Source organism: Nelumbo lutea, chromosome 3 (genome assembly GCF_056320005.1).
Source record: "Nelumbo lutea isolate HS-2025 chromosome 3, American lotus-T2T, whole genome shotgun sequence".
Classification (NCBI taxonomy): Eukaryota; Viridiplantae; Streptophyta; class Magnoliopsida; order Proteales; family Nelumbonaceae; genus Nelumbo; species Nelumbo lutea.
Window position 1 is genome coordinate 100881498 of NC_142686.1, and position 60948 is coordinate 100942445.

Below are 60948 nucleotides of genomic sequence, written 5' to 3' on the forward strand. Positions count from 1 at the left end.
CTTCTAGGCACCAAAGCCAAACAAGTCGTACCATGCCTGGCACCAGGGAATTCTGTGCCCGAGGGCGCCACGCCTGACTGACTTGGGATCTGACGTTTTGGCAGCAGCACTCTAAACGGCCACCTGCCACCGCCACTGACGCCGCCCTCTCCAGTTAGACGGTTAGGTAGTGACGGTTCTGTCTCAGCAGAAGGGACGACAGCCGAGTTGACAAGCGCAAGAGTAATCATACCCGATCTGACAAGGGCCTCGGGACGAGTACGCGAAGCGACTATAAGAGCCCCCTGCCCCCCGACAACGGAGGTATGCAAAAACTTTGCGCTATCTGGTATTACCTTGCTTTTGAAAGATTCTAACTTGAGCTTCGGAGCCTCTACACCGGGTTCCCCCCGGAGCTTTCCCATCTCTCCCGTTTTAGGATCCCTGCTACCTCGTTCGAAAGCAAGACAGCGGACAGCTAAGACCGGCCGGATCGCGCTCCATCAATTGCAATTATCAAATTTTAGGGAAGGTTTCAACAATGATAAAAAACTTCAGGGGAGGATTCAACAATTTGGTATTTGGTGATATACTCGAACTCCCCATAGGGATCCATTTGAGTGTTGCAGCACCATACTTGTAAATAAGATTCAAAGTATTGATTCACCCCAATATGGCGCAAAGGGTGTATAAGTGCTTTGAACCATGCACCTATATAATTTTTTTATGATTTTTTTTTCAAAATTAGGCTAGGAGATATGTTTTAAGCCTGTCTACCCCTTGAAATAGGCCAAACCCCCAAAGCTCCATTATTTACTGTATCAGTGGCCCACTGGTCCATTGATATGGTACGTATAAGCTGATACATAATGAAATTTTCAACCTTGTAACCCCTCTCCAAATTTGGTGGTAGTGGGATTTGAGCCCCCATCTCTGATGGAGCAAACAGGCTAACATACCAATTGAACCACCTCTTATTTGGCTTCTCTTCACAAAATTGGCCCTCACACTCACCTTACAACACCTGTATTTGTGCATTAGGAACATGCCAATGCTTGTATGTTTTAATTCATGGGAAGATGTTCTCAAGTGTTGTGCAAGAACCAAATTTGTGAGGAAGAAATCTGGATTTTATCTTTTATTTTTTGGACTTTACAAATATTTAGGATCCATTTGGTTTGTGGGAACAGGGCTTAGAATTGAGAAATTGGATTTGGTCCTCACAAAATTGTGCCCATACTGTTTTCACACCCTTTTTCAGTGTGCATTGAGAACACCTCCCCATAAATAAAAAGATACAAGTATGGAGATGTTCCCAATGCATGACTGAAAAGGGTTGTGAGAACTGTGTGAGCACAATTTTGTGAGGACTGAATCCACCCTCTAGAATTGAAATAAGATCCCAACCATTTTGGTTGGGTAGAATTGAAATTAGATTCTCATTCGAGTTCGGCTTCGATTAGTGCAATGACCGTTCGAACAACTTTTACAGCCTTGCATCGGTAATATCTCCGTACATATGTTCTTTAATTCTTGTGGATATTCTCAAGGTTGCAAAGAGGCTGTTCGAACGGTGTGAGCATGGACTTGCACTAACTAAAGCTAGTTTTTTCTCATTCTTGTTAAAATGGCATTTCCCCATTTGATGAAATGTCCATTCCCTCCCTCTCTCTTGAGAATAAAAAATTGATTAAGAATGATTATGTTTCCAATTCTGATTTTCATATGAATCAAACAAGTAGAGAGAATAGACCATTCCGATTCAAATTCTAATTATGAACCAAACGAATCCTTAGGTGGCATTTGGTAACGTGTTCATCTCGTAGATGGACCATTTTGGCCCACGCTATGGGATGAACTCCCCGTTTGGTTGGTTGTGGACGGGACCATTCCACACTATATCGTGGACCAACCCTGTCCAAACCCCAAATTATCGTCAATAGCATTTTCTCATGGATGGGGTTGGTCCATGGTTCATTTTTTATACCCTGCTTCACAGCATCCTCCAAACCTTATACATCATTTTACCATTAAAGGTCTCCATCACCAAATATCTTTGCCACCATACTTCGTTGAAGCTCTCCTCCGTCGGTATGTCATTAGATTTGTTAGAAACAGATTTGTTAGTTTGTATAAATAGTTTGGTGCTATGCTTATCTTGCAATAATTTGTTATTTCATTTATTTAAATATTATTTTTATCAATAAAATACTAAAATTTTATTTTTTAAATTATTTTATTGTCATTTTTGTTGAAATTAATATTTTTTAGTTAATATTCAATTGTCAAAGCCTTTTTTCAATTTATTTATTATATAAATTATACAAATTAGGCATTTATGATTGACTGTTTAGATTGGTTCATAAACTGTATATGAAATATGTGAAATCAGAAAGTGTGGTGTAGACCAATCCATACCACACCTAAAGAAAATCATTATAGGTGTAGACTAGGGCGGTGTTCGGCACCGCATATATCTCATGCTCGTCCATGGGATTTGGTCCCATTTAGATGGGTGTGGACGGGACCGGTCCACGCCACACCTCAATATATCATTAACGGGAAAAACTCATTAATACGTCCCATCCACGGATATTTTTTATCCCATGCTTCAAGGAGCATGGGTTAGAGGTTGTGTGATCTAAGATAGAGTGCATATACACAGAGATACACCTTCAATTTTATCTTTGAAATTCTTGCAGCTGCATTTTAGCTGTATGATCTAAGACAGACAGACTGCAGGTACATAGAGATACACCTTCAGTTTTATCTCTAAAATTCCTGCAGTTGCATTTCGATTGTATGATTTAAAATATTAATTATTTTACTTAATTTTTTAATGTTTTTATCAATAAAATAACATTTTTAAATATTTAAAATATATTTTTTTAAAATTTTAACTAATTTACTATTGTTTTATAAAAAAATTAATATTTATTGCAAGGTTTTTAAAACCAACCCAGAGAGCAAATAGGTTAGGTGTCTGGTTCTTGGGTCGAACGGTCTGACTGTTCGAACTAAACGATTGGCCCATTTTGACAAAAAATAAAAAATGATCAAAATCGTTGAACGGTTCAACTACCCAGGTCAACAGTTTGCTAACCAAATCAATGTTTTTTTTTTTTGCAAATTTCCGGTTTTGGAGAAAAACGGAACCGATGACCAGTTTCTAGTTTTTTGGGTCCGATCATCCAATCCGATCTAATTTTGAAAACTATGATTTATTGGTTAACATTAATTCATTGATGCATTTTTTAAAAATATTTATCATATAAAATATAAAAATTGAATATTTATAATTAACTATATATATTATTCGTAAAATGTATATAAGATACATGGAATCAAAAAATGTGGTGTAAACTTGATCCACACCATGCTACAGAACCCACTATAGGTGTGGATTGATCCTGTCCACACAGTTTGTCTACAATTCAAAACAATACAAAATACCCCTTATGAGATACTGTTTGTTTTGTCCATAATACAGAATACCCACTATGAGATATAATTTATCTTATCCACAATACAAAATACCCATTATGAGATACAGTTTGTCTTGTCCACAATACAAAATACCCATACATTGGTTCATACAATCTATCCACAATTTAGAATGGGAAGAAAAGAACAGTTTGGATTTCTTGTATATGATGGAGATTCTTTAATAGCGTAGACGATGGTGTCAGCGTCCTGCGGCTTCGTGGGTTGGCAACCGTAACGTAGACAGCTGTCATGTGACAGGGAGCCGTTGCTCAGTCCAACGGTTATAATTTCCAACGGTCTACTACCATTTCTCTCTTCGCCCTTGGTCATCTCACCAATTCCCCATCTCCTCCCAACACAACACGTTACAAGTTTCAACGCCCTTCGAATGTGATCTGACACCACATATTTCATATATGGGTCCCAATTTTGATTGCGGGTCTCAATTTTACGGTGAGATGCGCGGTGTCAGATCGTATTGGAAAGGTGTTTTGTTGGGAGGAGATCCCAACATCTCACAATCTCGCCAGTCTGCCGGTGAAGAAAGCGGTGGTAGAGAGCAGAGCACCAATCCATGTGTCATGTTACAGAAGGAAGCAAAAGCAAAAATGAGGAACGAAAGCTGGATCCAGAAGGGTTTCAGACTGTACAGAGTCCGGTCGTGCTTTGCACATCACAACTTTTTATGAAAATTGATCTTGTTTCAAAAGGCCATGTACATGCTGAGTATAAACTATAAAAACTACTAAGAGAAAAAGCTAATGACTTCTTTATTATATAGTTCTCTCCGTTGGAGATGAAGCTCTTCCCAAATTTTAAGCTTGGAATTCAAGCAGTGAAGTTAAAAAAACCAGGTCACCTGATGAAACCCAGTTGAGATGGTTGAATTTATATAAAAATAATAGTTTTACTTTTTGGAACAGAATACAGTAATAGAGGGGAGATGATGACAGAGACACACAGATACAGAGGGAGATACGCTGCAGAGCAGAGCTCTGGAGCTGTGAAGAAATTAAGCACAGTTGTTTCTTGCTTGCTGCAGGTGCACAGGGCAAAAGAGGAGAGAATATTTGGGGCAGCAGCAAATGTTGCATACGACGTACTGGTTACTTGGACTTTGCGTGAGTGAATGGATGGGACTCCACATGAGGCTGACACTCGGGCACGCACATCGAAGCTATTGTCCATCGACAAACAAGGTGAAGAAAAGAACTAGCTAGGAAGCTTTCTACTTTATGGGCTTTGTGGACTGATGCCCCACGCTCGCAGAGGTCACCTTCAGGTAATACTAATACAAGTGAAAAACCCAGGATTATTTTTAACTTAAAAAAGTACAATTTCTTATCATTAGATGTCAAAGCTCGCCCACCCAGATTAATGGCGAAGGTATATACAAATTACAAGCTCTCTGTGAACTGTTTTTCTTTACTCTACAGGTGTTGTACAGATGTTTGATGATAAATTTCTACAGTTTAACTTTAGAGCGTGGTAATTGATGCTGATATTGTGATTTTAGGGCTGAAATTATCAATTGTTGGGTTTAAGAAACCCAGAAGAAAAAAAAAGAAGAAAAAAACCATTTCCCCAGTTATCTATATAGTTAGTTCACAAACATCTTTTCGAAATTGCTTTTCAGATGGTGTTGTCCTAACAAAATAGGTCAGATCCGACTATATTACGTGGGTCCGTATTTGATTTTGGCCCTCATTCCGGTCAAGTTGGATGGGGATGGGTAGACTCCGTACTAACTCAATTATTTGTCTCAAAAATAGAACACGGAACCGACCCATTTGATTGGGTTTGCTGGGTCAACCTGGTCCATTTGAGATGCTTACTTACAAATAAAATTAGTAGCTCCACCGATCGGATTAATCCCACTCCTACTGTTCAAACCAATCAGGGAACCGGTGGTCTGGACAACTAAGTATATGTTTGGCATCGATGTCAAACAGAGGCTAATTGGGTCCCGGGTTTTTTTTTTTAAATCAAATTTCACTGAACCAAGTAACCAACCACAAAACCCGCCACTCCAGTACTCCACCCAGACCAAAAATAGTGGGTAATGAATGATTATTGGGGTGACTCTCTTTAGGATCCCCTGTAGAACTTATTTCCACTTTACAATAGCCAAAGAACGTGATGATTTGGCAAATTTTGATCCAATTATTCTACTTGATGACAGTGTGGCTGATGGGTCTCAATGACTTGACATCTGCTGTGACCCGCAATGACAAATGGACATGACACCTCTACTTTAATACCAGGTGATGGTTTTTCCTTTTATTTGTTCATTTGATTGCTGACGTATTCGTATTCTGTAACCTGTGGTGAGTCTCGGCAGATGCAACTTCAGTGGTCTCTCCATATCTTGAGAAGATGGGATGGATATTCACAGCCAATCAACTCGTCCAGGTCCGGGGGGGATTCCTAATCCTAACCCTTTTGGTATCCTCCTCACACCACAGTTACTTGCATATTCCCTTTTCCATTCCATCTCTATTTCCCCTACAGCAGCCAGAATCTGCTTTTTAGGTTGGCAACAGAGAATGAGAGAGAATGCATTAGAACCTACCTGGGTACCTATTCACCCAACTCCAGCTCTTATAAACAATAAAAAAGGGCCTGGCATTCTATTGTTTGCTTTTTGAGTGGTGGGTGGATCACCAAGTGAAGTGTTCAAATAATCCTTCATTCTCTACCTTGTACCAACTTGTTATTTCTCAAGCATTCATTGGGTCCATGGATTTGAGGGCCATCAATGCTTTCTAAATTCTTCCGCAAAATTTCCCTTCTTTTCATCTTACCCCAAGGCTGTGTTTGGTTTAAAAAGAAAAGGTAGGGACGTAGGGTAGGGAAATGTGCATAAGAATGAAGGGCTTTTTATATGTTTCCATACTTTTTTCCTGCCCTTTTTTTTTTTTCAAACTAACCAAACACATACACAACCATGGTTGGTCCCCATTACCAGTTTTACAACTTGTAAACCATGTGGGTATTTGGGACTGGTGTTGTGTGCCACATAGACCATTCGTGTGTGGGGGTGTTTGTGTTTCTATTTCGTTGGTATCCCATAGTCCCATATGCCCATATATGGCCTTAAACCATAAGGTTAATTTATATCTATACTATTTTTTATTCTCCTTGTCTAAACATACAATAAGCATAAAAAAAGTATATATATCCTTTACTCTCATTTTAGAAACTGTCCACTTATAACTGTTAAGAAACTATCCATAAATTATAATAATTTTATCTTAGAGATACTACAACGTGAAAATGCACGTACATATTTACTAATGGATCTAAAAGTCTCAAACCAAATCCAACATATGATCTAATTATTTTAAACTTGGATGTTAAAATTTTAATCATGGTTTCAAAAAGCCGGATCAGAAACAAACCATTTTACCATTGATTCCCAGGTCAAATGCTTTGACCGTTATATTATATATAATTTCATAATATTTATGATTAATATATTTTATATTTTATATTTGTATAAACTTACTATTTATATATAGGGCGGAGCGAAGGAGGCCAAGAGCTAATAAACATGGATTAGAGGGATAAAATATAAGTGGGAATTGAATGGAGATTATGGAAATTTTTAAAGCAGGGGGGATGGGTATGGCTCCCCGCTCCCCTCCGCCACCAATTTTTTAATTTTCTTTAAAAGTAAATCAGATTCAAGTCTAATATTCAAATGTGGCTGGATCAGATCCAAATCTGACCCGATTTCAGTTCTAATGGTGACCTTGCATTTGCAACATACTAAAGTTTTCTGCACTATTGTGTTTTATGCCAAAACGTACTTACACCATCAATTATTAATGTAATTTAGGTTGTGTTTGATTGCAGTGTAATTTTATTTATATTAATATAAATATGAATAAAAATACAAAATTTGGTTTAATTTTGTTTTTGATTTTACTCTCTTCTATTTTGTGTCTTATTTTACTTTATCTTTATTGAAACCAAACAAAGTAAGGTAAAACTTGAAACAAAAATAAATCAAAACTTATACCCAAATAATTTGTACTACCATAATTTTGAATCAGTGTAAATGAATTTGCACTATAATTAAACACAGCCTTAGGCTCAGTTTGGGAAGAATGCAAATACAAATGTATTCAACCAATGTTTTAAAAACCGATCCAAAATCAGAACCACTTTGGCCACTGGTTTCTGGGTCGGTGGTTCAGCTATCTGGTTTGAATGGATAGCCCATTTTAATTAAAAAATAAAAAAAATATTAAAAAATATTAAAATAAAAAGACCATAAATTGTTGTTTGGGCTGAACAGATCGATTGCCCGGGTTAGCGGGTTGCTGACCAAGTCAACGGTTTTTTGCCAATATATGGGTTAAGGCTGAAGTGGAATTGGTTGCCTACTGCCTAGACAGTTCGAAAACCATGGCTCAAACCTTGTGAACAGTATTTTTTAATCTTGTACTTGCATTGTATATATTTGTATTTGCACCCTTCCTAGTTTCAGTTTGGGAAGAGTGTATTTGCACTGGACATACTTGCATTTGCACTCTTCCTGGGCTCAATTTGAGAAGAGTGCAAATACAACGTGTACAAATACCATATATAAAGACCAATTGGTGGTAGCTCAATTGGTGGGATCTCTAACTCGTTGGAGTGGAGACCTGGGATCAAATCCCACTCCCACTAGGGTTGGGGCCGTAGGGGACCCTGTGAATAATTATTAACTATTTATGTGAATAATTAAAAAATACCATAAAATATTACTATTCTTAGTAATTAATATTAATATTAGTAATTATAAATTAAAATTAGTGATATTAATTACTAGGGGGGACTTTGTGATGCATGAGTTTTGTTAAAAGAATTCGAGGAAAAAGGAGCTAGGGTGTACATTGGGTTAGCTTTTGCACAAGTTGGGTTTGAGTTTTTGAACTTCAAGCTGGGTTTAGGCCGAAAAACTTAAGGCTAACCTAAACTCAATTTAGGTTTGGTTTGAGGCCTCAGGTAGTTTAAACTCGACCTAACCCAATTTTATCAATATGTTCTACCTAGAAATTGGGCTATAAAGCTCAATATGCCCAAGCCCAAGTCCAACCCAAGATTTTAGGTTAAGCTCGGGTTGGGCCTAAGTTGGTAAACTCGGGCATGTGTTAATAAATATTAGTAATTATTGAAAATTACTAGTAATTTCTCTTACCAACCTAGGCCCAACTTGAGTTTTAACCCAACATTGTGAATTGGGCTTGGGATTGGATGTGTTGAGCTTTGTAGCCCAATTTCTAGGTAGAATATATTGATAATATGTAGATATGTATATATCGCAAAATGTTGGGCAGACTAGGCTTGAGTTTTTTTGGCCTAAGCCCAGCTTGAAGTTGAAAATTCAAACCCAACGTATACAAAATCCTTGGTTGAGTTGGATTGAGCTTGGATTAGGCCTATTCAAGTTCTTTTAACAAAGCTCGTGCATCACACAGGTCCCCACTAGTATTGTATAATTAGAGAATTACCATAAACTGTCATGTACTAAGGTTGCATTTGGCATTCTTTATTTTAAGGACCTATCTTCTTTTTTTTTTTTTTTTGCAGTTAAATACATATTGTTCATAGGGGCATTTTAACAATAAAAAGGAGACAAGTCCTTAAAATAAGGAATGCCAAATGTAGCCTAATTATGGTGCCTGTATTTTGATAAATTCTTTTTGACATCCATTATTTATGTTGTAAGTTTAATTTTTTTTTGATATTTTTGTCATATAGGTTTTGTTATTTAATTTAAAAGATTAGAATATGTTTTATTTTTAAACAAATGGATCTTCCACCATGTGAATGATTTTTTTTTCCATTTCAGCGGGGTTAACTACTACCAACATTTTTTTGATATAGGAGTTAACTACTATTTAAAGGTCATATTCTAGGTTCAAAGTATTGATATGATACACCTTGAATTGGAGTCCGGATCTGCTCCTAATAGAGCGCTCCTAATACTGACCCCACAACATGTTTCAGTCATACATTAGGAACATTTCTCCTATTTGTATATTATTATTCATGAGAGATGTTCCCAGCACATGATGGGATTTGAATGTGAGGTTGATGTGAGGAGCGTTTTATGAGGAGCAGATCCCAATTCATTGTAGGGGAGTATTGTATCATACTAGTAAGGTACTGATACAACTTCTTTTAAGGTTAATCCCCAAATCTTTTGTTTTATATGTTAATCCTTGTTCAAACCTATTCCTTAGCCTTATTTTTAAAATGAAATAGAAAATAGGAAGCACGTGGTACAAAGTATCCATACATTCCTGAGGATGTATTGATACCTTGAACCTTGGTCATACTTTTTTTTTGAAATGTATAAACACGCTTAAGAAAAAAATGATTCTATTTGAGAGTGAAAGTAGCCTCCCTTTTCATGCTCTTAATTAAAAGAATTGATGCCAGTTATCTAAAAGAGAAGGCTTGAGTTTGTGATTTGCCAAAATATTGATATTACCAAACACCTTGTAATTGACTTTAAGCTCCCATGCTCCTCATTCTTAGTCCTATGTTATAAAATTAGGGGTGAGCAAGAAAACCGAAAATTCCAGTTAATCGAACCAATCGATTTGATATTTTGGTTAATTAATATAAAAAATCAGCGGTAAATTGAACTGATTGATATACATATATTTATGTATATTATATATATATATTATATTAATTATATATTATAAATAAATATATATGTATTATAAATTATAAATATGTATTTCTAATATAATATTTTATATTTATTATATATAATATTATAAAAATTGGAATGAAAAACCGATAAACCAAACTAGCTGTTAACTGAACTGATTGATTTCGATTTAGTTTTAATTACCGATTTTCCAAAAACTGATACCACCAGTTCGATTTAAAAAAAAAAAAAAACCCACAATCGAACGGCGGCACCCCTAATATAAACGACATAGAAAATTAGAAAATGGAACCAGTTTTTTCTTTTGGGTCATGGATCCGTAGTTCAACCACCTTGTTAAATAAATCGATCCAAAAGCATTATATTAATATGATAAAAATACTTAAAAATACCATCAATTTATTAAATATGTTTTTTATGATTAGACCACAATCCATTGTCTGGTCAGAATTATTTAACAGTTCCAACAGCTGGGGCGATGGTTTACTGAGCAATTCAGTGGTATTGGACTATTGGTTTACAATCACTAAATAAAAGAAATCGGATCTATGACCGGGTTTTGGCTGGAACGATTTGGCCACCCGGATCAACGACAGTATTAAAGCATTGCATTGTTCGATCATTTACAAATTACAACCTATTGATCTGCGGGAATACTGTTCCCAATTTACCGACTTGGGTAAAATCATATAGGGGCGGTAATAACGGGTTACTTCTGGATTCCGGTCTGTGTGGTGTGTACAGTGTACGAGAATAAAACCCTAAACCGTACAGTCCTCTCTCTCTTTCTCTGATCCACGGATCCAGGCTGGTTTTTGGGCTTCTAACCAGCCGAATTGAATTAGGGCTAGCCAAGTCAAGTCGATTTTCCGAAAGAGGTGGGATAACCCGGTCTGACTTCGAACGACTGGACCGGTCGGTTGGGTCTTTAAATGCCATTTTTTATGTTTCATGTTTGGATTCTACATTCTTTGACGATTGGATTCTACATATTGATGTAGTTGTTCTCACCCTTATTCCCCCATAATCCTCTCCTTTTATGGTAGAGAGAGGAGAAGCAGCCTAGGCAAGTGAAATAATTTTAAGACCCGTTTGGGAGTATAAAACTTTAATTATTATTATTATTCATCAAGTTACATAAGGAGGGGTAGCCCATCCCCAAATCAGCTTCCGTTTGGCAAGTCCGTGTCTACACCATTCCAATTGCCTTTTTTGCATCCTGGGAATATCTCTCCATAAATAAAATACATAAGAAGAGAGAGATTCTCAATTCAAGATTGTAAAAACTGCTCTAATAGGCTTTGCCCTGACCTAAGCCGAACTCCAAACCCAACCCCCCAACCTTAGTACAAGCGGGATTTTATCCTAAGTAGCCGCTACATCCCACAAGAGACTTTACCAACTGACTAATCGGCACCTTGTGACTGAAACTTTGATTGAGTGCCCATTTTAAAGAACTGAAGCACAATGGCTTCTGGCTTTTTAAAGTGCATATGGGCAGCCTATAATCTTTGTTTCCATAAATGATATCGAGGGTAGTGGGTTGAGTTAAAACACATCTCGGTTTTTTATAAACCGTATATGTCTTTCAACTTCAATTATTAGGGATGGACACAAGCCAAGCAAAATAGATTGTTAGACTATTCAAGCTCAGTTTGGTGAAAGAGGATAAGGCTTGATTTTTGGCACGATCTTGATTCAAGCTAAAAATACTAACTCGAATTGGTTTCAACTGAAAAGTTCATATATTGAAGGTCGACTCAGTTCAAGCTTACAGTGGCCCAAGCTTCATATAAAAGAATTAGAAACTATACAGATAAAAACTATTTATTATTATATATATATATAATTAAAATATTATACATAAGCTAGATTATGCTTGTTAACTTATACTATTTGAGCTTAATAGAGCCTATATAATATTGAGCTCAAATTTAAGTTGACTTGAAGCTTAATTTTTTTTGGGTAAACGAACGACTTGAATTTGATTTGAACCATAGAGATGCAAATGGATAGGATTGGAATCGATTGGTTCTAATAAGACTCAATCTGAATTCGAATCCTATTGGATCTTTGGATCTGATCCGACTTGTTTTCTTTAAAAATTTATAAATTATTAAAAGAAAAAATGAAATATACTAATTTAAATAAAAAAAAACAAAAAATACAAATATTTTTTTAATTATTTTTATTATATATACATATTTTTTATAAAAATACAATACAAATAATATATTTATAAATAAATAAATAACATATATATGTATTATATATAAATATTTATAAATATATAATACATTGAATGATCATCTCAAATCGGATGGGGGATCCGAATCCAAATCCAAATATTTGATCACCAAGGGTGATCCGAATACGATCAAATAGCATCAGATGGGATGATCCGATCCATTTGCACCTCTATGGGAAACAAGTATATGATTTCAAGAGAGAATTTACTTGTAATTTGTTATTGGGGAATGGGGAGTATTTGCCAACATGTATATTTTTATTTTTTTTAAACAAAACAACTGGTCCAATTGGCTTTGATTTGTGATTTAAATCATATAAACAAGGTCTCCAGATAAGAATGTTTCTCCTTCAAACATGTGATCAGGTCTTATTCTAAAAAAATAAAATAAGGAACTAAATAATATGGATCCCATCTAGATCTATCTTGGGTGGAAGAAAAGTTTTCGTGACCTTCCACCAGTACTCTTTTATGACCGTTCTTGTATGATGTAAAAAAGGGAATGCAAACAAAATTCTTGCTGTAAAAACCTAAAAAAGGGTTTCCAGTTTTCACCACTTGGAAACAAACAGACCACAGTGAAAGAAATGTAGCCAAAATGAAATGATTTCATTCCAAGTAGCTTCTCAAGTCTCCTACCATTTGATCCATAAACTACTTTTCAATAGATGGATCCTGCTGATCAATTATTTCCTTTTAATGAGTCTGTCAGAATTTCATGCATCTTTAGCCTTACATCAGGGCCTCGTTTAGCAGTAAGTTGAGGTGAGAAAGTCGATCAACTATTCCATGTTCATTTGTAATGACATGTGGGCCCCACAAAATTAAGCTTTCCCTCGGATAAATTTAAGGCTACTTACCTGGAAAAAAAATTTAAGCCGAAAATACTACCTCACTCGAAAATGTCCTTGCGTTTTTATCAAGTTTAAGGCAAAGCTTCTTCCCCAACCTCCTGTTCAGGAAGAGTATCCACTGTCGATTCAGAACCCGAATCACAGATCCGCCGCCCTTGAAGGTGAGTCATGGGTTGCCTTTGAATCAATCCCTGTCTTTTTCTCGATTTACTTCAAAGTTGGTTCATTCACATTACTATCAATCTATGTTCATTCACAATAATGTAATATATTGGCCTCTTACTTAGGAAAGATGGTGAAACAAAAGAACACGGATAAATAAATTTTCTTGGATAAATTTTACCCAGAAAAGTGTGATACAGCTACACGAACGAGGCCTAGATTGAAACCATTGAATTGCAGCTAATCTGGTGTTTTCTTAGAAAACTGCAATATTTGGAGGGTGTTTAGTTCCAGAAAATGGCACCACGTCAGAGCCACATCAATGACCATTGCAATAATTGCCCAGTGCGAAAAGATGTAAAAATAGTGTTTCTCGAAGTGCACCAATTTTTTAGAATTGATGCAATACATTTTTTAAAAACATAGCTAACCAAATAGCATATTTTGCCCTTTTCAAGACGATGTTTGGAACCAATGTTGTTTCTTGATAAATATTTTCTCAAAAAATGGTGCTACATAAGTATGCTGTTTTTTCAGAAAACGTTGTCTCATATTTCCTATTTAGTACCATTTTTGTTGCTTCCTTGGCGTTTTTCAATTCCATGCCGGCATACTGTTATTAGTAATAGTAGAAAAAAATGGAAAAACACTAGAAAAGGGCATTTTCTCATAAACCTTTCCCAGTGTAACAGCATTATTTTCTGAAGAAATGGCATTAATGCCTAACACCTACTAAGTTGAATCATTGATGTTACTCCAATGCGGTCCTGTTTTCTCAGAAAGTGGTAATAGAACCAAACACCACCATAAGGGTCTGGTTCCATCTGGGTCAGTACACCATTCCTCCTAGCTCATTCTGCAGTTAACAAAGCTAATTGCAAAGAATGGCTTATCAGTCTCAAAATCTGAAAGAGTTTGCAATTTCTTTGTTGACTGCTCTTTTGAACCGGTGAACAATGGACAAGGTAGCATTTTCATGAGTTTGTCAACTTGAGTGTTTCCATCAAATCAATAAAGCATTTGTTGCAGTTTCTTTTTCCAAAATAGCGTACAGTAACTGATATAGCATTCATGTGACACATGATTTATTACGGAAACCAGACTAAAATGTCATCTGTTTTGATATTGATTGATTTGTTTTCACTTGCATTCACTAGTGAGTTAGTTCCGAACCATTTGTCATTTCTGTAAATGACAAACTTAGATATTAATCTTCTTTCCTTTTGGTCCAAACCATTTCAATACTTCCTTGTTCAAAATTAAAATGGGGCTCACAGTTTGACCGATTCTTGGTTTTCGTTCAAAGGGGGGGAGCTATACCAACAGAGAACCATGTTGGGTTGGAAATTTGTGGGCTAAATGCATGATTCTGGACTCCACTGTTTAGGTTCAATTTTGTAGCAGATAAAGAGGAACTCCACCACTTGCAAGTTGCAAAGCTTTAAAGGGGGTTGGTCTATGAAAATAGATAAAAACACAAAATATTTGCATAAAAACCGGGGCATGTTATACATATTATGTTAATCATAAATAAATATTAGAAATGAGAAATTACTGTTATAAATGACAAAAATGATTTGAAATGCAAAAGGAGAAAAGTAAAAAAAACAAGATTTCAGTAATTCATAAGGTTAGAATGTTACTAGAAGATACATGGGAGTGATTGTAGGTTTTTCTAATAAAAAGGAAATTGAATTGATGTTTTATTTTTTATAAAAGGCCACAAAACTTTAAGGGAGTAAGAAAGCAATACAGACTAGGCTGATATGGACAACTGCATTTATAAAATATATTAATGATATATTCGTTTTTTGGTAAATGCTGAAAAAAGGGGGAATTGGTCAATAGGAAAATGGTTCCCATTAACCAACAATCTCACGTTTCTTTTGCGAATTAATTATTTTTACTCAGGTAAATGACCAAAAGAAAAATGAACAGAACCTAGAAGAGACTTGTGCAATATGGGGGCTGATGTTAAAATGATAGCAACATTATATGCAATTTCTTAACTGAATTGGTTGTGGATGGGCTTAAATATCCCATCTATATTTTTAAAAATTCAAAAGAAGCACAAAATTTTATAAGGATTGAGAAGCAATATGAAGAATCTGATGTAGACAATTGCATTTTAGGATATATTATAGAAGTAATAGATTTTACTGAAAAAAGATAAAAAAAAAATAGAATATAAAAAACCAGATGGATCTAGGCTTTCCCATAACTTGCCACCTGTCCCATGTTTGAAACATCAGACCCCTATCGGCTAACATATGTTCAGCAAAGTTCAGTTTCCTATTCCCACTCTCCAATTACATACATCAAACATAGACTTCTCCCGTTTATGGCAATTTAATTATGTGCTGGAGTTGTTGAAATGAATGACTTAAGCTCCATTCATTTTTTTGGTAAAATCAATTAACCAACTTTTCCCCCTCTCAAAATCCATATATATATATATATATATATATATGGATAGTAACTCGCCTAACTGGCCAGTTGAACTGCAAGTAAGAAGTATTCAGAGAACCCAGGGTGGTTAACCCAACGTAGTCAATCTGATGCTTAAGTCAGTAGTAAGTTGGTTGTGGGTTGAAAGTAAGTCGATATGAGAGCTAGAATGCACTAAATCGCGCATACCTGGGTCTCAGGGGCTGATGCCATTATATAGATGGGTTGCTGTGGGTCTCATAAAACACCTCTGAGATCCTCAACCTGTGCCGTTAAGAGTCTGTTCCGCCCCAAGAGGTGGATAATGTGGTAGCCGATAAGGCCCATCGTGTTCGGCCGATCCGGACGGGATGAGGATAAGTCCTGCGGTCATGTGATGTGATCCCAAAGAGCTGAGAGATAGTTGACATGCTTCTAGAAGCCTGATACGTGTCACCTCCGTAAGTTAGACAATCCTGAGCTACTTGGACCTCGGTCATTGCTGAGGTCCTCAAAACAACCGAGGTGGCTTGACCTCCCGAAGTGATAGGTGATGCTGAGATGGCATTAAACACTGTGTCACAGTCTATTTGATGGATCATGTCCACGTGTCCTCTATTTACTAGGTCAGGCTAAATATCGATAAAATTTCATCATACACTAAAATGATTTAGGATATATTAATCAATCGGGTCATTCATCCTCCATTAAGGAGCACATAATATGGCATTCACTAAAAAACAAAGCAAATGAGCCCTTCAGTTAAGCAACATCAACCGATTTTAGAGTTAGTATTACACGAATCACGAATAGTTGTTACTTGTTAGCATGTGATCGTAATCAAGTTGCTTCACCTCACAACCGAAAACAGTGAGATTTGTTGTAGAAGTTGGTGTCCGTTTGGGTGAGTTTTTATACAATAGCTTCTGCCTTCTCGCATTGCAAGGTAAGCTCCATATGGAAAGCTGTTAAGTCATGCATAGCCAAAAAAACCCCGGTGTGTGGTTGGGAGAGCTTCCGGGATGTGGCTTCTGATGTTCTGAGCTAGGCCCCACACAAGAATGTCATAAACTTTGTTTGGTAAAATCCTGAAAAATCAATATAGACTTTTGGAATACCCAAACCACTGTTCAAATATGAAGCTACTCCGAGTAGCTTTTTCCAAACACTGTGGTCAATTACTATGGCTCAATTAACACAATGCACCCTTAACGCAGAAGTCCTCCCAAACTCGACTTTCCCGTAAAACTATTGTTATTAACGTCTCTAAAGCCCACCCAAACAGGCCCTTAGTACAATACTCGAAGGATCCATCTCCGAGTCTTTTGGGGGACCAGGCTCATGGAAGGCCATTAATGTTTAGCAGTTAGGTGGTTAATAAGGACAACTTTAATAAATCTCCTGGTTGGGACTTCTTAAATTATTATCAACAAAATCTCCACTACAAATCTACTAAGATCCGAAACCAATGTTCATAGCCAACTAGCTTAACTACTGTTCTCATCACATGATAATGACGCTCCAGGGGCATGTATGTCGATCTAACCCTAAACCCTTTAGACAATTCATCTCTCGCGTTTTTCTCTATGGCCCACTAGCAGCCTCTTCTACAAAACTTCTACTTATAAACCTCTCATGGGCAAAAGTTGAAAAGTGGATGGGGGCCACCAAACAAAGAAGTTAGGTAGATGGCTAGGTGTAGTGGGTCCCCCCCCCTCCACATCTAATGGATGCTTAGATCCACCAAAATCAGCATTCCATGTGGACAAAACCCATCCATAGACCAGATTCTCTTGTTAGTTACTTTTCTTAGATCAGTATCACATGGATTGTTAGTTAAGCTGATTTAGACCTCTCATCTAAATTCTATACCCAAACAGAGTAGCCTCCTGTTCAATGCTCATTCCCATGCAAGCTCATGCTTCTCCATTTCATGTATGGTGGACTTTTGCTATCCAATTCCATTTATTTTATCCAAACAGCATTAAATAATACCTAGAGAATAGGGAATTACTTGCACTAATCATGGGAGCCTCAAAACTTTTATCCAAACAATGCCTAGAAAAGAGAGTCCCTTTTGTTTATCATTTTGGTGGTTTATTGGGCTGTGAGACCTTAGCAGAGAAGACTGTAACGTGGGTAAAGACGATGGAGGTCAGGAGCAGCAGGAGCCCTTTGCGGCTGTCCCATGCTCACCCCACCCCCCTCTACTGTGGTGGAGAATGTAGAATGATTGTGATCCAAATGGACCCTAAGTGGATCAATCAAATCAACAACAATCCAGTTAGTATCCGACAACCCACTTGAATGCTTCCCACTGGAATCTTGTCCTTGTCCGGACTCCAGTCTCAAAAGGGTTTCCCCTTGCTCCTTTGGTAGTCCTTATCATTTGGGCATGCACCTCTTCATCTCGTCAGGGTCCCTCTCAATCCACAATTGATCCTATGCCCGCTTGAAGGGCCCCACCTGAGTGAGTGTCACCCATATTTATATAAAATACTGCGTCAGGCATGGGATCATTATAGCTTCATAGCTTTCAGTTCAGATCAAAGCAATCAAATGTCATTCATGGGCCTGAATGCGCACGTGAGTGCGACATTGATGGCTACTGTAAGGACAAGGTGTAAGGGGACAGTAGGAGACACCATTGCTTCAGCCAACAATTATTACGTGCACACTCATACTCTCTCTCACTCTCTCTCTCAGTCTCACAATCTTGACCGTCCACTTGTGGACCTGTGGCCTCAATGTGGGCCGGGCCCACGTCCATTCCCCAACCCCAACTGAACGACCACCAACGGAACGGAGGATGGGAGCCGGGAGGAGTTATGGCCCCAAGATGGGCCGGGCCCACTTCTTTAATTCCATTCCCGAAGGTCGAATCCCAACAGAACGACCAACGTAACGGAGAGGGGTAGGGGAGGACCGGAGGAGGACCCAGTTCTCGCCTCTCGAACAGTCGGACACGAAAAATATATATAAAAGGGAGGCCCCGGTTTTTCGGTTGCTCAGAAAAGCCCTCATTTTGCGAGGCTTCCAGCTGAAACCAGTAGCCTGTTCCAAGCTCTTTCTGTCAGGACTCAGGACCAGATCTCCATTACTCTCTTTCTCTCTCTCTCGAGGTCTCTATCGTTTCTTCGGAAGAAATTTCTCGTGAACTGCATGTGAACATGCAGAGAGATCCGGCCGAATAAGCGCAACCGAGGATATAAACGGATCCATTGCTTTCGTTTCAGGTGAGTTCGCTGTCTTTTTCTCTTTTCTTTTTTGGCTCTGTCTTTTCTGCTTCCGTTTTCTTTATTTACATTAATTTCGATATGTTTGGTTCGATTGAATTCAAGTATTTCTGTTGTTTCTTCTTCTCTTTGAATCTGCAGAGACGGTGAAGTTTTAATTGTCTTAGGTTGTTGAAGACGGAAAGCGAGACTGAGGCCTGAGGAAAAGAGAGCTGGAGGTTCAGGTTGTTGCAGAGATCTGAAAAGCTGGTTCGTTGTACTTTTTCTTTACTAATAGGAGTTGCATGAAGAAAGGCTGTTGCAGAGATCTCTGTTTTTTAGTTGAGTTTGGAGGTTTCCGGCTTCGTGGTGGAAGTAATACATATATATTTTTTGCATTTGTATTGAAGTTTAGATATTTCTTCTTCTTCTTCTTTTCAAGTTTTCTGAAGCTTGGTCCAGTCACCGACGTTATATTTGAGGAATTCGGTTTTTTGGCTACTGATGATGCTTTTAGGGAAAGTAGGAGTTGAGTTCATAGCTACCAACTTCGAATTTTTGTATCCGTACATTTATGCAATAGTTATTGATGGACACTAAATGGTTGCTTTTAAAGTTCCATCATGAGTTCGTCTGGCAGGAGCTCTGGTTGCTCGAGGGTAGGTATCAAGTTGGAATTCATAATAGTATTGGTGAAGATACTACAAGTGGGATGTGTTGAGCATCATTACTTGTTTATGTGTTGTCGTGATTGAGAAGGATTTCGACGCTTGCCAAACCAAAAATGCTTGATTTTTCTTTTACAAACTCTGTTGATCCACCAACTTCTCTGCTGCGGGACCTGTTTGTGTTCTGATCATGACCAGAGCTGTTCGCAGTGGATTTCTCAAAGATGAGAACGGTGCTATTAGTGATCACCTTCGCAACCACGTCCATTTGACGAATTGTATTCATTTGAAGAACCACATGCACAGGCAGAGCCCCATCTTGGCTGAAAGGTTACTTATGAGGGATCTTATTGTCCTTCAGAGGTCAAGATCTCTCAGAGATCCTTCCACTAGTCCTCCTTCATGGCATTCTCCTTCTATCATTGATTCATTGTCTAAGAAATTTGAAAAGGAGGCTGGTGTGCGCGAAGGAAGAAGGTCCGTAGGCAGTGAACGTCGGAGGGAAGGTAGTAGGCTATCAGGAAGCTCCCCACCTATCGCCAGTGTAGCAACATCAAAAGTTGCTGCTGCTGAACTAGCCAGGGGCAATGATGGGGGAGCAGTTTCCAGTGATCGCAGTAGTATGGGTAGGGCCAGAGATTCCAGAGGGATTAAGGGAGAGGACTCTAGTAGAAGAAATCGGAGAAGTGATATTTCAGTTGGCACTGAGGAACCTCTACAAGATAGTCACAATATGGTTAGTGGTTTTGTTCCCGGGAACGTAGAAGGTAAAACTAGAAAGGGTTCACAGAAGGGAAGATATGGTCAAGATGTTCACCTTAAGACTCTCTCAGAACAGCTGAATGAATTTCCACTTGATAGTGATGATGTAGAATCATCTCACATCCATCGTCGTGGAAGACGTACTAGACAGGAAAACGCCAGTGACAAGCCAGAAACAAGTATTTATAATCATCGCAATGGATTGAATAAGGTGAAAAAGCGCAAGTTTCGAAATGTGAGGAGGCCTCGAGCCACTATTGGCTTGAGAGATATTGGAGCACAAAATGAATTATCTGTGGCATCTAATACATTAGCTCAAGGTTCAACACAGCCTAGGTTTCAGGTGGAGGAAGGAGAGGAACAGGATCCCCAGTTCGAAGTTACACAAGCTCCAAGAAATGGGTGTGGAATTCCTTGGAATTGGTCAAGAATTCACCATAGAGGTAAAACATTCTTGGACATGGCTGGAAGGAGTTTATCTTGTGGGCTATCTGACTCAAGGTTAAGGAAAGGAGGTCCTGTTTTCCAAGGAAGAGATTCTTCAGGTATGCCTGTGGTATCTGATCACTCAGGCTCATCTACTAAATCTGATGCTGAGGCACTTCCTCTGCTAGTTGAGCCGTCAGGGTCTCAGGAAAGTACTGAAAATGCTGCTTGGGTGCGTGACTATTCAGGAGAGCTTGGGATTTTTGCTGATCATGCATTGAAGCGTGATGTAGACTCTGACCTTGCTTCTGAGGCTAGATCCGGTGGTCAGCTCAAGCCTAGAGGGAACCTCCATGCTAGACATCAAAGTCTAACACAGAAATACATGCCAAGGACCTTCAAGGATCTGGTGGGACAGAACTTGGTAGCTCAGGCTCTTTCAAATGCTGTTATAAAAAGAAAAGTTGGGTTGCTTTATGTGTTCTATGGTCCTCATGGCACTGGAAAAACCTCATGCGCTCGCATTTTTGCTAGAGCTTTAAACTGCCAATCTCCAGAAAATCCCAAACCTTGTGGTGTCTGCAGTTCATGCATTGCACATGATCTGGGAAAAAGTCGAAATGTCAGGGAAGTTGGTCCAGTCAGTAATGTTGACTTTGAGAGTGTCATGGATTTACTTGACAATATGATTATATCCCAACTACCTTTTCAGTATAGAGTGTTCATTTTTGATGATTGTGATAATTTGCCCCATGATTCTTGGAGTGCCATTTCGAAGGTCATTGATCGAGCACCTAGAAGAATGGTTTTTATTCTTGTTAGTACGAGTCTTGACAATTTGCCTCATATGATCATGTCCAGATGCCAGAAATTTTTTTTCCCGAAGTTGAAGGATGCAGATATAATCTATGCTTTGCAGTGTATTGCAACAAAAGAAGATCTAGAAATTGATAAAGATGCACTAAAACTTATTGCGTCACGGTCAGATGGATCTCTAAGGGATGCTGAGATGACTCTTGAGCAATTGAGCTTGCTTGGGCAGAGAATATCAGTTCCTTTGGTACAGGAGCTTGTAAGTTTTCCTGACCTTTTTACCCACCTAAGCTTCCATTAACATTTTTGGACATTCCATATGACAGAAAATACTAATTGTATAGTTAACGATGTCCTGTTTCTGATCGCTCTAAAGTCATCATATTTTGTGTCATGTCAAAGGTTTCAATATTCATTGTTAGATAGAACTAATTTAATTTTAAGAAATCTGAAACTTTGGATCTAGTATTATATTTTGATTCCTAAATGTATGTGGTATATATTCTTCAAATGTGTTGTCCTCCATTTGATCTCTTTATTTATTTATTTAGACTCTCACTTCTTCTGGTACTCCCCAATCTTTACACACCAATGCACGAAAAAAAAGAAGGAAAGAAAAATAACAACCAAGGAAAACAACATAGAAAAAAAGGGAAGAAAATAGAGGGATTTATTTATTTGGTGAAATCAAAAGAAATAAAAAACTGAAATCTGTAACCTTTCCATCCTAGACTTGATAGAAGTTACATTGGTTGAAAAAAAAAGGTTCATATACATTATATTGTTGTTCTCAGAGTTGAATTTTATATATACTCACAGCTATATTTCTCAACAAAAAAGGCCTCACTTACCATCCATGGTCAATTAATTAGCAGAGATATAACCATATGGTAAAGTGAGGCCTTCTTTTGTTGAGATATGTAACTGTGATTATATATTAAATCGAAAGGCAAAAAAGTATATGAAATGATGTACAATGAAAAATCATAAGCAAAAGAGCCCTCCTAAAAAATTATATTGGCAGAGATCTGTCACTACAGTCCAGCCCTATGTACATCTGTCTTTGCTAATCCATCAGCCATTGAATTTATCTCTTGCAATTTTCCTTTCTTCCTAAGTCTCTGACATAATGACATGGATGATATTTCCAACAAATGCGACACCTGGGGTCCAACACAAGAAACTTCCATTGCAAAAGGATTTCCACCACTCCCACCCCAGGAAAAAGTACCATTGTTTCCTGGTCTCATAGTAATGAAAAAGAAGACGAGTGATTGACTCCCTCCCCCTCTTCCGCATGCAAACATGGGGGGAATGATAAGATTTGGGACTTTTTCTGAAGGGCATTGCAAGTATTCTCATGAAGATTCTTTCCAAATAAAGAAACAGTTTTAAGTTGGAGAGGTAGGCATTCAAAATTAGATTACTTAGTATGGTATATGAGCTTTAAGTGGGGACTGCCCTTTTCCCTTTTAGCAGTTATTATTTACTTCTGTATTTAATTCTTGTCATTAGCTTGTCTTTGTATTTATTTTATTGTTGTTTTCATCTTATGTAAGGTGGTAAATGGGTCAACTGTTGTTTGGGTATTTGCAGATGAGTTTTGTGAAATTCTATTGGTTATCTATTTTCATCATCTTGTGTCTTCTACACTACATGTCACGAGTCAAGTTAGCAGTTGTAGGAGGACAAAATTTAGTATTGGGGTATGTCCTATTGTCCTATGGGTTACTTCTGCAACTTGTAGTCATGTTGCAAAAGAATCCCTAATGTCAGTGGTTGTGTCATTTTCTTTTTTGTTTCTTATTTCTCTATTGTAGTCTCTTCTTTATTTGACTTTTCCATGGGAGAAGCTAGTAACTAAAGGTGATTGGATGCTGTTGACTCTCTTGTTATTCTTGTTCATTGCTCACTCTATTCCATTGAGTTTCTATTCTGGTGATTTTTTAAATCTTGGTTAAGTATCTATTATGAAAGTCACTCAGATTTGCAATTAAAATAATTTGAAGTTAATCCCTCCTTATGTAGACCTTTTAGTTTTAATAAGAAAAGCCCAGACCTTTCAATAAATGCTTTCCTGACTTTCTTTTGTTGTTAATTCTTCTAGAGAATGGTAAGCAGGAATTAAGACACAGCTCAACCATTGACCAGAAGAAAAGAAAAGGACTATTACATGCATAATAAAATAATTTATTTATCTACATCTTCCCTACCAATCTCTTTCAGGCCTTCTAGGGCAGCATGAATAGCAAGAAAAGGCTAAATTCATTTATCTGCATCTTCCCTGCTCATCTCTTTCAGGCCTTCTAGGGTGGCTCTATTGCTTTTTCCCTCGTTTTCATTTTTTAAACCGGGTGGGGTGAGGGGGGGGGGTAATCATGCTGTGAACATAGATGTTTTATGTAACGACATAAAATTTCAAAGTACCTTTTCCTTGATCAAGTTCAAATTTATAATTGCTTTATAGGAGAAAACTAAGTGCACTTAACTTCTCTATTATCACATACGAAACTGCTTAAAACTTCATGACTTCTATCTTTTCCAGGTTGGATTGATATCTGATGAGAAACTGGTAGACCTACTTGATTTGGCATTATCTGCAGACACTGTCAACACTGTGAAGAATCTAAGAGAGATTATGGAAGCTGGTGTGGAGCCATTAGCATTAATGTCACAACTTGCAACTATAATAACTGACATCCTAGCAGGAAGCTATGTATTCACCAAAGAAAGGCTAAGGAGAAAATTTTTCCGGCGACAAACATGTGAGTCCAAGAAGTTTTTACTATACTCTGGTGCTTTTTGACTGGTGACAGACTTAATTAGGTGAGCTGTCACACAGCCCATAATTCACAATAAGTACAAGAAGTAATATAACTCCTTGTTTAAAAAAATCCTGTTTACATTTTGTCCTAACTATGATAGATAAGGTCCATTATGTTAGCATGTCTTACTATAACTCATCATTACCAGTATTAATTTCAAATTTTGTTTTAAATTGCTGCAACTCTGCAGACATTACTTTTTTTTTTTGGATAAAGGTAACTATATTATTTATATAATTTGTTATGAAAAAAATTGAATAGATGAGAAAACATACACAAATACACAAAGTGTGGACAGACAACCCTTCCCACATCCAAAAGAGAAAAAGGCAATGATCTGTCACTGTACAAAAAAAATCTTATTTATAATGGACAAAGCTCATGATTCTAGGCATTTCTCTAACTACAATTAACCACTATTAGTATTAGTTTTAAATTTTATTTTGATTTGTTGTAACTCTTCACATATTAGACAAAGGTAGCTATATAGTTTACCTTCGTCCAAAAAGGTTCCCATGCAAACCTTGATAAGATTGTGATGAAGGAAACTGTCCTTCTTTTTGTTGGGTATCCATGACCAAGTTGTTTGGGAATTTCCATTTTAGTTTTCTTTTTTGCAAAGGAGTGTATGCTGGGCTGAGATGAAACTGGTTCCCTTTTATTTTTTGTATTAGGAGCCTGCTGTGTCCTTTGTACAGTCATTGTATACTTGGGAATTCATCCCTATTGATGAATGCACAAGTTACTTTCTCAAAAAAAAAAAAAAAGGAAAAGGAAAAGAAAAAAAAAGAAAAAATGTAAATAACTTATATTTGTTCTGCATGACAAAAATTGAATACATGAGGTACAATAATACACCATTACCAAAAAAGGTACAAAAATACACAAAATATTGATAGAAGACCAACCGTGCAGCTAAAAAAGGCAAGGGTCTGTAACTATAGAAGAAAGTCTTATCCACCACTAATTTGTCTAAGCCTTGGAGTAGAATTCTTCTCCCAAGGAATCTATCTGATCTGAATGGACAGTGACTGAGGACTTTGCATATATTACTTTATAGAATTCTGCTTGAATATGACCGGTCCCATGAAAAAAAAAAATATCCTTCATGGAAACATGGTCATAGGTTTGATGGCACAAGAAGAAAAAGTAGGAAAACAATAGAAAAAAACACAAGACAAAATAAAAGAATATATGTTGAAGGGCTTAAAAAAAGTAATAAATCTGAAAAATGCTGACCCCATATTTGCAAATTTGATATCGATGGACATTTTATCATGCAGAGATGGGGAAATATCAAGGATATTTTTCTAATTTTGTTGAGGTACTTGAAAATTTATAAAATTATGGAAATTTTCTGTAAATATGGAATTAACCAATAACCTTCAAGAAACCATTGGAAGAAGTATAACCACACATTTAAGGCTTTAAAAACCATTGCAATGAGCTATATAAATCAAATAAGAGAAGATTGAGAGACTTAAATAGGTATCTTTAACCAGTCTCCCTTTTAGTATTTTAGCTATCTTCTGTTTTTTTTTTTTGATAAATGAGTATGATTTATTAAATCAGAAATATGAAACAATACAGTAGACCCAAGATGAGGCATGAGTTGTTACCTCTTCTAACAAGTATTACATCAACTTAAAAACAGAATTGACCAGAATTAACCAGAACTAGCATTACAAAGCAGCCCAAAATAAATGTTCCCTTGAAGCCCCTTGCTTAGCTAACCCATCCGCTAAGGAATTTGCTGATCTTCCCACCCAAAGAAAGGTAACATTCATGTTTCTTGTGATCCAGTTGACTTTCCTTAATGTATCTCTATGTCGCCACATAGCTGAAGCTGGTTCTTTGAGCCATCCCACAACAATCTCAGAGTCCCCCTTCAACTACCAAGTGCTGAACTCCTAATTGTTCTGCAGTTTGAATACCTTGCACCACCGCTAATATCTCAGCTCTATTGGAGTCTCCTATTCCCACGGGGCCTGAAAACAATGCTAATATTTTGCTTTCATTATCTCTCAGCACCCCTCCTATCTCTGATGGACTTGGGTTTCCTTGGCTACTTCCATCAAAATTCAGTTTTACCCATCCTTCAGGTGGAGGCATCCACACTACAGATTTCCTGTCCTTCCTTGGATGACCGTTAGCCACCACTATCCAATTTCTCCAAAAATCATCAAAGGAGAATGTATGAAATAAGTCCATAGTTCTTAACCAATGGATGGCCCTAGTTAAGATACATTCCTCAACAGCTTGAGAGCTTCTTTCCTCCTCCTTAAAAATCCTTGCTTTCCTTTCTTCCCAGATTGTCCACAAGGTGGCTGCTCTAATACATTGCCACATTATTTTTCCTCTTTTTGTAGGCCACACAAAAAAGGAGGGATTGAACAACTGACTTAAATTTGTGGTCAGATTCCACCTGCACCCAAACAAAGAGAAAATCCAACTCCAAATAGCACTAGAAAAAGAGCAAGATACAAGTAAGTGAGAGCAATCCTCACCACTAGCCCCGCAAAGTGCACACCAGTTAGGGGACAAACACAAAGAAGTTTTCCTCTGCAAGCAGTCCAGGGTATTAATCTTTCTATAAAACACCTCTCAACAGAAAATAATAACTTTAGGTGGAACCAGTTTAGGCCAAATCTCCTTGGTTGGAAAGCCCCACTGTCCCTGGGAAGAGCAAAGGGATTTAATAAAGGAAGCATAGATGAAGTAACGTTTTGGGTGAGGGGACCATAATCTTACATCCAAACTAATGGGGTTCAAAAAGACATGGCCAAGAAGGAACAACAGATCTGAAACACTGTTAAGTTTATCATCCCTCAAGCCTCTTCGGAAGCCAAGGTCCCAACTTAAAGAGGGGGGTGAAACAGGAGAAGGGAGAAAATGAGAGACAATTTTTTGCTTGTAAAGGGAAATAGAATAGAGATACGGAAACTGGTCCTTAAGGGAAAACATTACCCACCCAAATATCTTCCCAAAATAAAACAGAGGTACTGGAATTGGTATCATACTTGACAAAGTTGAGAAACTGAGGGAGGATACTTTGGATTGCTTTCCACGGGGAAGTGAACGTAGCTTGACGTGATACACCTGCATCCCATCCATTTTCCTGTCTACCATGTATGCTAGCTATCACTTCGTGCCACAACCTCTCCCTTTCTCTAGGCCATCTCCACAACCACTTTCCTAAGAGAGCTTTATTCTTGAGAGTTAACCTTCCTAGTCCCAAACCACCTTCCTCTTTACTTCTACAAACTATTTCCCAATTAATTAGGTGGTCTTTCTTTTCCTCTCTTGGCTCCCAAAGGAAATTTCTCATTAATCTCTCCAACTTCTTAGCTTCCCTATTAGGAATCTTAAAAACAGAGAGGAAATAGACCTGTAGGTTTGCTAGGGTAGCTCTCAATAAAGTCACTTGACCCCCTATAGAGACATGGTTCTTTTTCTAAGAAGTTAATCTTTTCTCAAGCTTTTCCAACACTGGGGTCCAGAAACTACTCTCTTTTGGGTTAGCTCCTAGAGGGAGACCTAAGTACTACAATGGCCAAGTAGCGACGGAACAACCTAAACAATCAGCCACAGATTGGATAATCCCCTCATTCATGTTAAACCTACCACACAACTCTTCTCCAGGTTTATTCTCAAATTTGATACCTCCTTAAAGTGTTGTATTAATGCTCTGAGATTCCTCACTTTTTGTCTATCACCCCCTTCACAGAATATTATGATATCATCAACAAATTGTAGGTGGGTTACCCTAATATTGTTCCTTCCTATCTTCCAGTCACTCACTTCCTCTTCCCTATCTGCCCTAGAGATTAATCTACTGAAAACATCTGCAACTAAGGTGAAAAGAAACAGGGAGAGTGGGTCACCTTGTCTAAGGCCTCTACAAGCAGGGAAAAAATCTTTGACCACCCCATTCATCAAGACTGAATAATGACAGGAACTAATACAACCCCTTACCTAATTGCACCATCTATCTCCAAAACCACAACACCCAAGGACCTCTAGTAAAAAACTCCAATCCACAAGATCATAAGCCTTCTCTAAGTCTAACTTACAAAACCTTGATTCCCTGACTTTCTCATGTCCTCCACACACTCATTTGGTGTTAGGATCTGATCTGTTATTTGCCTTCCTTGCGCAAAGGCACCTTGTGCTTGACTAATGATGGAGGGTAGTACTACTCAAATTCTTAATGACAACACTTTAGCCAGAATTTTATAGATGCTTGTAACCAGACTAATTGGCCTGTACTCCTTAGGGTCTTTCGCATCTATCTTTTTAGGGATTAGGGCTAAGAAAGTGGCATTCACTCCAGGGCTTACCCTTTTTTTGTCTGCAAACCCCTGAAACACCCTAATAAGATCTTTTTTTACCACATCCCAACAGTCTTGATAGAAATCCATTGCGAAGCCATCTGGGCCAGGTGCTTTGGATCTATCCATTGAGAATATCACCTGTCTGATCTCTTCTTCACTGAAATCCCTCTCTAACCAATTTACTTGTTCTTCAGATAACCTATTCCACTCCAAATCATCCAATATTGGCCTACTATTCAATGGTCTTCTATAGATTGATTTGAAGTGATCCACAAACATTCTTGCTATCTCATCTTGATTTGTGATTTCCTCCCCATTTACCTCTAACTTGGCCACGAAACTTTTCCTTCTCTTCCCATTAGCCACCGCATGGAAGAATTTTGTATTTCCATCCCCTTCCTTAATCCATCTATGTCTTGACTTTTGCCTCCAGGAAATTTCCTCTCTCAAAAGAATCTCTTCCAAATCGTTCTTTAAATTTCTTCTCAAGGTCCTTTCTTGTTCACTCATTATCCTTTGGGCTTCTTTGGAATCTAATTCCTCAATCCTAGACACCAAATTACTTTTTTGCTCCTCTATCCTCCTAGAGTGTTCCCTGTTCCATTCCTTGATTTTGGATCTCAACCCTTTCAGATTTTTGTGGAATCTCACTCCCTTCCACTTCACTCCTCTTACCTCTTCTCTCCACCACTCCCTAATCAAGTGCACAAAATCCGGCTGAGTCAACCACATATTCTCAAATCTAAATGGTCATGGACCAAAGGCTTGTGTTTCAGGACTTAATTGAATAGGGCAGTGATCAGAAGTGACTATGGGTAAGGCTCTAGCCATCAGGTTCCTCCAATGGTTCTCCCACTCTTCATTAAAGAGGAATCTGTCTAATTTCGAGCAAAAAGGGTTTTCTTGGAAATTAGACCAAGTAAAATTGGCTTGTGAGAGGGGCAACTCCTTTTAACCCACAAATATTAATGAATTCATTAAACTTTCTCATACTGGTTGTGACTGTTCTTTGGGGATTATTTGACAAAACCTAATTACATTGAAATCCCCCCGAGACACCAAAGGCCCTCCCATAAACCTCGAATGCCATACAACTCTTCCCACATCTCATTCCTCTCCCTATATGTATTGGGCCCATAGATATTAGTTAGAACCCAGGTAAAGCCATCCCCCACATTCCTCACCTTTAATGACACAGAATATCTCCCTATTAGCTCCTCCATTGATTCTACTGCATCCTCCCTCCATAATGTTACTAAACCTCCAGAGTCTCCCCATGAAGGAGCCAAAGTCCAACAAACTCCTCTTGATTTCCACACACTTCTGACCCACCTTCTATCCAATTCTGCCAGTTTGGTTTCTTGTATCAACACTATATCCGGTTTCTCTCTTCTTAGTGAGTCTTTAATTGCCCTTCTCTTTCTTTCACTTCCCAAACTTCTCACATTCCAGTTGATGATCTTCATCGAACACTCCTTTTAGACACCCTTCCCAAAAGACTCCACCTTACAGCAGAATCTTTCTTCTCTCCCCTCTCCCACTGAATTCAATGTCACCCTCAATATCTGAGATTAACCTTTCCACTTCTGATCTTTTTTTCTTTTTCCTTTTATCAATCCCCTCATTCTTCCTAGATAATGCATTAGCTTCAGCCACCTGTCCCCCCAAGTTAGAGCTTCTGTAGTATTCCTTCTCTTGAGAATTTGCTACTTTCTTCCTTTGATTTAATTCCTCATCCTCCTTATATTCCTCCAACAAAGCACAAATCATTTCCCATATTTTCTCCAATTCCTCCTCCTGTCTCTCTCTAGGTGCCCCTTCTCCTTCTCTCAGTTCACCCTCAAAGTTTTTATTCCCTTTTTCTTCCCCCTAACTGGATTTTCTGCTCGGGATGCAGGAATATCTGTTTCAAGCACAGAAGGCACATTAGTAACCAAAACCGAATGGACAACCATACCTTTGTTGTTGAGGACCAAAGGATCAGCAAGCAAGGGAGGGGGATTCGCACAAGGAGGTAGGCCTAAAACTGTTCCCTGTGATTGAGATCGGTTTAGAGAGTTAAGAGTTAGATTCAGTACCCTGTCTACTTTAACAGTAGCACTATTCTTCCTGTGCTGCTCTTCTTCTGGTATCCCATTACAGTTCAAAGTGTTGGAATTTTTCCCTGCCGATCTCATATCCTGTTCTTCCTGTACTATTGGAATGACCTCCCTTGCGAATGCAGGCAGTACCTGAACCTCATCCTTTGCCAGCCGAACAAGAAATTCACATCATCTTCCTCACCTTTTTGTGAGTCAACTTCTTGCTTGTTCTCTTGAAACAACACCTCCGTACTGAATCTCTCTTCATCAAAGACATTGCTCAACCTGTTCAGATCGATGCTCCCTAAATAGACTGTATCGTCTGAATCAGTATCGCTGTATTCGCTCTCTGATTCACACCGCTTGAAACACCTTGGCCTGCATTTTTCCGGCGATCTCCTGGTGGCTTTCGCTGATACAACCCATTGTAAAGAGGTTCCCACCGTGGCTGAGGTCGCTCTTCGTGACTTACAGCCTGTTGAGCTCAATGAAGAAGACGATAGATGGTGTTCACCATCTATCGACACCACCTGTCTGGTCACGTGACCTTTTAAGAAGTCCTTGGGTCCCTTCGATGGGCTGGGAACATTCGGTCCATTCGTTAATTTTGCATTTAGGTCCCTTTTTCCCACCTTGGATGAGCCCATAGTGTTCGGCCCACTAAGTGTTCTGTCCCATCTTCTATTAGTTGGCCTGGGCCCACCTGTTTGAGAAGGCCCACTCACTATTACTTGGCCCGAATTGGAAAGAAGTTGGGGTCTAAGTAATTTTAAATGATCTAACGTTTCATCTTCCCCCTTGTCTTTTGACTTCAATTCAAAAGAATTTGCAGCCACCTTCTCTCCTTTTCCCAGTCGAACAGGTGTGTTTAAGGAAATAGCTTTGATGCCATCTCTGATAGCTTGTGCAAAATATCTGTCAGAGACCCAACTAAAGCCTTGTTGAGCACGTCTGTGACTTTCCAACTTCGGCAAGGCTTTTGAATTCCCAAAAGTTTGTTTGGCCTTTTCTGTGTAAATTTCTCCTCCTTGCAGGTTTGCCAACCCCTTGCTGCCACGTAAGGTTTCTTCTTCAACCTTACCATCTTCCTCCCTTCGAGCATCCCTCCACATTTCAGCTTCAATGGAGGAAGTCAACCAAACCGCCATGAAAGCTCCTTCGACTCTCAGGTTCACTTTCCTGGGAAATTCCTCAGGCTTAACCCCATTCAGAAGGATTGCTACAGACCTGAGGTCTCCCCAGAAAACACCAGCCAGCTTTGTTCCACACAGTGCTGCGATGGCTTCTGCTACTTCAGCCTTCCATAGATGGAAGGGTAGACCAATCACACGCACTTTTACTCCATCCATTACTGTGAACTCCTTCAAGTTTGATGAAGGAGACCACCTGAATATATTCACCGAGCCCAACTTATCTTGCAGACATACAGCCTCAACTTCTGGCTTGTTATCCAGAGGATCAAGCAGAGCTTTGCACCCATCAAAAGGCGTTAGTACATATGTGGTTTTCATCCTCAACTGTTTTGTCACCAATGCAGCAACCTCCTCCCAGCTTCTCCCTGGTTTATCAACTTCCAGAACCAGTTTACTGGACCACTCTCCTTTATCTGCCGATAACAAAATTGCTGCTCTACTTCCGTCTTGCATCACAATAGGGGCCAATCGGTTAAGGGGTTCCAGGTCCACTTCTGTCTTCGAGAGGTCCTCTCTTTTCTTCTTTTCCAATCCATTTTCCTTTTTCATTTTCAATCTAGACATAAATTCTCTCAGAGACTTGGCTACTTCAGCCCACCCCTGGCTCTTTCTTCCTTCCGGGAAGCAGACCATTTGCTTCCTGGCACTGTTAAAATGCTCTGAGAGAGTTATGAAGAATCCTTTTTTGTTTTTCCTGCATTCCACCACATACCTCCTTCCCATCTCTGTTAGGAATTCTTTCCAGCACCTATCCTTTCCTTCTGTACTCGCTGCGGCTACAAAATCTGTGAGCCACTCCACCACTTTCAGTCCTACCAACATCACCATGGACAGCTTATCTTCCCTGATTTTCAAGCTAATCTGTCCTCTGATTCTTAGTTCTTCTAACAGAAAGTTCTTCACCTCCACCTTGAGGTACTTTCTCCATCGACTTGCCTCCACGAAGTTCTTCTCCTCCTCTATAGTTAAAGAAGGTTACTTGTACCCTGAAATTTCATTCACCTTTATGAAAAAGTTATCTTTCTAAGAAGGTTACTTGACCCTGAAATTTCATTCACCTTTATGAAAAAGTTATCTTTCTAAGAAGGTTACTTGTACCCTGAAATTTCATTCACCTTTATGAAAAAGTTATCTTTCTTTCTCCTTTTAGCTATCTTCTGTTCCCTATGCATGCCTTTTACTTGCCTTCTTGTTTTGATATTTTGCAACCAACTGTACTTTTTTTTGGCTTCATGGGGCTACACAACAGGAGGGTGGGGTAGTCTTTTTTTGTTTTTTTTTTTTTTTTTTTTTTGAGAAAAAATTTGATCCCTAGTCTTTGCAATAATTAGCTAGAGAACTTACCAACTGAGGCACCATAGTTCCATTTACTTGCCATTTTGAGGTTTGTCTTTTTGTTACTATATGTTTTGATTAGATCGAGAATCCTCTTTTGTACTTGTGTGCCTTTTATCTTTTCCCTTTGAATTATAGTGACTTATTAATCATTATTAAAATAGCAAGCCAATCATCTAATCATTGAATCCCTAACTGTTCTTTTAGAAAAAAGATTTTTAAAAAATTATGATGATTTTAATGAAAAATTTGAAAATTTATAATAATATTCTAAAATTTGAAACCTTAAATATATAATCTATCAATGAAATCTGAAATATTGCCGAAATATCGGCAAAATAACAGAGATGTTAGGGAAGGAAGATTCTTGGAAAATTGTGTATCACCACATAGTAAAATGGGGGAAATTTTGGAGAAATTTGCCAAATCTCGTCAATATTGTGAACCATGAGCTTGGATGTTGATGATGAACTAAGAGATCTAAAAATGGTTTTCAAGTGTCTTTCTTTTATCTCTTTCTGTTGCAATAACAACTCTTAGGTCACTTGATTTATGGGTCTTCTTGGTTTTGAAAGTCCAGCACAATCACTGTTTCTTGTCTCTTCTCCTTCTGACTCACTGATGGAATATGATGTGTCAATTTCAGTATCAAAAGAAGACATGGAAAAGCTGCGTCAAGCTCTGAAAACATTATCTGAGGCTGAAAAACAACTGAGAATGTCAAATGACAAATTAACATGGTTAACAGCTGCATTGCTTCAACTTGCTCCTGACCAACAGTATATGTTACCTAGTTCTGCTGAAACTAGTTTTAACCATAGTCCCTTGGCCCTAAACAATACTGCTGGGAGAGATTTGGCAAGGAATGGTAATATTGAGAATGCTGAGATTCCTAACAATGATAGAGGTTTGTCTTCAAATATTAGGTTAGACAACCATGGTGGAAGTACTGATGATGCTATTTGCAACAGTGCCAAGACTAAAGGTTATGGTACAGGTGGAAAGAGATATGCTGGGAGAAGTCCACAGTGCATATCTGCATTGTCTATGGACTTTGCTAGGGCAAGTGAAGAGCATGCTTCAGGGAAAGGCCGCAAGACAATTGATGAAATATGGTTAGCAGTGCTTGAGAAAATTCAAAATAATGCTCTGAAACAATTCATGTGCCAAGAAGCTAAACTGGTTTCAGTCAGTTTTGGTGCAGGTAATTCTCTTGTTTATATTCAGATTCATTATTATCATTGGCTCCTTTCAACATTAATTCTATGAGGTTTTAATTTAATGAACTTTGTGCCGCTTATCAAGAAAAAAGAGCATCAATACTTTGAACATTGTTCTTGCATATGCTGGATTATTTAGTCCTTCAAAAAGAAATATTTAATCCATCGATTAGGCTCAATGTATGGCATAACCCAATATATGTAAAAATTGGGCTTGGGATTGGGATCTGGTAAACTAGTTGCTTAACTTGTACATCAAGTCATTTGGCAATTGGGAGAATTTTGGCTTTGTGATTCTTTTGGTATGAATTATTTGCATGAAACTGCTTGCTTTAAGCACTCTACTTCATTCCTTCAATGTGATCCATTATGACTGAACCAGTCAATGGCTTTAGTAACTGATATGAGACCTAGTGTCTTTCCTCTTACTTTTATTCCCTGATTCAACTAAATGTAACTTTCATATTTATTAACATGTACTACTGTTTTAGTTATGTTGAGGGCTTCGTTGATTGAATGATTAATTTTTCTTACAGCTCCAACTGTGCAGCTTATATTTAGCTCACCTCTGACTAAATCCAAGGCAGAAAAGTTCAGAGGGTATATCTTACAAGCATTTGAAGCTACTCTTGGATCCCCACTGATACTGGAAATCAGATGTGAATCAAGGAAAGATGCAAGAGCGGGGCTTCAAGCTCCTCTTATCTTACCAGCTTCCAAGGATGGTTCCTCTCAGATGATGACAAAGCCAGATTCTGTATCCAATGACAGGATGCCAAAAACTGGAAATGACAATAATGGTAGAAAGATTTTAAAGGACAGAGTTGTCAAAGGAGTTGGTTCTAGTCAAAACAAACTACTACTCCCTTCCCTTGATATGGCAACGAGTGAAATTGTTGAACTAGTTGCTTCTCCTAGGGAAACCAAGAAAATTGAGCATACAGATAATAATGGACAGTATGGTGAAAGAAATTTTGGAAGTACTTTGGTAGGACAAACAGAATATGCACATCAGAAATCTACTTTGGGTTCACAAAGAAGGAAATTTGGAGAACAATCTCAGAGTCAGAGCTTAGTTAGAAGCAAGGTGTCCCTTGCACATGTAATTCAACAGGCAGAAGGGTGTACTCAACGAAGTGGATGGTCTAGACGCAAGGCAATGTCTATTGCTGAAAAGCTTGAACAAGAGAATTTGTACGTAGTGCTATGCCATTGTTATTTCCGGGATTATTTTGTTTGCTATATTTTTATGGTTGTTGTCTGAGCTGAAATATGGCAATAATATTTGCAGGCCATTACTTGTCAAAAGATAAATAAATAATATTTGCAGGTCAAAGGCTTTAGCTCCAATATTTTGTAGACAAAACTATACAATGAAATTAAGGCTGTTATGCCATCTCTGATAAACCATTTTGTATGTCATTCCCTCTGATATAGGATTATGGATATTAGAGATTTAGAGAGCATGATTTGAATTAGATCCTTTCTCTTGTCAACGAGGAGTGGAGTCACATTGTGCTTTGAGAAATATGACCCTATCCATGGGGGCACAGTTGTAACTTTGGTTGCACCTACCTTGTTATTTGGAAAATTTGTTATTTCTCAAGAATTTTAACCTGCAAAAGTAATTTCTGAAAAATAATGGTGAATACCATATTCTTTAAGATAATTTTTTTTTTAAATGAACCTTGTTGTTGACTAGATAAATTAGCTACTGCTACATTATCAATCCGCTAAATATATACTGTCCATGTATCATCCAGAATACTTCCATGTGTCTTATTTTATTTTTTAATGGACAGAAATAACAATTGTTAATAACAAAAGATATGACAAATGGTATTCTTGAGTAAGCTATAACTGTAGCTGACTAGCTGTCTGGAGTTTCAGTTTTAGTTTTCCCTTCTTCCCTCTCTCTCTCTCTCTCTCTCTCCCCTTTTTTTTACTTTACAACCCATACACTAGTGAAGGACATCATGGCTGTGAGTTTTGTAGGAAGCAACTCTAAAATGTCGAGCTCAGCTTGTGTGTTTCTATGTTGCTTTTTTCCGTGTATTTTTGTTGGTACTCATTCTTTTAATTTTATGGAAGGTGGTATTTTACGGAACATATTTGAATTACATAATTGTGTCTGAAAAATTATTTGGTTTGACTGTTTTCATGCCATGACAAGGAGCATTCTCATATGGTATGATGGGATGAATCTAAATTCGTGAGATAGCAGAATTGATGATCATCATTTAAGGGGTCATGTTCTCAGAAAAAAAAAAAGAACTGTGTATTCTTAGAATTGCATTTGAGTTCTTTGTGTTTTAGTATTCAACATTATCTCCATTAAATCTAAACTTGCATCTGATTTTCCTAACTTTACAGGAGATTGGAACCTAGGTCAAGAAGCTTGCTTTGCTGGAAAGCATGTAGAGCAACTCGAGGGAAGGTAATGCTTCTATGATATAATTGTATATATCTGTTAGGAGTGTGTTAAAATTCAGGTTTGCCTTAGAGTTCGGCCTGACTGAGTTCAGTTATGTAGAAGAGGAAAAGGTGATAGAGAAAGAGAAAGAGAGAGAGAGAGAGAGAGAGAGAGAAGAGAGAATTCTGGTTCGAACTGACAGAGTCAACATGGCTTCTCCCAGTCGGCCAGTAAGTATTTATATTATTATTAAAACAAGATTGAAAAGACCTATGTGCCCTTACTTTAAGTTAAGAGCACATGTTCCAACACAACACTACAAATCATCAACATCAACCAATGTATAAAGACAGAAATACCCCTACGCTAACACTCCCCCTCAAGCTGGTGAGTATATATCATATACTCCCAGCTTGTTACATATGTAGTCCACTCTTCCCTGACTCAAGCCTTTTTGTAAATAAGTCAGCCCACTGATTTCCTGTATTAACATGTGTAGTGTTTAGCTCTCCATTCAGCACCTTCTCCCTCACAAAGTGACAGTCAACCTCAATGTGCTTGGTTCTTTCATGAAACACTGGATTAGAGGAGATATGAACTGCAGCCTGGTTATCACAATAGAGCTTCATTGGAGTGTTAATGTTGTACCCTACTTCCTGTAGAAGGTTCCTTAGCCACACTAGTTCACAAGCGGTGTGCACCATAGCACTATATTCTGCTTCTGCACTGCTTCTTGCCACAACTGTTTGCTTCTTACTTTTCCATGTCACTAGGTTACCTCCAAGAAACGTGCAATAGCCTGTAGTAGATCGCCTATCAGACAGAACCGGCCCAATCAGCATCTGAATACCCTTCTATTTCAAGTTTTCCCCCACTCTTGTATATCTGACTGTGACCTGAAGCCCCTTTTAGATACTTCACAATTCTCAGAACCGCATTCCAATGAGGAATCAAAGGTTTTTGCATAAACTGGCTTACCACACTAACTGCAAATGAGATGTCTGGTTTGGTAATGGTTAGGTAGTTCAGTTTACCCACAAGTCGTCGGTATCTGCCAGGGTCTTCAAACACTTCACCCATATCACTGCTATTTGTGTCCATGGGTGTTTCAACTGGTTTGGCACCCAACAAGCCTGTTTCTTCCAACAAATCAAGCACATACTTTCTCTAGCACATGTTAATCCCATACTTGGATCTCGCTACCTCTATCCCTAAGAAGTATTTCAGTTTACCCAGATCCTTTGTCTAAAAGTGATCTTGCAGATAAGTCTTCAGCCTATCAATACCAATGTTATCATTCCCAGTAATAACAATATCATCTACATACACCACCAACAGTATTTTTCCTCCCGGAGAGTCATGACTAAATACAGAATGGTCAACTTTACACTGTTTCATACCAAACTTCTTTACCACCTCACTGAACCTACCAAATCATGCTCAAGAAGACTGTTTAAGCCCATATATAGCCTTCCTTAGTCTGCACACACCTTACCATCCTCCCCCTGAGCAACAAACCTTGGAGGTTGCTCCATGTAGACCTCCTCGAGTAAGTTAACCATATAAACCCATGTAGACCTTCCTTAGTCTCACTGGTTGATATCAAGCTGATATAGTGGCCACTCATACATGGCTGCAAGAGAGTTCACCACACGAATGGACCCTATCTTAGCAATCGGTGAGAAGGTCTCTGTGTAGTCAATGCCATAGGTTTGGGAGTACCCTTTTGCAACTAATCGCGCTTTCAGGCGTTCAACACTATCATCAGGCAGATACTTAACCATATAAACCCATTTACAACCAACATCTTGCTTCCTAGGAAGAAGAACAGTAAGGTCCCAAGTATGATTATGATGAAGGGCTGAGAGTTCTTCTTCCATGGCACGACACCACCCTGGAGAGGCAAGGGCTTCCTGGACATCTTTAGGAACAATAACTGATGATAACAAGGTAACAAACTTGTGATGGGAAGCAGAAAGGTGAGTAAGAGAAGCATAATGAGAAATGGGATGAAGGGTGCAAGTACGTTTATCTTTCCGCAAAGCAATGGGTAGATCAATCTCAGATGCTAAGTGCGGGTCTGGTGCCGGAATCTGTCGACGGAGATGTAGTCGGAGGAGTAGTAGTTGGTGCACATGGGCGATGTGTATACACATGACGGATAGGTGGGCGTTCAACAAGTGGTGGCACCGGAGGCAAGGATTTGATCACGACTGGAACAAAGGGAGGAGGATCGACAACGGGAAGTGGAAGAGGAGATGACGAGGAGGAAGAAGCATCACCAGACCCCAAAAAGAACGGAGTAGACTCAAAGAAACTGACATCAGCACACACAAAGGACCGTCGAGAACCATGATGGTAATACCTATACCCTTTCTGGGTCCGAGAATAGCCAAGTTGAGAGAACGGGCATCAAACTTGTCGTTCTCGGGACCCAGATTATGGACAACACTACACTACAAATCATCAACATCAACCAAGGTATAAAGACAGAAATACCCCTGCGCTAACAAAGTGAAATTGCCTGAACCATTGGATGCTCTAAGATTTTGAGCAACTGTTTCTTGTCTTGGGATCCTTCTTGTTTGTATATTTCTGTTTTTCCATGAATGAAATTCACTTGTCTTCAAGTTTTGCTTGTATTCTTGGCGTAAAGGAGGCTTCATCTGGTTAGGAACGGAACATGCATATAACCTTTTCTGAAGCGATTTTTTAAAATGTATACTGCCTCAGTTCAAGCTGATTTTATGGAATTCACTGGATATGATATATTGCATTATCATGAAATAGAGGATATGAGACAAGACAGATTGGAAGGCTGGAGAGGATTTTTGTAGCTAAATCAAGCTTAATTGATCTGAGGGAGTTTACAGAATTGGCAGATATGTATATATATATATATATAGGCATCACTGCCTAGTTTCAACTATTTGGGCTGTACAACCTTTGTTGAATCTGAATCTTCAGTTTGTTTTGTTCAAAACGAATATCAACTTAGAAGGGGATTTCTGTAATTTTTGACAGGTAATGCTCAAGATTTGCTAGAGATCTTTCTTTCCTTCTTTTTGAATAAAATTCTCATTGCATACAATTTCCTTAAGGGAAAAATGTTTTTCTTTTTGAAGAATAATAGAAGCTTCTATTGTACAATAAAAATAATGTCCTGGACTAAGAAATGCTAATTAAGGGGGTGGACCTTGGTGCAACAGTTGGGTTGCTCAATTCATCCATTGCGACCTGGGTGACCAGGGTTCATATCTTGGAAACAGCCTCTGTGTGTGCAGTGGCAAGGCTGCCTACATCTGTCCCTCCCCATACCATGCATTGGCGGGAGCCTTGTGCTGTCGTGCACTGCGCTGCCTTTACTAAAAAATGCTAATTAGTCCCCTAATTCACCAGGGACCCATGCAGAAAATAAAACAGTCCATCTAGGGTGCAAATGGATCAGATCATGATCCGAAATCCAATCCTATTTTGCCGGATTTGGATATACCCTTATCAGATTTTTGGATTGGATAATGGATCCGATTGAAAATCAGATTGAATTCAAATCAGCCCCCCCTATCTGATCTGAAAAGATCTGATCGAATATATATGTTATTTATTTATAAATATGTTTATATTGCATTTTTGTATTTTTATATTATTTATTTACTTTTATAAAAACAAATGTATATATATGATGAAAATAGTTGAAGAAAATATTTATATATTTTTTTTCTTTATATAAACTGTTACATTTTTAAAAATTTTTATAAATTAAATCGGGTTGGATCATATTCGGATATCTGACATTATTAACAGATTCAAATTCGAATCTGTGTTTGTGATATCCAATCGGATCTTCTGTTTGTACTGTTGGACCGGATTTGGATATACCGTTATTCGAATCCGATCTGATCCACTTGCATTCCCAAGTCCATCCAGAAAAGGTGAGTACAGACTCCTAAAAATAGTTGAAGAAAATACTTAAATATATTTTTTATTTTTTCTTTATATAAACTGTTAAATTTTTAAAAAATTTTAGAAATTAAATCGGATTGGATCATATTCGGATATCTGACATTATTAACAGATTCAAATTCGAATCTGTGTTTGTGATATCCAATCGGATGAGCTGTTTGTACTGTTGGATTGGATTTGGATATACTGTTATTTGAATCCGATCTGATCCACTTGCATTCCCAAATCCATCCAGAAAAGGTGAGTATAGACTCCTAAGCAGCTGTCCTTTTCTGTGGATGCTCCTGCTTTAAGGTCCCTTGTCTTTTAACTTTAAGGAGTAAACGTTTCACTAGTTCTGTCTGAACAGCTTATATGTTACGCTCTTTACTATTATGATTGGTACTGCCATACCAGTAGTACCATAGTTCACTATTATGGCTTAAGATATCCACTAGCTGGACAACTGGACAGTATTTTAAGTTACCATAATTCACTATTATGGCTTGCTTTGCTAAGATATAGTGATGTAGTTTTAGACATGAAACATGATAGAAAATAGATGAAATGTTCAGCACGATATATATTTAACTGATGAGCAGTTTCATGTGATATATATATTTATTTTGTTCTCAAGCGATGTCAATACTTTGCAGCTTTCACGTTTGAAGGTGAGGACAAGGAGGTCACGTTCATTACTTAAGCTCTTCCCATGCTCTAGATGCCTCTCTACCAAATCGAGGTAATTTATTCAATTTTACAAGAAAGTTGCGTGATTGCTGTAAAGGCTTCTCTGCATTAATGCAGTGCAGTAGATGTATTAATTCATGCTCATGCTTTATAAAGTCAAATGTAGCCGTCTGGTCCTTTTAATAAAGTTATTTGTTACATGACAAGAAATGTAGGCATGGGAGATGAAATTGTGTAGTATTTTCTAATAAGTTCTCAGATTATTTTTCATAAGTGTTTCTCTTCTCTTTTCTTTCTCTTCCTTTTTTCAGTTTGTAATTACAACATTTCTCTAAATATTTTGACCATTTAACTAAAACAGTTAAAATGATAACAATAACCCTACAATAGATTTTCTACTGTCACAAAAAACCACATTTTCTACATGTACTTTTACCTAGTTTTTTTATTGTTATACGTAATTAATACCCATTTGAGACTTAAGACAGGAAAATAAAGAGGGTTTTTTATGTGAGCAAGAAAAATGATGAGATGTTCTATACTCCATAAGGCATCATCTTAATGTTCAATATTTAGAGAGATGCACTTTAATTGCATGATATGATTTTGGTATATCATATGAATATGAAAGGGTATCCTTGGTCGAGTGTAATTTTTGGATATTTCTAGGCCTCCTGTCATTCAAAATAACTTCCAACTTGTTTCTTATTGCATTAGTTTTCTGTTTCAAAGATACAAAATCCTATTTCCCTAAGTGGGAGGGAGGGGGGTGGGGAGAAACACCCAATAAACATATGCTGCAGAAAGATGTCTACCGATGTATCCCCTTAGCCAAACCGTTTCCAATAAAAAAAAAGTATCCCTTAGTCAAACTTTTCAAGAGCTAATCTATATGGTTCAATGCAGCAATCTTACAAATCTTTGTCGTTGTGCATATTTTGCTTTATTTCCATTAACACATAATTTGTAGCATTCCTTTTCTAACGCTGGAGGTTCATGGTTGAATCATGCTTTCAGAAATGGTTATCTTTTACATTGTTTTCCTAGTGTTAAAGGTTCATGCTATTCTCACCCTAAACTTCTCTTCTGAAGGGTTTTGGTTTGGATATCTTAGAATTATAAGTGGTTCATCCAATAATAGTGAGATATTTTCTTTTTTATGGATAAGGTCCCTAACCTCCTCTAAAACTGGATTTTGAGAAATAACAAAGCACAAAAGTTTCAGAAAAGAACAGAGTAGAGAAAATAGGGATAGAATTTTTTTTTTAGCGAAAATAGGGATAGATTTAAGAAGGAACAAAAGCATAATTGAGCCACCATCTCCCAAACACAGAAGTTTCAGGGTGACTTCTTAAGTTTTTTTTTTTTTTAGTATCTTAATATTTTATGAACACTTATTAAATTAAATTTGAATAGGAGCTGAGCTTCCAAGAACGTTCAGGTTTCAGTAAAAGAATAAACACCAAATTCTTTCCTTTTCACTATGAAAACCAAAATCCATTATGCATTTTATATGCATGGAAACCAAATAATCTAGCTGATAATTATCCCGGTGCTCATAGTGTTAAGCATTCACAATTTTGTGCAAACTGTAGTTACACATTAAAACTGTGGACAAAATCTTGACCTTTTCCTAGTCTTTTGGATTAGTGTTGTAAGATATTGTATTGTATTAATATGTATTGTAGTAGTAAGGGGAAAACCTCATATGGATTACATTCAAAGAGGCATCTCTCAAGTATATTTCCTTGTATAATAATAGAACCCAGAAAGGCCAAGGTTATATATATTGATTCCATCCCCAAACAGAGTGACAAAATCCAAAATCCAACATTCTTAAAAGCTATCACATGGATTTCTAATAGTATAGTGTGGTTCTGAATCTATTCGCTACCTTTTTTTTTTTTTATTACAATAAATGTTCTAAAGTGCTTAAAATTTGTTCCTCTCACAAAAGCCAGGCTACGGCAAAGGGAACTTTGGACTAATGAGTTGTAATTACATCATCATCTAAATCTTGTCCTAACTATATGGGGTTGGCTACATGAATCTTGTTTTACCACTCTATGCTGTTCAATGCCATATCCGTCATTAAATTATGAGCCCTTAAATCATTTCTCACTATATTTCAACAAATGTCCATTTTGGTCTACCCTTTAGATCTTATAGCCATTGGAGCTGCTTCTAGATACCTCTTTTTGTTAGGTTAGATACTCCTAAGTTCCTTCAAATAGGCTCATTTCTTATCCTATGTTTTCTAGTATTCCCACTCATTGATCTCAGCATTCACATTTCTGCCACACCCATTTTCTGTTCATGTTGTTTCTAGACTGTCCAGCACTCTACTCCATGCAATACTACTGGCCTTATAACTATTTTATAAAATGTTCCTTTTACCCTAGGTAGTATTCTCCTATCACATAAGAGTTGAGATGCACCTTCAATTTTGCCCATTCTGCTCTAATTCTAACAGTGACATCCTCCTAAATCTCTTGTTATGGATTACTCAACCAAGGTAACAGAAGAGGTTACATTAAAATATCTCTTGGTCTACAATCCCAAGTGTACCCTGATTTCCACTCATATTATTATTGTTAATTTATTTGACATTGCATATATTCTGTTCAATCCTCTACTTATTTTGAAACATTTTGTTTTTAAGGTATTCTGTCCATAAATCTAATTTTTCCTTTAATCTTTCTTTAGTTTTGTTAGTTAATTCTATGCCATTAGCAAACAACGAATACTACTAGACCTCCTTCTGAATATGTTTAGTCAATTTATCCATGATTAGTGCAAATAATTAAGGGCCAAGTACTAAGCCTTGGTGAAGTCCCTTAATAATTAAAAACTCTGATACCTCTCCCACTTATAACTCTGATATCTTTTTCTTGAGACATATGTTTTGTAATTAATGTAATTGGTCACTTCTTTATGAACTATGATTTCTAGTGATAATAATTAGAAGCTAATTTTATGCGGAAAAGTGTCATAGGGAAGGGGGTGTTCAACAACATGATGGGTTTTGTTTTTGAATACAAAAGCAACTGCCACATCGGCAAAATTATATTGTTTTTTCTGATGTGGCAGTTGTTTTTGACCAACCGTGTTGTTCAACACCCCTTTAGTTTATAAGATACACACAAATGTAATATAAAACTGCCCTTCTAGAAAGATGTTATCTTTTTTATTTTTTTCTTGATCTTCAGGAGTTAAAATGTAACAAGCATGGCACTGAAATCACCAGGGCAATTTTCTTCATCTTTTTGGGCTTCAACATTAGCATCCATCTGTCATTAGTCATTCTTTTATCGGTGAGCATAAACAACGGGTAAGGAAAAGAATCAAGAAAACGGGGGTGAAAACAAGAAACAGTTCAATTCAGAATACCATGCTATTCCCATCTACTGAATTTGCAATAGTCGAACTCCAGTGATAAAAGGAAATTACCGCACCTCAAACCCAAAATGAAACAAGCAACACTCCTTTGGCCATTGTTTGTTTGGAGTGAAAATCTGAATTATATACAAATTTTGAACTCCCTTCAATTTTGCATCTGCTGTTTAGCTGTACTTTTTTTCTCATTCGCACTCACTGGTAATGCAAAATTTGCACCACCTTCCTCCTACCTCAGTTCTCTCTTATATAAAGTAGGGACATACATCGTCTTGCTTCCTATCTCACTCCACTCATTCCATTTTCTTTCATATAGGACTGCTTCCAATTTTGCTTCTCACAAGTCAACCAAATAAACAGTCAAATCTAAAGCAAAAGTAAGCCTGAATTTACACTCAGCCCCATGCATTTTTGGGCTCGGATCTGTAGTTGTTCCCACATCCCTACCCAAGCGTAATTACAGTAATGCATTGGAACTCCCTTGTCATTCATGGGGAGATGTTTCTAATACACTGGTGGTGTTCTATGGGATCAATTTGTGGGTAGCAGATCTGGAGGTTGCATTTACACGATTACACCAGTGCAAACTGAGCCTTTATGAAAACAACTTCTGGAGACTGTCTTTGACTCTGGTTTCCATGCAGAAGGCGCAGGATCCTCAGAACTGATAAAAAAGGCATAGGCACCTCGGTATAAATCTAGACTAGTTTTACATGCATAGTCACCTCTGAATTTGGCCTTCTGAAGTCATTTCTAATACCTGAAAAACAAACATGATCAGATTGACAAAATAATGGCATACGATAGAATGATGGTCAACCATTTAATTTGTTTTTATTTTCTACAACGTCTATTGAAAATCTTCTCAGGGAAGATTTGATATTGGAAATTAGCGGATTTCTTGTTTCTTAGCTAGGTTAGAGTGCATGTGCATCCAGATTTGTGTTCTTATTTCTAGATCATAACCTACTGTAGACCATACTCCATTCTGAAATTAGTCCAAACATTTATTGTAAACCGGAATTGTCCAAGTATATGGTGTGAACTTTGGAGGCCACAGATCCCGAGGAGGGGATTATTTGGTTTCCAGGCGGGTTTGTAATAGTCAGAGAAGAAGATTCTAGATCAGTCAATAACATTTTCTCAAGGCCGGTTTCAGTTTGGAAAGTAACGACATAAAATTAACTTAATCAAGACAAAATTCTTGACAATCAGAACCATTACTTGAACATTAGGAGAAGAAAGTAGAACCTTTTGGTTTTGAATGGCGAGATTAAAGCTGAAATATTGAAGGATACAGTGACCTTTCCGTCCGTAATGTTCATATATTCGTTATTCCTTCTCTTTCATCTGTATAGTGAATTAGTGATAGTGATGATGAAGATGGGTAGGTTCATGTTGGCCAGTCGTGAGTTCAACCATCCACATATCCAGCAAAGAGATTGATCTTTGGATGGTTGTAATACAAGGGTTTATAGTGGTTGGTCGTAGGGTCGGTAAATTTTGTGGATGTGGCTTATGCCCTACTCTATAGGTGACCGACCAATTGGATGGTTAAAATTGCTTAGCACAAAGCTTCATATTTACCAGTAAGGAGTGTAGAAGTTTAATAGAGATGGTTAGAACATACATCAGGGATTGCTGGAGCCTGGAAATCGTCGTATAGTCGTGGATGTGGTCATGACCTGAACTTGATGAAATTCGAAACCAGTTAAGTTGATTCCTAAACGCGCCTGATATTCCAAATTTCTTTTTGGAAATTAGAAAGAAATGCGAAGAATAGAAATTAACTGTAAGAAAGCAACAGCATGGACGTTCGGAGACATGCAGCAGTATATTTCTGAATACACCCTATTATAGTAGACATGGCCCACCCATTCATCCAATGACCTTTCTTTTTATTTTATTTTATTTTTTGTAAAAGGTAAGGTACTTTATTTAATCAAAGAACAATACAATTGGGTGAATTGATTACTTTATTTAATCAACTCACCCAATGACCTTTCACTATCTTGTTCACACTTGGGATGGTTCACAAGATGTCAAGAGAAAAAAAAGAAAAGAAAAGAAGGAAAAGGCCTTAGGCTCTGTTGGTTTTAATTTATCATGTAAGTGAATTTATCTAGATAAGTGTTTTTAGGTAAAAATTGTCTAATTAAGTTCGATTTCTGTGCGATGTAACTTACTCTGGTAAATAGAGAGGAAGGGGAGAGCATAAACTGTGCGGATAAATAACTTATCCACTCTCCAGAAGGGTATCAGTTAATCAGATAAATGGTGTTCTTTGAAAGTTTTGCTTATCGTGGAATCCATTATAATGGTATATGAATGTAGGGGTTATGGTCAATTACCTGATTGACCAAATGAAGCCTTAGTTCCATTCATTGTTCTGTTATCCCTCGCATTGAAATCCAGGGCAACGTTCAAACTATTGATGCATTTGATATGCATAAACAGGCTATTGGGTGTTTCCGATACCTGATAACTTTTTTTTTTTTTAATTTTTTTTCCAGAATTGCTTCTGGCTTAGTTTAAGGTCTACACACCTGAAACTGGTCAAAATCTAAAACACCCGTTATTTAGGGTTTCCCGGAGGGGGGGTATCATATGATACATACACCCCGATCTGTGTTGAAGATTTGAATTTTGATCCAGGATAGTGACGTTGTTACTTTGGCTGAAGTCGACTAATGAAACGGCTATAACGCAAGTGGGTGTGCAGTGAGTGAAGGGGATGGAGAAGATAGACCATAGACGAGAAAGCTGATGAGAGCCACGTCCGTGCCCATGATGGTTATCACCATCTGGGTTGTATGAGTGTGAACGCCAGTTCGACGACGATTAGTCACAAACAAAGGGCTGGACTGTCGTGGTCCCAACTTCCAACCAATGGGGTGGTGGCCTGGTGGGTGCCAGATCATTTGTTACTGTTATTGCTGCGTGCCGACGACGAACACAATTTTGATTAGTGTGGTAGACGTATGCGCGTACATAACAAACTAGCAAACATCTTTCTTCCTTTTCCCAAGTCCAAGCCCCCCAATTCTTTCATCATCCCAATCTGAAACCCAGAAACCGTGTTCGGTTTTCGTAATCCATAGGTCCTAGGTGGCCCCGGTTCTCATTAGAAATGAAAAAAGGGCAGAAAAGGAAAACAAAATTGGATGAAAACCAATTAAAATGGAACCCATCCACCAATTTGTCGATCTCAGATGACCTATTTTGACATGATTTTGATTTTTGGGTGGGATATATGTTTCCATCACCATCCCAAGTTGGCTAGTTGTTCCTCCCTTGATTAAAGAAAAATTTTAAGTTAAATCAATGATTTTCATGATCCCATATCATATTGCTGATCAAGCTTGTAGATGATGGTTACACACCCATGTGGTAACCGTTGTATTTGAGGGATCCACTTTTGTTCCGATCCACTTGATTTGAGAGGGGTTGCTTACATCAGGGCCAGGACGCAACGGGTAGGTCCTAGCTGATTCACCTGTTTCTGCTACGTGGCGTAATGAACAGACAAGCAATCCAAACCGTCCATCACTTTTGGAACCACTCCCCTGGGAGATAAACACGTAGTTCCCTCAGGGTTCAAAGTCGTCACGTGTGATTCTTTCCCTTAATTTGCATGTGCCACTTGTCACATGGGCTGCCCATTTGCTCAAACTCAAAGTCGTACTCGTTCGTAATTCTGAGCTTCTCTCCTGTGATGGTAACGATGAAGACGTGGCAGCAAAGTAGCGTCAGAAGTCAGAACCAGTAGCCGAGGTCCGAGGAGCTCCCATGGTTTTCTTGCTTGGTCTAATGTCTTGACGCGTGTTAAGTACACGTAGGATTTAATCAGATAAAGAGAGAAAATAATGATAAGAAAGACGTAGAAGGGGGCTACTAGGTAGTCGACAGTAGTAGTTGAGACTTGAGATCAACAACACATCACGGGGGGAGCTGCTTTTGCCTTGTCGGAGACGTCATCCTTTGACTTGATTCTACGTGGCGTGATCTAACGGCTCCAATTGTTGTCAGGCATTTTGTCATTTGCGTGTGTGCCGCAACGTGTTTGCAAAGGCACGAACCGCTCGGAGCCAAATGCCCCACTTAACGTCACCCGCGCGAGTAGAAAAACCTACAATACATACAACTACAGGTGTGGGCAAGAGGGGTAGCGTGGCTGAACCCATCAACATGCCAACAAAATAATGTTTGAAAGGTAAAATTTTCACTTTTCCGAAAATGCCCATCCTTCTTTTTCTACCATCACAGATTTTGGGTTGGTGCTTGGTCCATTTTCACTTTTCCTTTTGATTCAATTATACTCCCAAGTTATTTGATGTGATAATTTAACAAAATAATGTTTGAAAGGTAAAATTTTACTTGTATTTGTTATAAAAAAATATAATTAATTGAATGTGATAGTAAATACAATCGATAAATAACTAATATTAATGAATGTATCATAATTGAATTCCATCTGAAAATATCAAATTGGCATTCATTGAAGGGTTAAGGGTTAGGAGCATGTTAAAAGAAGTGATTAGAAGTGATTTGAAATGGTAAAAAATGATTTAAACAAGGATGGATATGTATTAAACAAATGAAATAGTAAAATAGAATTCATGTAATCGATTTCATATAATTTGGATATGATAAGACTTAGACGATGATGTGATGATAATAATTCAATGTAATCGATTATATAATTGGGATAAGACTTAGATGATGATAATAATTCCACATTGGTATATAACATTTGGTCTGACGCCTATTTTAATTGGATTGATTCAACTAAAACATTTACGTTTTGATGGATCAGTTGGTTTTGACAAAGGTAAATTGACAGCGTGGTTTTGAAATCTTCTGTTTGGTTTTGTCTAAAGCTTTCCTTTCGGTCTTAAATTAACCGTTTGAACTTTAGCTAGAATTGAACTTGGTAGTGAAACTCTAAATCTGTATAAAACTACTTAATTTGAAAGAAAATAGAAAGATAGATCGGAATCAATATTTTAAAATCCAAGAAATTAAAATCAATGTTCAAAATATTAATATGTCTTATACATTGGTAGTGGTGTATCGGGCAATATCTATAGTTTTTTTTTATTATTTTTTTAGTTTTTTAAATCTGGTTCAGGGGGATTGGTTTAAGATCCATCCATCCTCTGAACTGATCGGAACCCTAAAACACCCCTTATAGGGACATATCAGAAAGCTCCTAATACAATACGTATCAACTGATATGACCGGATATGCATCAATACTTTGAACCTTAACTAAAACCTAGCAAATTGTTAATTCATTTTATATAAAAGTTCTTATTAACTCATTTTATATATTCTTAGGTGGGGATGTTAGCTGATGGGATTAAATCAGGTGGGGGTAGGCAAGACCAGGACCAACTCCATTATTTGATGATGAAGACGACTTCAATCCTATCTTCCTTGTTAAAGGGGCATTAGTCCCTTCAATATATCATACTTCGTTTGTGTTTGTATTTGTCAACAAGTAGCATTGATGTTTATACCTAAAACGTCGTGGGTTGGTCAACACAAATTGGCGAGAGATACATGTAAGCACATCACATATTAGATTATGTTTTAATGATATTTTTCAGAAGATTATTACGTACAAGGCTCATATGTCTTCCGATGTAAGAAAGAAATTGAAGGAAAAAAAATAAAATGATCATCAAGGCTTCAAGGCATTGATACATCCTTATACCCAGATGTGGCATTTTAGGTGTTTCTATTACATCTTTTAGTAGTTTTATTTAGGGATGTTCTGTAATATAAATAAGAAATTGGTAGTGTATTCTCAATTACACCACACTATTCTACATCTTGTGTTTTGATTCCATGTATCTCACATACACAATGTGAGACAATTTATCACATCGATTTAGAGTAATATTTTTTTTTGCTTTTTAAAGCAAATTAAAAATTAATAATATAAATTAATTTAACATGTGATCATCAATTTAACCATAGTTAATATGATTTAATAAAAAATTAGTGGATGGATTCAAAAAATTAAAAATAATATAAAAATATAAAACACATACATAAGAGAACTAATATTAGTGATAAATAATTAATAAAAAAATAATCTAGAAATATTAAAATTAGTAAAAGCATTAAAAAATAAAATTCCTACTTTTAATACTAAGTAATAACAATTGCAATGGTAAGATAACTATTATTAATTAGATATAGGACGAATAATTAAAAACATGTTGTATGAATTAATATACATGCGAAAGAGGGGCTTGTGGCATGATTAGAACCACGAGTCATTGGTGTGGCTGATATTTTGAGTGTGGTGTAGCCCACACCACCTTCCTTTTTCTTTTCAAAAATTGACCAAAGGGGTCCGTCGAAAGGCCTTCTTACCCTAAAAATAGGTCATCCCCAAAAAGTTATATATATGATAGAGTGATACATTGCAAAACTTTGATCCTTGTGACCATGAAATGGCCGAATTAAAGCCCATCAATGATACCTTAAAATTTGTGGTATGATCTTTCATTTGATCCAATTATCTTAGATTCAGATGATGTATTTATAAATAATATGTTTTTATATATTATATTATATATGAATTTATATGTTATAAATTCACTATATTATATTTACATTAATTTATTATATATAAAAGTTAAAAAATAGTTAACTTTTTATTTTTTATTTAAAAAATTAAAGTGTATTGGGTTAAGATTTTGTTGAATCCAATCTATTAATGGCCCTACTTATGACTAGGAATGGCAATGCAGTGGGATAAAAAATCCCAACCCAACAAGGTAGGGATTACTCTCCCCATCCCCACCAACGGGATAAAAAATTCTCTATCTCTGTGCTCGAAAAATTATCTTCATTCTTATCTATTTGGAACGGATCTCAAGAGAATAGAAAAAATTGCCATTCCTACTTGAGGATGAAATGCCTGAATGGATTGAATCTTGGTTCGACCAAGTTGAAGATAAAGACGTGGGAATTTTAACCTTAAATCTAACAGATAAAAAATCCCACACTCTATACATCAATGTCCGCCTATAAATTAGCATCAATTCCGAATTGGCACTAATGCTTACTTTGGGCCCAAAATTTGTGACCCTAGGCTGAACCGTCATTATCCCATATAAAACATTGTTTGTAGATGCACCAACTGCACATGCTCATTAATTTGGGGCATTGAATAATTGCGGCTTAGGCTAAGCCTAACGGGTGAGAAAACACATGAACTTTATCTAATTTCAGCAAAAAAAAAAAAAAAAAAACACGTTAGCGTTGACAAGTATCTCGTGGCATCATCTCTCTTGTCTCCTTAAAATTAAAAGCTATGAGAGATTTCTTTTTTTAGGTAAAATACAAAAACCTCTCTAAAGTTTTTGGCAATCATAAAAATCTCCCTTATAGTTTTACTTTAACAAAATCCTCTCCTAAATTAAAAAAAAAAAAATCAACAAAAACTTCCCTTCTATCAATGTCCAAGACGGAAAGTACTAAACCAAAAAAACATTTTTTCTAAATACCTGCTTTACCCTTTTATAAATTAATTTGCATCTATTTTTACTAAAATAATATCCTTGCTGACATGTTATACTCTTTCCCCTCTCGTCGACCTCTTTACCCCTAAACTCCATCGTCTGAAGAATAGGAACACAACATTGATTTCACCAATTCAAACCCATTATTCAGCTCTCTTTTCTTCTCCTCCCTCCTCACCGTCCCTCTACAATACACCCAACTACCGTTGGAACCACCTCCCTGTGAGGGCAGTTCGGTGTTGTATTCTAATGCATCAAATTAATCTAACTCTGTCTTTTAACCCTAAGAACATGAAATTAATCCAGTCGTATTCCAACTGAATAGAACATGGAATCTGATGAATCTTTAATTGAGATTTGAGGGACCATACACTACTATACTATACTGGAAAAGCAGAGGTTGTAGGTTAACTGTCAGTTATCTTGCAAACCGCAATGAAGATTGAAGAATGATCATAACTCATAACATAACATGACCTCTCTCTTTCTCTCTCTCTATTTGGCATTTGAATCTGACCAACGGTCATCACCATTGATCTGAGTGCAAACTTGACGGCCTGTCTTCTTCTTTAGATGACGTTTGGTTGGGAATGGCAACCACCGTGGTTCCGATGGTGGTGTTGTATTCACGGTGGAGATTCGGGCTGTGTGTGTTGGGGCGATTCGATGCTGTATAGGGACAGTGATGAGGGAGGAGAAGAAAAGAGAGATAAATAATGGGTTTGGATTGGTGAAATCAATGTTGCGTCCCTCTTCTTGGGATAGTGGAGTTCTCTGTTGACATGTGTAAAGTATGACAATGTAGGGATTGGTCTGTTGCTGCTCAAAAACCATGAATCTTGATATGTTCCTTCTTCACAATTCCAGCCTGAACGAGGAATGTCGACACATTCTTCTACTGATCACCTTGAAGTTGAATAACTTGGCCTAGCTTTGGGTCCTAGACAATAGCACCATTGTAGCAAAATTCCTTCTTTAGATCCTTGAGTATTTTGAAGCAACTGAATTCCTTCTTCAAACTTTGCACTGTTAGGATTTTCCAACCATTTCTCTGTTGTATACGCACATGCACATAGTCTTGCCCCAGTGCCCAAGTCCTCAGCATTTGCCTTTGTAAAGGTACAGAAGGCTGTAGGAATTTGGATGTTGAGTTTAGACATGAACCTTGGATGTTGAAAGTGGAGTTTCAAAGGTATGGCCAGTTGAAGAAGAAAGAGGATGATAGGAGAGGAAAAGAAAAATGATTAATCAATTTAATGTTTTCCGTCTGGTTATTGACAGAAGAGAGGTTTTTGTCGAATTTTTTAAAAACCAAGGGGTAGCTTTTGCTAATGTGAAATTATAGGAGAAGCTATTATGATTGTCAAAAATTTAAGGGAAAGTTTTTTATTTTACCTTTTTTTCTTTCCTTTTCTCGGATTCACGCATACAGTAGAAAGAGAAGCACCCTTTGACAGTTATTCGCCGTTAAAACCGTTATCACGTTCGCTACAATAAAATCTAAGAATCAAGTGTAGCATAAACACTAGTATCTATGATGTTTGAAAACGGATTCGGAGTTTGCATTCAACTTACAAATCAGACCGTTAATAAAATTATATATATATATATATATATTATTTTTATTTTTAATATTTATTTATAAAAATATTAAAACTTTAGATTTGCTGTCAAAAAAGATTTTTTTTACAAAAATATTGAGACAACTTTAAAGCGTTACATTTAAATCTGAAAAATGCCCAAAATGGATATAAATATCACTCCAAATGGACTATGAAAGTTTGTATTTTGATTAACCAATGAATTTGATGATCCGATCAAATAAAAATTTGCATCAGCACCCCAAAGAGCATGTCCCACAGGCCCACAATACATTCCAACCATGCAACGGGAACATCTCCCAATAACAAGTATCGGAAATGTTTTCAATGTATGTTGAGATGTGTCTATGAGGCATTAATTTAACTTCATTAAATAGATTTTAACCAAGTTAATAGTTTTTTTTTTGTAAAATCAATTTAAATTCATCTCAACTGGGCACCGGGAACATCTCCTAATAACAAGTACCGGAAATGTTTTCAATGTACATTGAGATGTGTGTATGGGGCGTCAATTTAAATTCATTAAATAGGTTTTAAACAAGTTAATGGTTTTTTTTCTTTTTTTGTGAAATCATAAATTATATAAAAATCAGACCTAAAATAAAGGCCGAGTGATCATTCGGATGGGTGGTTCGACCATCTAGATCAATGACAGGTAAAAAACATTGCTACCGTTAAGGGTTTATTACAGTTATAACGCCGTTAATAACGGTTTAAACGGCCATTCTGATTTATGGGAAGTGTGCATTCTGATTGAAGTCAGACTCAACATTATCTCATTCCCTTGCTTTATTGGAAGGCAAAACAAAGCGTTTCCGGAACCTATAAAGATTCTACGGTGACGTCACGTCTTGATAAAGTCGGGACAGTTTTGGTAATTCCGAAAAATGATTCGGTCATTATCGCCATTAAATTATGTAATCTAATCTGCTCCGAAGAGAGAGAGAGAGAGAGAGAGAGAGAGAGAGAGTATTATTTGTAGCGGAGAGAGCGGTTCGTGTGGACAATGGAAGTAGTCGTTTTCAGCAAGGCAGCAGCCATGAAACTTCCAGGGAGAGAAGAACAACAGAGGAAGAAAAACGATCGATCGTATTTCTAAAACGCGGAAATGGTCGAAAGCATCGAATCGTTACTTTAAAAGGGATTCCATTTCGAACTCAGCCGCAACGGTTTGAAGATTCAAACGACTTGCAACAAAGAAGCCTTACTGTAAGTGTTAGAGATTAGAGATCTTCATCATCGGTACTTACTTTAAAAGGGTTTCGTTTCTTTTGGGTTCTCTTTGCTTCGCTTCGCAAATCAGCAGAGCAGAACAGAAAGGAAGGATTTTACTTCTTTCTTCTTTTCTTTTTTTTATATATATATTTGTTCTTTCTTTAGGAATTGTAATATATTGGAGGTGATTTAGATCTTGATTTTGGAGGAGAGTAGATTGCTTTCTTCTTCAAATTTCCGGGTCGTGAATAAAAAAATTATTCTTTTTGTTCTTTCGTGTGGGAAATCTGATCGAGGGATCAGAGGCCTGTAAAGGTGAAGGTTGGGAAAAGGTTTGGTTGAGGTTGATTTCTCATTTCGTCAGAAGGAGGAGGAGAGAAAGAGGAAGAGGGTTTTGAATCCTTAACTTAAGTTCTATGGCATCGGCTGCTATTTTCTCCTCTTTGCGAAGAAGAAGAACACCGTCCTCGGAGGCTTTCTTGGCTCCGGTCCAGCTCAGCGACGTCGCGCTGGTTCAGACGCTCTCTGTCGTTGCTAATGAGTTGATCTCGTCCTTTTCGCATCGAGCGCTCCCCTTCCAGCGGAAGAATTCTAGGTCGCTGATTCGGAAGATAGAGGTCTTTGTCGTCCTCTTTGATTTTCTCAGGGATTCTGGCTCGACTCTTCCGTCTACTGCTGTTCTTTGTCTGAAGGAACTTTATCTGCTCATTTATCGTTCAAAGATTCTTCTAGATTACTGCTCCCAGTCTAGTCGATTGTGGCTTCTCCTACTGAATTCCTCGATTTCTGGCCACTTCCATGACCTCAACCAGGAAATCTCCACGCTTCTTGATGTTTTGCCGTTGAAAGAGCTTGGTCTAACTCCCGACGTTAGAGAGCATTTAGAGCTTATGCGGAAGCAAGCACGAAGAACAAAGTTATTCGTCGATCAACATGATGAAAATCTCAGACTCCGCCTCTACTCCTTCCTTGATGAATTCGAGCGGGGACGAATACCTGATGCTGCGGAACTTCGGACATTCTTTATCGAAAAATTGGGGATTCGAGAGGCAAAAATTTGTAGAGCCGAGATTGAGTTTCTAGAGGAGCACATTTACAATAACGAAGGGGACGTTGAGCCAACTGTATCAGTACTCAATGGCTTTCTCGCGCTCACTAGATATTGCAGATTCTTTCTTTTCGGATTTGAGGAAGAAGAAGAAATGGGTTCTGGGAATCAAAAGAAGGCACGGAAGGGTCTTATTTATCAGGAAATTGGGGAGACCTTCGTTACAATTCCGAAGGATTTCTGCTGCCCAATCTCATTGGATTTGATGAGAGATCCAGTGATAATCTCCACTGGGCAGACATATGATCGATCGTCGATTTCTCGGTGGATGGAAGAAGGCCACTGTACCTGCCCAAAGACAGGGCAGATGCTTTCTCATACGCGTCTTGTTCCTAATAGAGCTCTCCGAAACCTTATTTCCCAATGGTGCACAGCTCATGGAATCCGCTTTGATCCACCTGAAAACATTGATACGCCTGCAGAAGCTGTTTCAACGCCACCATCTACCAAGGCTGCAATTGCAGCTAACAGAGCAACAGCCGAGCTTCTCATCCAACAGCTATCAAATGGGCCACAGGGGGCAAAAACAGTTGCTGCCCGTGAGCTGAGGTTGCTTGCAAAAACTGGAAAGGAGAACCGTGCTTGCATTGCAGAAGCAGGAGCAATCCCCCTTCTTCGTCGGCTACTCTCTTCACCAGACCCAGTTGCACAAGAGAATTCAGTAACCGCAATTCTGAATCTATCCATTTACGACAAGAACAAGAGCCGAATTATGGAGGAAGAAGGATGCTTGACATCTATAGTCGAGGTTCTAAGATTTGGGCACACTACAGAGGCAAGGGAAAATGCTGCAGCAACACTCTTCAGCCTCTCCGCAGTTCATGACTACAAGAAGAGAATCACAAGCGAGGAAGGAGCAGTTGAGGCCCTGGCAGGACTTCTCAGGGAGGGAAGTCTGAGAGGAAAGAAGGATGCAGTAACAGCACTGTTTAACCTGTCCACCCACTCAGAGAATTGTGAGAGAATGATAGAATCAGGGGCAGTAACAGCCCTGGTGGGGGCTTTGGGAACTGAAGGAGTGGCGGAGGAGGCAGCAGGAGCATTGGCCTTGATCGTTAGGCAGCCAATTGGGGCTGCAGCAGTTGGAAATGAGGAGCTGGCTGTGACAGGATTGATTGGGATGATGAGGAGGGGAACTCCAAAGGGAAAAGAGAATGCAGTGGCGGCACTGCTCGAGTTGTGCCGGAGCGGTGGCATAGCCACAACCCAGAGGGTGGCCAGGGCACCCGCATTGGCAAGCCTTCTTCAGACACTGCTGTTTACGGGCACAAAGAGGGCAAGACGGAAAGCAGCATCCCTTGCCAGAGTTTGCCAGAGGTGTGAGGCTACTGCGGCAATGCCCGTGGGAGGATGGGGAGTTGGAGTTGGATATCCATTTGCCGGCAACTCAGCTTCAGATCGGAGTTCAAGTTTTGCTGGGGATGTGTCTGTTCCAGTTTCAATATCTGTGCCTGTTTTGTAACGGCATACACACGCCACTGTGATGCCCAACTATTTTTTTATCTTCTATTCTTCATTGTGTTGGTAATATTTACATAATTCTTTCATTGATATGGTCAGGTGGGAGAGGAAAAATTATAAAGGATACAACAATACATGATGTGTTTAGCAAATAGCAATACTGTGTTATGGGTTGACAATTGACTATTTACCACCATATGATTACATCCTTTCTTTTTCTTTCTTTCTTCTTCTTCTGCATTTTTTTTTCTTTTTATTTCTTTATTGTATAGAGTAATCTCTTTACAGTTTACACTTTCTGATGGATTCTTTTCATTCAGTTTACACTTGATTCAGCCTCCTTGTCTTGAAAGGGGTTTGGAAGAAGAAGAGCAATGTCCCAGATTCTTTATGGTTTATTCTTTGCGTTTGGAATCACTCTTTCAGGCATATGGTACACGTTTCTTTGACCAAATAAATCAAAGCCATCTACAAAAGGGATTGATTCTCTTCAAGTAGAGTCGGTTGAAATTTTAGACTCTCTTTTGAAGAAATAGATGCCTCCGAAATTTACAAATACACAAACGCAGAAATGAAGGCTTAAAATCTGGTAGCAGCCCAAGTTCTGACCCACAACAAGGATTGACAAACAATAACAATTTGCTTAGTTGGAAACCGTGTGAATTGCACCGAAACTATAGGCAGGAGCAGGATGTTACGTTGAGACCACCGAGCAGTGCATGAGACACGCTCCCAGAAGGGAATGTTTTTGGATGAATAATACAAGCGTGATGGGAGGTCTTTAGTCTCACGTAGAAAAAGAAAAATAAAAGTTCTGATCAAATCAATTCCACTTTGCTCCATTAATAATGGAAATGCTGTCACGATTCAGGAATTGAATTATTGACCAAATTCCCCTATCGTTATATTGTCATTTCCATGTTAGTGGTGTTAGTGAAGGGGTATTTCAGTCTTTGTACTTGTTGAGAATGTTGATGTGTACTGTTATGCTAGTTCGAGTGCTTCTTACTTAAAGGACACTTAAGTCTTTTTCAATAAGTTAATAATATAATAACAGGTCTGGCCGAATCTAGGGATAACTTTTTTCTCTAATTCGAACTAGCCTTTTTCTCTTTCTTCTCTTTTCTCTCTTCTTCTTTCCTCTCCTACTTGTTGTTTACTTTACAATCAACGAACAAGACAGAATTCTAGGGCAGGTCAAACTTCAACATGGTATCAGAGCGAGGTTCAACAAATCAGACTTGCTAGAATTTTGTCTTCTGCACATTCGAATTAGGGTTTCTCTTGGGTTTCTCAGCTGTGAGTTGGAGACTAGGAAAAGGGCTGAAAAGGAGTGATCGCCCTCTTCCCTAGGAGGTTCCTATGCCTCCGATTGTGTCGTTGGTGATTGGTTGCTGTGGTTTCTAAGCCCTAGTTAGGGCTGGTACATGTGGTGCAGTGGTGTCTTAGCCCTTCGTGTGGTTGGTCTTCAGGCGATGAGGTAAAGTTTTTTTTATGCATATTTTCTGTTATGGAATACATGAGGTGTGTAGTACAGTTTGCATGATGGGTTTTCAGATTGCAGTATGCTAGGGTTTATTCTGGTTTGTATGTGATTCAAAAGGCAATAGTGTCTACTTAATGGTGAAACTTCCTGTAGCTGTGGATTAGGGTTTGTGGTGTTACAAGTGTGGTTTTCATCAGCATTTGATATCACTGAAATCAGTGTGTAGACTTCGGTGAGTAGGGGTTGTGGTGTTGCAGTTTTTAGCATTTAATATTGCTGAAATCAGTGTGCAGATTTCGGTGAGTAGGGTTTGTGGTGTTGCAGTTCTCAACATTTATTACTGTTGAAATCGGTGTGCAGATTTCGGTGAAGTGTCTGTGTGTAGTGTGCAATGTGTAATGCTCATAATTCAATACTCAGAATTCAGTGATAAGGGAGTTCGACAATGGCAGATAACAATGATAGTAAACCTAGTGTCATGATCTCTACTGACCACCTGAATGTCCAAATGACCTCCATTAAACTGAATGGAGAAAATTATGTCCCTTGGGCCAAGTCTGTAGAGGTTTTTTTGAAGGCGAAGAAGAAAGTGAAGCATATAAGAGAGGAGAAACCCCCTACTAATTCTCAGGAGTATGAAGACTGGGAACAGGAAGATGCACAAATCATTACATGGTTATGGAACAGTATAGAACCCAAAATCAGTGTGAACTTCATGTTTCTTGACACAACCAAAGAGGTGTGGGATCATGCTAAGAAACTGTATTCAGGTCAAGATAATACCACTAGGGTATATCAACTATATCAATAATACTTCAATCTGCAACAGGGAAATCAAAGCCTTGAGGAGTATTATGCCAGTGTGAGGAATATCCGTAATGAGTTAAATGTCATCCTTTTACTTCTGATGTCAAAGTTCAACAACAATAGCGAGAGCAGCTTGATGTGACATAATTTCTGGTGGGGCTGAAGTCTGAGTATGAACCAATATGAGCTCAGATACTAGGGGGATCTGCTCTTCCATCTTTAGAGGAGATGTTTGCTCGTCTTCGGAGGGCTTCCGTTGGATCTATGGATTCTAATGTCTTCGATAAATCAGCATTTGCAGTGTCAAGAGGTCGATGTGGCAGAAGTGGGGCTCAAGGAGCCCAGCCTGGTAGGAGTGGTAGTGGTGGATCTACACATATCCGTGGTGGTGGTCGTACTGGAGGCAGAGATTCAGGGGGAGCTCATGGTAGAGGACGTGGCTCGGGTCCACGGAAGTGTACTCATTGTGGATTGGATGGACATACCATTAACTACTGCTATGACTTACATGGTCATCCTCAACGTAGGCCAACCATGCCATGACTAGTGACACCAGTTTCAACTCTAGATAGGAGAACCGGTCAA

General features: G+C 38.0%; 3 protein-coding genes, 1 long non-coding RNA gene and 1 pseudogene across 4 annotated transcripts; 2 read left to right on the plus strand and 3 right to left on the minus strand.

The window, feature by feature from the left end:
* Positions 1-18722: 18722 nt before the first annotated feature.
* Positions 18723-42022, plus strand: LOC148867175 (protein STICHEL-like 4). Its single transcript, XM_088979749.1, has 7 exons — positions 18723-19068; positions 19210-21975; positions 24262-24481; positions 34131-34688; positions 35241-35898; positions 37078-37141; positions 41716-42022. The coding sequence occupies exons 2-7, from the start codon at positions 19906-19908 to the stop codon at positions 41803-41805; spliced, it is 3660 nt and encodes a 1219-aa protein (XP_088835875.1). The 5' UTR covers positions 18723-19068; positions 19210-19905; the 3' UTR covers positions 41806-42022.
* On the minus strand, positions 26056-33083 carry LOC148867176 (uncharacterized). Its single transcript, XM_088979751.1, has 2 exons — positions 30954-33083; positions 26056-27103 (listed from the first exon to the last, which is right to left on the minus strand). The coding sequence occupies exon 1, from the start codon at positions 32975-32977 to the stop codon at positions 31070-31072; it is 1908 nt and encodes a 635-aa protein (XP_088835877.1). The 5' UTR covers positions 32978-33083; the 3' UTR covers positions 26056-27103; positions 30954-31069.
* A 3135-nt stretch (positions 42023-45157) lies between the features above and the next one.
* On the minus strand, positions 45158-46725 carry LOC148867177 (uncharacterized). Its single transcript, XR_016110345.1, has 2 exons — positions 46397-46725; positions 45158-45905 (listed from the first exon to the last, which is right to left on the minus strand). It is a non-coding gene; the product is annotated as an uncharacterized LOC148867177 (long non-coding RNA).
* A 6378-nt stretch (positions 46726-53103) lies between these two features.
* Positions 53104-53845, minus strand: LOC148867178 (protein translation factor SUI1 homolog pseudogene; annotated as a pseudogene).
* A 1387-nt stretch (positions 53846-55232) lies between these two features.
* LOC148867179 (U-box domain-containing protein 17-like) lies at positions 55233-58293 on the plus strand. Its single transcript, XM_088977382.1, has one exon. It carries the CDS (start codon positions 55918-55920, stop codon positions 58069-58071), a length of 2154 nt encoding a protein of 717 aa, XP_088833508.1. The 5' UTR covers positions 55233-55917; the 3' UTR covers positions 58072-58293.
* The last annotated feature ends 2655 nt before the right edge of the window (positions 58294-60948 follow it).

Coding starts and splice junctions, on each gene's coding strand:
- LOC148867175 (XM_088979749.1), top strand. CDS start 19,906: ATGACCAGAGCTGTTCGCAGTGGATTTCTCAAAGATGAGAACGGTGCT. Junction 34,689..35,240: donor TTCAGTCAGTTTTGGTGCAG/GTAATTCTCTTG, acceptor TTTTTCTTACAG/CTCCAACTGTGCAGCTTATA. Junction 35,899..37,077: donor AAGCTTGAACAAGAGAATTT/GTACGTAGTGCT, acceptor CTAACTTTACAG/GAGATTGGAACCTAGGTCAA.
- LOC148867176 (XM_088979751.1), bottom strand. CDS start 32,977: ATGGTGATGTTGGTAGGACTGAAAGTGGTGGAGTGGCTCACAGATTTT.
- LOC148867179 (XM_088977382.1), top strand. CDS start 55,918: ATGGCATCGGCTGCTATTTTCTCCTCTTTGCGAAGAAGAAGAACACCG.